Raw genomic sequence first — 69664 nt, forward strand, 5'->3', positions numbered from 1 at the left:
GATCTTTGATAGAGGTTTAAGAGGGATTAACTCGTTGACAACAACTGACAGAGATATCAAGTAATATTATAATCATCGTTGTTTATTAAACAATATCCACATGCTGCTTTCAGAATTTATAGTGGTTATCTGTTTTATATGGCTGCTTTCAGCCATTCTGTTCCCAGCAAATGGTTATCATAGCACACATGCAAACACACATGTATCACACATGGTCAAGGGCATGGAAGTAGCATTAGCTTAAGTTATAAAAGCTGATTATATGTGAAATCCAGGGCAAGGAAGTTTGGTTGTTACATTGTTCTCTTAAAGGCAGATTAAACCAACAGGCTGTGTACACACAAGTGTGAAAACTTTACATGACCTCGAGATGTATTATTACCTGGCTGAGAAGTCCATTTGTATCATAATGCATTGCCCACCACTGTCCTGAACAGATTAGACCTGTGTCCACTATTACTAGGTCCTCTTTCTCAGCCGCAAACAACTCTAGACCCTGCCCTCAATGGATCTTCACAATTTAAACTCTTTAAATACTGTGCCTAAATGAAAACTCACAGTATGTAGGCTTCTGCATTAAACTTCTTAGAATAATGTCTTTGATACTCATTCGTGTCCCACGAATTGATGACTTGATCCTTTTCACTGGTGAGTTGTATTCCGTAGCATGAATATACCGTTTTGTTTATACATTCCACCACCAGCACTGGACTTTGAATTGTCAATTCCCTTTTCCCATTATGTTGGATGTCACTGATGTGAATGACTTTTTAGGTGACAAATTTTGTGCTTACTTTTAAAAGAAACTTTTCATGGTGGCTGTGAGGTTTTAACATGCTGCCAGGCCATATGGGGACTCAAGTTCTTCCACATAATCACCACTTGCTGCTATGTCTCGCCCTCTATTACAACCACTGTTTTGCTACTATGGTTTGAGTGCCTCCCATGTAAGTCAAAGATTAGAATCTTAATCCTAAAAGCTAGATGTCAAGGGTAGCTGGATATAAGGCCTTTAGAAGGTAACTAGCATTATGTAAATGCCAATGTTGGAGCCCCAAAGACGCATTCATGGCTTGAAGAAGAGGCAGAAGAAAGACCAAAGCTTCATCTGTTTATATGGTGACATAGCACAGAGGCCCTCACTGGATGTTGGGTCTTGATACATCATTACTCAACCTCTAAAGCTGTGAGCTAAAATAACCCTGTTATTTACAAAGTATCCAATCTGTGGCACCCAGTTATAGCAACGGCAAGCATACTAAGACAAATATGTAAGGGATAACTTCACAGTGCTCTTTAGGCTGGCAATGTTACATTGGGAAGCATGCATCTTACTGGCGTGTGTATCAAAGGGAACGCCAAGTTCAGCTGCAGGCGTCGCATGGCTGCCTTCTCTCTGCAGGACCCCCCCCCCTCGGTGTTTCTTCTTGTTAGAAGCTTTCAGGACTTGTACCTGCTAGTTCTTGCCTGTTGCCGGAGAGTACCAAACCCACGCCTTTTGTACCTTCTCACAGCTATTGCATCTTTTTATCTTTCTGGTAGCGGGCCTCATTGTTGTTTCTCTGTCAAGTTGTTTGTATTTATCAAAAGAGTCTGTAGCTAGAGCGGAGTGGGTGAGATAGGAACAGGAAATCCCTGCAGGGTAGATGTAACTAAAGTATTATTGCTACATGTAGATAAGTGATCAAAGCCCTCGCACCAGAATGGAAAACTACCCTGTGGCTCCAATGCGATTGGGTGACCTGCGCATTCAGCTTCAGTTTATAATAGCAAATTTCCAGACTTGGCTAAGCTTACTGCCATCTTTAAGAAATGCACCATGTAGAACTAATGGCACTGTGACAAATGGGAAGAGAAAAATACAAAGAGAAAGAAAACAAGTAAAGACAGAACCTCATGGCACATGGAAATGACATAACCAAGCCCTTGAATGTTTAATTTCAGACAGTTCATAGCAAGACACTTCCAGGTTGACTTGATTTGATAGCAGACATTACAGAAATGGCATTGCAGGAAACACAGGGAACTGTAGACAGCCGGAATCAGAATCACTGACTCTTAGTTTTCATAACACCGAGCAGGCAACTCAGCAAATATTTCCTTAACCTGGAGACACTCAGTTGCATGGTACTCACCCCACCTACACCCACCCCATATCCAGAGGCAGTTTGAGTTGTCCCAGCATCTATTGCGTGCAGCTCAGCTGTAGAGCATCCTGCAATGAAGAACGCTTACTTGTCCAGAGACAGTAGCTCTGAGGATGAGAAATGTTGCTCTTTCCTAAGCATGCTGATGGTGTAGTCTAGCTCACGAGGAATGAGTGTGCTCAAGTTACATGGCTGCTGTACACCAATCATCCTCTTCCTGAAAGCAACTACACATGACTCAGAAGACTCTAGGATCTGCTGCATGTGCTTTCTGCATATTACACTGTGTCAGTCTGTGAATCATGAGCAGAATATGTAATTTGACAGTGCACAGAGACATGAATGTCTGCTTATACACAGGTGGTCTTCCTCCTGCCAATCTTGGTTATATCTAAAAGGCTGAATTTATTTTTTAAAAAATTAAAATCCATAGGTAGTGCAAGATGTTTGAGGTAATTATTACAAAATCTTTTCCCATGGGCTTTTTACAAATTTGTTATAGAAACAGCAAAACAAACAGCTTTGGGCTTTGTTTCATGTGTCTAGCAAGGTTTTTGAATCTAAGAACACATAATAATCTGTCTTAGAAAGCAAACTGCAAGAAGGAAGAAAAGACCTTGAACACAAACTTCAAAATCAATCCCTAAAAGATATCTAAGGGATCTCTATTAATTATTCCTGGAAGGATTCCAGTACACCACATCTTATCCCTGAATTCTACCATCATTGTAGGGTTCTCTGAGCCTTTGTCTCTGTAGTGGCCTCATTGGCTAATCAGAGACAATGATCTCTTCTCACTGTGTGAATTAATTCAGGCCATCCGCTTGCATATAGTAATGAATGAACTGAGACTGTTCTGCCATGGAGTTTGACATTTCTAAATCGTTTAATCTCTCCAGTTGGAATTTGTATAAAATGACTAGAATCTACCTCGGCTTTAGACCATTCTTAAGATCCAAGGAAAGGGAACCTACACTAGTCATTCCATAGTGACTTTTCTGGGAGAACATGTGGATGTCAAGAGAAAAACAAAAGCGAAACTAGATACATCAAAGTGGCCTTTCATCCATTTCTGGGAATCGGGTATGCTTTGTTTTGGTAAACATTAAGTAAATGCTACATTCCTTTCAACAAAATAATTATAAAGTTACCCAGAAGGGAAGACAGAAATAGAACAACTCTACCTAAACCAGTGGAAGAATATGAAAGTGGGTTGGGAAGAAGACAAGGAGAATAGGTCTGGTCTCTTCTTGGCTTCCAAGGAGTAGGCAGATAAGAACCATTGTTATCGAACACAAATGTTCCTTTATCTCTGAAATGTGGAACTCTTTAAGGAAATGTTGATGACTGCATCAGCTGGCTTGATTTTTCTCCTATGGCTAACTCTGCTGGGTTGCATTATTGTACCCATCCCTCAGCAGATTAGTGAATATATTCATGTTTCTGGTTAATAAAGCCTTGTCAGACTAATTAAAACATTTTATTTTCAAAAACAGGTTTGAGTTGTAACTTTAGCTCCTGGAGTGATGGAGAAGATGGGGTCTATTCTGATTTCCTTTTCCTCTTTTTTTTTCTTCTTCTTAGATCTACGAGGGGGGGGATATACAAGAGGAAAGGCTACGGCAACCAGGTTCATCCCAGCTTTCTGCACAAAAGTGATAGCTCTGAACTTGCTCTGCCTTGATGGCATCTATGGTGATGGGTGATGGGGGCACCGGTGCTTTCCTTCATGCAGTGTTCTTCAGCTCCCTACAGGATCTCTTCTGCTCCTGTTGCTTGTCACAGCAGGAATGGCTTCTTTAACTACAGCAGTGGGACATTTTCACGGTTACTTGTGTGGGATGGGCATCTTGCTAGGTTAGCAGTCACCTGGACTCACACTTCATTGTCTGACTTCTGTGTCCACTCCCTCAAAGCCCCTGGAAATGCACACACTTTCTCATCTCTTCCCGTGTCCCTGAGAACTGAGATGTTTTTTGTGAGACAGGTTCCTCTCATTCCTTTCCGCTACATACCACACTCCTTCCTTGAATATTAGCATGCTCCCTTAGTTTCCAAGGCTGTGTTGATTCTGGTCTGAGACGCAAGCAAGAGTTCTCTTAGCATCATCTCCAACTGCCCTGTGACTCCTTTCCCTAGAACCCTTGTGCACAAACTAAGGACGTGGGTCATAATTGGGCCATTCTGCAGCGTCCTGCCTACTTCAAATTATTTAATGCCTCTCTCTCTCTCTCTCTCTCTCTCTCTCTCTCTCTGTGTGTGTGTGTGTGTGTGTGTGTGTGTGTGTGTGTGTGTGTGTGTATGTATGTATGTATGTATGTATGTATCTCTCTCTGGAATCCAGAATAGGATTCCTCAAACTTCAGTATGAATGTGCAGCACTTGAGGATCCTGTGAACCCACAGATTCTGACCAGCAAACCGGCCTAAAGGCTGCCAGCTCTGCATCCCCAACATGCTTGCAGGCACCAATGCTGTTGCTGATTCAGGGACTACACTTATAATGATGGGAGAAAGTACGTAGGACTTCCTTAACCACAGCTACGTGATCCCAAGTTATGAATTCCAAAGCATAAATGCAGGGGAATCGTGCTGCTTATTTTCCATTCCAAATCCTCTTTATGATTGGCAATTGGTTAAGTAACACAGAAACATGAGAGTTATATGAAATAACATAGAAACATGAGGAGCCCCCGCCACCCTGGCTGGAGGTGCTTTGAGTAACTGTTTTTGTTGTTCTGTCATGTGGAATCTCCCATTCTTCTATTTTTATATGGTAATGCACGTGCATGCATATGTGCAAATATCAGCTTCTTATACAACTAGAAGAAAAAACAGTTATCCACCTTGCTCGAAAGGGACACGCCAGTTACGAACATACCTGCTTCTGGGAGGAAAGCTTAAATCAACATCGTAAGAAGTTAGCAGCTAGCTGTATTACACACACACACACACACACACACACACACACACACACACACACACACACACACACACACACACACACCTCTAGGATTTCTGTTTGCTAATCCTGGAAGGAGTATGATCAGTCCCCACCCCACCCGACTCCAACCCCTTGCATTTAGGATATAAAAGCCTGCTGCCTCCCATAGTATACCTGACAAATAAAATCTTCCCTGAAGGGTGATTTAACCTAAGGAGAAACAGACTGCTCAAAGTTCTCTGAGGCCTTCGGTCTGCATCCCTGTTGTCTCCTTGCATTGTGCTGTCTGCCGCATTGCTCTGGAGGGATTTTTAGTCCTACAGCCTTCCTAAGGTGAGATGCCCCTCGCTCAAGTCGTTTTGATTTGTTTTGCTTTGTTTCACCCTCTTGCAGACTCCCTCTCCTAGATGGTTAGCCGCCGCTGCTGGGGTTAACTGAGGATGTCTGCTCACAAACTTGAGTCCTTTTCTTTCCTGTTTCTGATTTCAGGTTAGCACTAGGTTCCCTGTACACTCAGCGCCACCTCTGGTAATCAGCTGGAACTGCAAGCCAAGTTCAGAATCCTTAGACCTGGGAGGCTCTAGAGCCGTCTGGGCCACTGCTTTTGTATTTAATGCTTTTATGATCCTGCAAAAGAAGCTTACGCTTGCTGCCTACTACAGGTTATACCCCATACGATCTGAATGATGACTTTGACGCCCCATCTTCCAACAAGTGGGAAATAATAGCTGGCTAATAAGCTTGAGGCTAGCTCTGCCTATAAATTGTACATTTTTGAGACTTTCTTGCCTTTCTTTGTTCTCCTTAAACAAATCCTGCCATGGGGGTGTTTTATGTGTATCTGTTTTTCAGTGCTTAGTAGGCACTCAGAAAAGTAAATAACTTTCTCAAATTTTCTCTTTAATTTTATGTGCCTTAGGTACTATGTTTTATTGCATTTTAATTTGGTCTAACATCTGTTCTGTTCTATTTTCCCTATATTTTTTTCAGAATCCTTTTATCTTCTACCCTTTCAGTGACCAGCATTTGTTTGAATAGACCATGCCTATGTATTTAAAAGGCAGACACTTTACCTTGTTCTACTTAAATGAACTGTATATCAAATTGTGTTTTTAAAATAATACATAATATTTGAGAAAATATTATACTTTTATTATACAAGTGTATTTCTACTAAACCCGGGTATTGTGTGGAATTATTAAAAGTGTTACTTGCTCCTTGGTGGGAGGCAGGTTCTCGCCTGTGATTTTGAAGAGAAGGAACCCATGAAAGCTGTAAAAATTAAAAAGCAAAATATTCATCTCCCATCTCCTTGCCCCATAAAGAAGTTATTGCAGTACACTATCCAAAATGAGAAGCCAGATATCACCCTGAAAAATGAAATAAACATGAGAGCCTGAGAGAATTTTAAAATGTAAAATATCTTAATGGATTTTAAATGACTAGGTAGCATCTGCAGTGTAGTTATGCTTTTTAAATGCCTTAAAACTTCAGTGCCTCACATTATCAGCATGAGAATTAAATGCTTTGGTAGGTTTTTGTTAGCACTGATATGGTCCATTTATGATGGATCTCTCTTCCTTATTGCAATCCAAACTTCTTAGAAAATAGACCACCTTGAGATGGAGAGATGGCTATGTGCTTAGGAGTCCTTGCTGCTCATACAGAGGACCAGAGGTCCATTCCTGGCACCTATGTCAGACAGCTCACAACAGCCTACAACTCCTGCTCCAAGGAATTAAACACTCTCCCTGAGAACTCACAGAAAAGACTAGAGACATATGTATATGCATAAATAAAAAAAATAAAATACTACTCAGGTATTAAAAACAAGGAAATGTCGAAATCTGCAGGCAAATGGATGGAATTAGAAATGATCATCCTCAGTGAGGTAACCCAGACCCAGAAAGACACACATGGTATATAATCACTTATAAGCAGATATTACCCACATAATACAGGATAACCACACTACAATACACAGACCTAAAGAAGCTAAATAACAAGGAGGACGCTAGGGAGAATGTTTAATTCTTACTCAGAAGGGAAGCCAGAGGCAGTTGACGAGAAAGAACAGGACCAGAGCCTACCATAGAAGTCCTCTGACAGATCCCACGCAGAAAGGGATAAAAGCAGATGCTGAGACTCACAGCCAAACTCTGCGGTGGAGAGCAGGGGGTCTTATTGAAGATCAGGGAATAGAAAGACCTGGAGGAGACGGGAGCTCCACAAGGAGACCAATGGAGCCAACAAATCCGACCGGGAGGGAGGGGTGCTGCCGAAACTGATGCACCAACCAAGGACCCTGCATGATGGGGACCTAGACTCCCTGCTCAGATGTAGCAGATAGGCGGCACAGTCTCCTTGTGGGTCTCATAATATGGCGAGTGGGAGCTACTTTTGACATGGACTCTGGTGCCCACTCATTGATCTCTTCCCTTGGCAGGGTAGCCTTGCCAAGCCACAAAGGAAGAGGACTCAGGCAGTCCAGATAAGACTCCATAGGCTGAGGTCAGATGATAGGGGAACAGTGTTCCCTGTTTCTGAGGACTGGGGTAGGGGAATCAGGGAGGGACGGTGGGACTGGGAGGCAATGAGGGAGGGGGCTACAATCAGGATGTAAAGTGAAAAAATTAAAAAATAAGCAATAAGTAGATTAGGGGGAAATCAGGGTAAGGGGCCATCTGAGCATACTGTCCTTCTACCATAGCACATCGGGAACGCTATGAAAGAGTCAGCCTCGCTAACTCCAAGCTCTTCACCGAACAGACAATTTCCGAGCTCCTAGCTGGAGGTGTGACCATCAGGTTTACTACATACCAATTTCGTATGCAAAAGCCAACAGAGCTTTCTAAGAGCAGGAGGGCCAGGTTGGCGTTGATAGTGAGTCGTTGCTACAGAGGGGCCTTACTATGTGGGTGTGCTTTCCGTTCTAAAACGTGGACTCTGTTTGCAGCTCGCCTCTAAGCACAAGTGCCCGTGTAAGAGCTGATCCAGGAAACAGAAATACAGAAATCTTTATAGAACTAAAGGAGAGAAAGGTTTGATTAAAAAGAGCAATTCAAGCAAAGCAATGGTGTAAAACTCGTAGTTGCAACATATTTAAATAAATGACCAATAATTCTCTATACTGAAAAATGTTTATAAAACTAAGAAAGGGCTGGTGGATCTATGAAGGTGACCTACCAAGATTAAATCAATTCTAGTAATAAAGGTTTAACCAAATGAGGGGCTGTAGTAACTGTGTTCCTAACAAAAGGACATGCAGGTAAATATGCATTTCATTGATAATACTGGCACAAACTCTGAAAGCATGTTTGGTCAAATAGTATAAGAAGCAGTTCAGAGAGAAAACAACACGGATCAAGCATTTTAGAAGACAGTTTGAAAGGATATAGTAAAGCTTTATAGCATTTATCTTCTGACCTAGCAACTCTATATTCAAAAACATACCCTCAAACAAATACTGGCAAACACTGCGGGGGAAGAAAGATGTATAAGGTATTTTGTTGTTAAGATGGTTGGAGAAACCTAATGTACCTCAGTAGGCAGCTGTTTATATCACATAATGTAGTCACAATGGATTACTGTGTAACAATAAAAATAAATGAAGACCGTGTTTACATACAATTAGGGTTTACATTCAGGGAAATGTTCTTGTTTATGGTGGAGTGTTTTTTTTTTAACTAATAAAAACAAGAAAATGATATGGTGGATAAAGTATGTCGCAGTTTATTATTTAACAATGTAACTTCAGTGTTGTATATGCTTTATATCAAAAAACCAAGAGCAATAAACATTTTTAAATAGACATAATGATAAATGAGGAATTGGAAACAAGAAAAAGCAGCAGGCCCAGTGTCCCTCAGTAGAAGAGTGGATAAAGAAACTGTGGTACATATACACTATGGAATACTACTCAGCTATTAAAAACAAGGAATTCCCGAAATTTGTGGATAAATGGATTGAGCTAGAAATGATCATAATGAGTGAGTTAACCCAGAAGCAGAAAGACTCAAATGGTATATACTCACTTATATCTGCATACTAGCCCAAGGGGCATGTCCCACGAAAGCCTTCACTTACCAGGAAGCTGGGACAGAGGGGAAGGCATCCTATCGGGACTCTAAATGAGAGACGCACGGGAGAACAGCAAAATAAAAGGATCCAGAGGGTCCTAGAAATCTACAAGTAGAACAATATGATAGGCAGATTTGGGCCCAGGGGTCCCGCTCAAACTAAGGCACCAGCCAAGGACAATACAGGAGGTAAACTTTAAACCCCTTCCCAGATCTAGCCAATGGTCAGAATATTCTCCACAGTTGAGTGGAGAGTGTGATACGACTTTCTCACATACTCTGGTGCCTCACATTTGACCATGTCCCCTGGAGGGGGAGACCTGGTGGCACTCAGAGGAAGGACAGCAAGTAGCCAAGAAGAGACTTGATACCCTATGAGAATATATAGGGGGACGTAATCCCCCTCAGGAACAGTCATAGGGGAGGGGAATAATGGGAAAATGGGGGGGGGGGGAGGAATGGGAGGATACAAGGGATGGGATAAACATTGAGATGTAACAAGAATAAATTAATAAAAAAAATAATAATAATAAAAAAAAAAAAAAAAAAAAAAAAAAAAAAAGCAGCAGGCCCTAGATTGTAAAAACTAAACTTGACTTTGGTTTTTAAATTAGGAAAATGGTTTAAGTAATAAGAAGCAATCTTAATTTTTAAAAAGCCCTAAGAAATGTTTGCTTGGATGCTGATAATTAACACCAAGATCTCATCCATACTAAGCAAATGCTCTCCCATTGAATGAAAGCACAATCCTCCCGAGAAATATTAGGAAAGTGAAGTCTCTGTGTGTTTTGGTGGGGGGGAGCTGTCTATGCAGAGGCAAAGACTGTGCTCGTGACTTGGGAATGCAACAGAGGCTTGAGCTGTTAATAAGGAGACCGGAGACAAATGACACAAAGAACTGGAAGAATAGATTGATCTGTTTTTTGAAAATACATCATTAGCAGGGGGTTTCATGTTATAATTCCAATATTGTTGTGTTTATAGCAGGAAATAACTTTAATAAGTAGCTATGTGATATTTCATCACAACCTGTGCATGTAAAACTCTCGGCGTGGGAGTGAGATGACACAGGCAAAGCACAGGAGCCCAATCAAAACCCCTGCAATGCTCAGTTTGAACTGGAAGTATGATTATGACACATAGCATTTCTTATCTTTTATTTCAATAAATAAAATAACTCTTTGGAGAGATGGATAATTTCATTATATAAATAGGCTGAGTTTGAACCAGCTTGTTTCATAGCAAATATTAAAGAAAGACTCCTAAGCTCTAATTAAAGAATTCAGACAACCTAAAGGGGTGTCCCTGACCCAGAATGGAACACTATGAACATTAGTAAAAAAAAATAATAATAATGAAGAAGCATGAAAGGGCTAGAAAAGCAGCTCAAGAGTCAAGAGCACTTGCTGCTCTTGCAGAGAGCCTAAGTTCAGTTCCCAGCATTCACAGTGGAGCAGCTTGAAACACACTCTCCTGCAGACACACACACACACACACACACACACACACACACACACACACACACACACACGAGAGACAGAGACAGAGACAGAGAAAGAGAGTAGTCACTCACATATGCATAAATAAAAGTAAATCTTTTTGGGGTTTTTTTTTCTGCTTGCTTGCTTGTTTGTTTGTTTTCAAGACAGAGTTTATTTGGGTAGCCCCAGCTATCCTGGAACTCTCTTTGTAGACCAGGCTGGCCTAGAAGTCAAGGATCTGCCTACCTCTGTCCCTTGAATGCTAGTATTAAAGACATGTGCCACTAGGACCAACGAAATAAATTCTTTTCTGTAGAAAAAAAATATACCTAAATGAGTTTGTAATAATTAAAAAAAAAAAAAAAAAAGATGTGGTCAATGATGGCTTAAAGATTGGAAACTAAATAGAAGCTGGTACATAATATCTTCCTGTCCCAGGGTTACTATTGCTGTGATGAAACACCATGACCAAAAGCAACTCAGGGAGGAAAGGGTTTATTTTCCTCACAGCTCTATATAACAGCTCATTATCTAAAGAAGTCAGGACAGGAACTCAAAGAGAGCAGGAACCTAGGTGCAAGAGCTGATTCAGAAGCCATGGAGGAGTGCTGCTTACTGGCTTACTCCCCATGGCCTGCTCAGAATCAGAAGCCCAGAGATGGCACCACCCACAATGGGCTGGGCCCTCCCCCATCAATCACTAATTAAGAAAATGCCCTATAGGCTTGCTTTCAGCCTGTCTTATGATGACACTTTTTTAACTGAGGATCCCTCCTTTCAGATAACTCTACCTGTGTTAAGTTGACAGAAAACTAGCCAGCACAGTAATGTAGACACAAGACAACAAGAAAGGGTGTTTTCTGTTCATCATGGTAGTCTAGCTACTAAGGGAAAAAGGAGGAATAGAAGGAAATTATGACTATGCCGCAATCATCAGGGAATTAATGCATTGAGTGTCAAGAGCTCCATCAATAGAAACAGCCAAGCAGCATGATTCCTAAGAACATGTTAGAACCTCTGGAGCAAGTGTCACAAAAATAAATAAGTAAGCCAAACTTAAGTATGAATAAAGCTATATATACAACTTTCAAGACAGACAAATGAGATGACAGAAGAACATTCTAGAAAAACAAACAGGTGCAATCAGCAAAATCCAGATCATTGGAAATTCCCATCGATAAACAATCTAATTTCTTCCATTAAATAAGTTGCCATGGGGAACATTTTAGAGAGGAGAGATAATCTAATTTCTTCCACAAATAAGTCATCAGGAGGAACACTGGAGGGGGAAAAAAGTACAGAAAAATGGACACACAGACCAGTTGTAATGGCTTTTCCTTCCTTACATTTTCCAGATTCATCACACACACACACACACACACACACACACACACACACACACACGCACACACACACACACTTAATACCAGAAAATAAAAGAAAAACCAAAACCACAACATGGGTGAGACAATTATTATAGTATTAAGGCATTAGTATTAATTATTTTATATAACATTACAAAATTATGATTAAGAAAGCATATCTTAAGAGTTGTTGCATTAGTTAATTTTCTGTTGTTGTGTCAAAACATACCAAGGAGACATATAGAGGGAAGAGTCTATTTGGGCATATGGTCTCAGAAAGATGAGAGTCCATTGTAACAGGGCAGAATAGCAACAAGCAGACATAATGGCCAGAGGAAGAAGGCACGAGATCACATCCTTCATAGCAAGCATGCAGCAGAGAACAAGCTGGGTGTAGGTCTATGTCATGAACTTACAAAGCTGGTCCCTTGTTATGTACTCACTCCACCAAGGCCATGCCTCCTAAACTGCCCAAAATAGTTCCAAGAACCAGAGACCAAGTACAGAAATTCCTAAGCCTATGGGACAGGGGGCTTTGCTATTGAAGCCACTGCATTTTTTTTTTCACAACAAACTGTAGTGAGTAGAATTGTTTTAAAATAATGTAGGGACAATGAGGAAACATGGACCGTGAGCCGACAGTGAGGCACGAGTTTCTACTGTGCCCTTAAATTTGTTTTCTTTCATTTGCAAGTCTTCACTTTAAAAACATTGGAGAAGCATGGCTGGTAACCCTAAAGCATAAGTGAAAGTTGAATGCAAATGTAAGAAAAGGGTTCTCAGTAAAAAGTGTGGTGAGCAGGCACAGCTCAGGAAATAATCTATATTGCCTCTGTGCCGGATTTAGAAGAGCTGGGGGGATGTAAGGGTGGAGTGATGGGCTAAGGGCTGAGAAGATTTTTATTCTACAAAAGAAGCTGCATTTGTTGTGAGGGAAGCAGGGTGTAATTAAGTTTTGAACAGGAGACTAACACCACTGCAATCGAATTTAGAAAGCTCCGATAGGAACTGTAAGGAGAATTGATTGAAATGCGGACAGGCTGCAACGGTGAAGACTGGCGTGGTAAAAGTCAAGGTAGCTTTATAAAACTGAGGAGTTAATGATTGAATAGAACAGACAGCAAATGAGGAGAAATCCATGATGATTTCCATAGCTTTTATTTTGCTACCTGTATGCATGGAGTCATAACTAAATCAAAATAAGGTAGCACTAATTCTTCAGGGTTCGGGGTGTGATAAGGTAATGAGCACTGGTGTATCACAAAATAAGAACTATGAATCACAACCAAGAGCCAGGTCTGAAGGCACGTGACATAAAATCAGCAGTCACATGGTATGGTCAATCATCCAGATGGTTCTGTGCATGCTGGTGTGTGCACTGTGGTCATGATCATGCTGATAAAATTATGCCCTCTAGAGGCTGACTCTATTCAATGGGTAATGAGCCTGCCTAATAAACAGAAACATGTAAAAGGGGGATGCAGTAACCTAGCTACTGCACTCGGGAAGCAGAGATAGGGACTCCTTGCAACAAGCTATAGGGGCAGACTAGCCAAATTGTTGCGTCATAGGTTTAAATGAGAGACTGCCTCAGAGGAAGAGAGAGAGAGACGAAGGAAAACACTTGACATCAAATGTTGGCCTACACATGCATGCCTTCACATGGACAGGTACAGCTTCACACACATGTATGCCCACTTAAATGTGTCAGGCACACATACACATGCAACAAAAAGTATATGCCTTGCAACCATTCACTAAAGACATATAAACACTTCAGTTGTTCCAGACTTTTATAAGTTTGTTTCTAAGTGATAGCCATATGCTGGTATCTGGCATTTTGACATATACATATTTTATCCATTTTCTCAGTTGCTGTCTATTTAAAAAAATTATGGGTTTGTATGTTGTGTATGTGATGGTTTGCATCTATGTGTATGAGTTTGCATAAGTGTGTTTAGACATGTGTATATGGATAGGTGTATACATATATGCACGTGTGTGCATGTGGAGGTCCAAAGTTGATATCATGTATCTTCCTCCATCTCTATCACCTTTATTTATTAGTGCACCACCACCAGCTATACACAGGACTGCTCTAGCTAGCAGCTTAGCTCCAGGATCCCCTGCCACTGCCTGCACATCTAGGATTACAGATGGCTGCCACACCTGTCCGATATGAAAGTATATTCTATGTAATTATGATGCCAGAATTTTAAAGAGATATTGGGCTAGTCAGCTTTTTTTTTTTTCTGTTGCTATAACAACATGCCTAAAGAAATGGATTTAACAAGAAGAAATATTTGTTTGTTCTCACATTTTGTAGGTTTCACTCTGTGGACGTCTGCTATTGATGTGGCCTGTGGGGCCACATCACAGAAAGTGCATGTGGACAAGATCTCTCTATCTCCTGCTATAGGGAAAGCAGAGAGCTCTCTCCAGAAAGGGGCCGAGTCCCACTAGGGATTGTATAAAACACTTCTCCCAGTGGCCTAACTTCCTTCCATTGGGTTCCATGTCCTAAAGGTCCCTCCACCTCCTAATATCACTACAGACTGATCAAAGTCTTGTCTCCTAAGGAATAGACACTTCAGGTCTCAGTTAAAGCAGACACAAGGAGACAGCAAAGTTCCTCAAGACATACTAATGACATAATCACTTTCACCTCCAGTCATTGACTTTCAGGGATTGAGGGGGAAAAAGGGAGAGTTCCAAAGGATACACCTGAAGGCTACATCAGGCAAGCAGTGTTGTTTATGTTAGAACAGGTATGTGTTTGGGGTAGTTTCAGAAGCAACAGAAGTGGATGGATGTGAAAGTCCAACACAACAGCTTGCCCTGGCATTAGTCACCAGGAAAGGTCTCCAAGATTAAAACTCCTATTTGTCTGGCTCCACTAAATATGAAAAGAAAGGAAGCCCAGACTTTACTTTATAGTTAAATCACACTCTGAGATGTCAGACATCACAACCTGAGCCAAGACAAGGTGCCATGGCTTAGGGCTGGCATCATTCGGAGTTCTCAAGTAAGCTCAACCTTTCAAAATCATGTGATGGCCTCTTTAGTACAGATTTTATTTAAGACTTACATGTAAAGTAAATGTAAAACCATTGGTATCTATCATATGAAACTAAGTTTTGTGCACAGAGAGGAAAATGGCACACTCTCTAATTAGATGATAAAAAAAAAAAGATTATTTAAACAGGAGACAAAATGTATGTGCCAAATCTACATCAGGATTTTAGGTGGTTGATATTGTGTAGATCCTGTGCAGGTAACCCTCACCTATCTAACTTGCCCCATATATGCCTCAACACAACACAACCTCTCTCAAATTCATATCTTTTTTTAAAAACTATGTAACTCACTAAGTCCAGTTAATGTTGCTCCTCTATGAATGGGGATGAGTCTGTCCACTGCAACCCAGGAAACCTGCTGACAATGTGGGTAGACATGATCATAAAATTTTCAAAGATGAAGAAACAAATTTGTAAAATAAATACAAACTACAAATAAAAGATAGCTCTCTACAGAATTCATGGCTCTATCCTAATAAGTACCATGTGCTAACCGATCACACCACCAGAGCACCCAATGACTAGATCCCTAAATAGGCTCCTGATTCCAGTTATTTCTCCATTAAGGAAGATGTTTTTTTAGAATGCATCTTCCTATTCCCGGAAGGTCAAATGCTCAGTACACAGAGGTCATGAGTTCAGTCTACACAAAACAACAGCCCAGCATGGGAACTTCTCAAAGCTTTCCCTTTTCTTACAGTTCATCAGTTTGGTGTAGTGGATGTACATATATTTTTATTTTGATCCCAAATGTGGGATGGGGAACAGACTTGTGAGAGAACAGATGATGTTTATCCACTAGAAGACTAATCACCTTGTGCCAGAGGGGTGGGGGTCGGGGGGGTTGGTTTTTGCTTGCTGAAACACATCTTAGTAAAGACTCTGAGAGGAGATATATATATGAGCCCTAAATAGGAAGCAAGGGATTTCTAGGTCTTAGTATTGTTTGGCTGTTCATTGTTCTACTTCCAGACATTCCTTGAGAGACCACTCCAGAGAACTCTTTGGGGCTCTGTGTTGTAGCTGCTATTCCTGGTTCCAGCAACAACTTTGGTTGAACTGCTGGTCTGCTGAAATTCTTCCAGCTACCTAGAGAAATCACTCCCAGAAACTGAATCCAAAAAGGTTTACTTCTCCGGCTCCCATTAGCTTCTTTTCTCTCCTATCTAGGGTCAGTGAATTGGAAGGGAGGTATAAACACTAAAGAACCTCAAATAAAGTCGTTTTGGAAAAAGTAGGAAACCTACAGATGGTGCCCAATGTGCTTTGGGCATAATGGGTAACTTAGCTTCTAACATTGTGGAGGAAGATATAGGTTCTGAAGACAGAGATGCTGTTTTAGAGTATCAGCAATATCGCAGCTGCTGTTGCAAAGTCCTTCCCTGCTTTATACCCAGAGCAAATTCTTTGTTTGCTTTTTCTTTGTCTTTTTACTGTATTACATTTTTTAAGGATTGGAAGAAAGACCAAGAAGATATAAAAACTGGAAGGGTCGGTAAATTCTAGCATTCTAGAAAGGATTGCAGAGTTGCCTGTACAACTAGAGAATTTGCGGGTAGAAGTTGAAGCATTGGGAAAGCAAAAAGTGCTGTTGGTAAAGGGAAAACACCTGGTAACTGAGAGCCACTGTTCCCACAATTGCCTCCCCACACAGCAACATGGCTTGGTGTCCTGAGCACCAGGCTCAGAGAAAAAAAAACCAGGAAACTGGAGAGGCTATAATGATTCTAAAGGAATGGGAAAGCAAACAGACCAAAAGGGCTTTGGAGACAAGAGCTCTGATAGAGGAATTCTCTAGGGCTACACGGACACCATCAATTTTTCCTGGCTTTGTGCAATATGACCTTGCTAATGATGGTGGTGAGGCTTATAATGAGATGGCATGGCATCCAGTAGATATGCTAGATTTAAAACATTTTAAAGAGGTTATTGTATGGTATGGAATGCATTCATTCATCTTTTGCTAAACAAATGTTAAGTAACTGGGCTATGCTGCATAGACTTTTACCCCAAGATTAGAAGGGATTTGTGTCAGCTGTGTCAGAAGCTGCTCAACAATTATAGTGATTTTTGTGATGGAGAAATGAAGCCAGGAGAATAGAGCAACAAAATATAACAAGGGGGATAAGTGTTGCTAAAGATCAATTGCTCAGTGAAGGGCGTTATGCTGACGTAAGAGAACAAACCAGATCTGAAGATGTAGTAATTAAACAATGTCATGTTGCAGCCTTAAGAGTTTGGGTCATGGTTGAGGAGTCTGGAAAAACCACCATTTCATTTACTAAGGTATTTGAAGGCCCTGGAGAAGACTTCCCAGAATTCTTACAGAGATTGTGTTCATCTCTAGATAGAGCCATCCCAGATCCTGAGACCAGACAGGCATTGACGCTGGTTATGGTGTATGAAAATGCAAATACTGAATGTAAGAGAGCAATTAGACCTCTAAAAGCATGAGGAGACCCATTAGATAACTGGGCAAGAGAGACAGTAAACATTAGCTCTCAGGAGCATCAAAACAATATAATAGGACAAGCTGTAGCTAGAGGTCTCAGATATCAAAACACCCAGTGCTTTCATTGTGGTAAATTTGGTCATTTACAAAGAAACTGTAAGGTTGATCGTTCCAGACCTCAAAATAACTGGTACACTCACTTTGGAGTAAATGGTACTCATAGAAGAGTACAAGAGGCTTCTGGAAAAGATTCTGAATTAATTATAAAAAATAGAATAAGAGTGCTTCAAGTGTGAGGAACAGACCTGGCAAAAGTTGTAGTGTCTCTTACTAATGCTGAAATTATGCCATTTGGGGTAATCAATGAATATTGGCAAAGAGCTTGTAGTAACTACTTGGGAGAAATTAATAACAAATACCTGAAAAGTAAATGTGTACAGTTTGTAAAAGAACTAATTGGATCCTTCTTTGTATTGTAAAGAAAATACCAATTCCAGAGGCACCAACCTTCTATACTGATGCAAACAGGATGGAAATGGAAGGTTATAAGCCAGATAAAATAACGAAGCTGATCAAAAGCCCATATACCTCAGTACAAAAATCAGAATTGTATGGAATCCTTATGTCGCTGTTAGATTTTCCTGAATCTCTTAATATAATTACTGACCCTCAATATGCAGAAAGAGTTGCATTGAATATAGAAACTGCTGAATTTACTCCTGATAACTCAGACTTGACTTTGTTATTTATGGAATTGCAACAGGCCATCAGGGGTAGAAACTCTCCCTTGTATATTACTTATATTCAGCTTCATACAGGATTACCAGGTCCATTGGCATAAGGACATGGAGAAATTGACTAATTACTAATAGGAAATGTGTTAGAAGCCTCAAAATTTCATGAAAAGCATCATGTTAACAGTAAATGTTTAAAGAAAAAATTCTCTATGACTTGGCAATAAGGCAAAGACATAGTTAAAATTGTCTTACATGTTCTTTGTATAACCAAATTCCATTGTCTACTGGAAGTAACTCTAGAGGTATCAAAAGGAATGAAGTCTGGTACATGGATGAGTTTCATTTTGCAGAATTTGTGGAACAGAGGGATGTACATCATACCATTGACACATACTCAGGGCTTCAATGGGCATCTGCTTTAAGTTCTGAAAAGGCTGATCGTGTAATTATACACTTATTGGAAATAATAGCAATTATAGGAATACCTACACAAATTAAGACTGACAATGCTTCTGCATATGTATCCAATAAGATGAAGAAATTGTTTGCATATTATAATATAAAGCACATTACTGGTATACCACACAATGCTACAGGACAAACAGGTGTAGAACAAGCTAATCATACCTTAAAAGAGATGTTTATTAAACAAAAGGGAAGTGTAAAGACCCACAAGGACAGATTAAATAATGCTTTGTTGACTTGAAATTTTCTTAATGTTGGTGAAAAAGAAACAACAGCAGCTAAGAGACATTGGGCTATAAAAAAAAACTGAGGAACTGGGACAACCAATATATTATAAGTATCTCTTGACAATGTACTGGAATCCTGCAATAATTCTGAGATGAGGACATGACTATGCTTATGTAGCTACAGGGAATGAAAAAAAATGTGATTACCAACAAAACTTATAAAGATTAGATCTGACCAGGGAAGACCCCCCTACTACCTGAAATATGAATGTGTTTATATAGCAAGGGAATCTCAAAGGCTACCTGGTCGTTATGACATGTCATTCTTACATACAGCATGGATATTACAGATCAAACAGATATATAAAGTTGATGCCTTATACCTGCTCAAAATTGGGCAGATGTTTAATTTTAGATAAGTTGTACACCTGGCATATTCCACATATATGTAGAAATGTACCTGTACTAATACTTTTAAAAGTTGGCTTATTTTCAGAACCAAAAAAAAAAAACAGATTATAATGAAGACAAAACAGGTAGCCCATGTGATTCAACCTCTAAGACTGCCTTAGCTGCTGTTTCTTCAAGAATTTGTTTGTGTGTGAACTTTAAAAGGGCTAGCCCAAAGGATCAATACTAAAACAAACTGAACAGAAACAGATACAGCTAGCTTTTCCAGAGTTTGGCCAATACCTTATTTTTCTAATAATACTCAAAAGACGTTTTTACCACTAGACAGTACAAAGTAATTTTGAGAACATGATGTCCCCATTCCCATTAGGTGCAGTAGGTGTTTTGGGTGGGTTACCAAATGTTTGTTATTGTCTAGGGGGGTTGGTTACTAGTTAGTAAAGGTTACATTTAGGGATTTCTTTCTTTCTCCCTTCTATCCTTCTTTCTCTCTTACCTTTCTGTCCCTACTGTTAGGGGAAAGGAGGAAAAAAGGAATGGTAAAAGGGGAGGATATAGAACTGTAGGATAAAAGGTAGGTTATTGAATCTATTACCTTCAAATATTTTACATTAGTATTATAGATCGATAGAAATTTAAGATTATTTTGTTCAATTATTGCTTTATGTATTATACTTTTGTATATTGATAGATTTTATTCAATGTTTGCCTAATGTATTATACATATGCAATATTTAAAAATGTAGTGTAAAGGTCTAGTCTTATGAGAGCTAACTATTACAAACTGTTCAGGATTGTTGGAGATACAAGTTAGTAGTATAGTTAGTAGTATAATTCTTATTTATTAGACACTGCTTTAGTTAATTACAGAAAAAGCTTATTTCATTTTTTTATATGTTTTCAAGGTTAAGCAGATAGTGCATAGCTAAAAATCAAGCAATGTTTGTCTATTTAGATACACTGAGATAGATAAGTCTATTGAGAGAGAGAGAGAGACAGAGAGAGAGAGAGACACAGAGAGAGAGAGGGAGGGAGGGAGAGAGAGAGAGAGAGAGAGAGAGAGAGAGAGAGAGAGAGAGAGAGAGAGAGAGAAGATAGATTGTCTTCAAACACTGCAGAGATCTACAGAATATGGCATTTAACAATAAAGGGATTTTCTGACAGAAAGGCACACCTGCCTGGCAGCACCTCCAATCTACTTCAATGAAGATGATGGGCATCAAAGAAACAAGTGTGGCAGACTAGCCACTGGACCGAGGAACTGTTCTTATCTCTTCTGCGGATAGCAGACTGACTGTCCAAACTGTAATCAAGCATGACACTGATAAATTGGCTGTCCAGCTTTGCAGAGACTAGGGAGGGCAGTCCTTCAAAATTCCTCCTTCACAGAACAGTCTGTCAGATATTTTGGGCTGGCAAGCTGAAGACTGGATGCCCCAATTATAGAGAAAAATCTGTGACTGTCCAGGCAGTCAACTCTCTCTGTCCTGTCTATACTTTTGGAAATTGTTTCCCTCCACTTCCTTCATATTAGATAATATTTCCTTCTTAAGTATCTGATGGTGTTGAAGACTAGATAGCCATAATATTACAATAAGCAATAGTTTAAAATCTAAAAGCATGTTTAGAGGTTGATAAATCTAAATTATAATAAAGTGATTTAGAAAAACTTTGAATACAATGATAAGACTCAGTAGGATAGAATAGACAGTGGAAAAAATTCTCCAAGATTGTCAAATACAAATGGACTGGTCCTTAAAAATGTAACTTTTACAGGATAACTCTCATAAATATTTTTGTTAAATATTTTTTACATATCCATTTACATTATTACACATACATAACAATAAACTACATATAGTAATAAGAACCATGGAACAATCAGGAATTACATAAATGTTACATTTTCAGTGTTTTTGGCTATTTGTATTTGGCAGCATTGAAGAAAACATCTTTCCTATCTTGGTGAGTCTAAAATTCTGAATGTGAATCAATATCATATCTCATCTTTATCAACTTAAAACATCTATGTAGACCTAAAAACAACTTAAACCATAAACAACTAAGCTTAATTGTAAAACTAAACTATTTGGTCTTCAACTCCATCAGATACTTGAGGAGGAATAAAATTAATTGCCTGGGTATACAAGGGGTACAGGTTAGCAGCTTCCCAAACGACAAGATACAGAGAGTTTGCTACCTGAGCAGTTACCCATAACTCTCTTTAACATTGGAGTACATCTTCAGCCTTCTGGCCCAATATACCTGACAGACACATTTGTGAGGCCAAAACTATTGAAGAAGTGCTTATTGTGTCTTTGCAGAGTTTGGCCATCGGTTCTGCCTGCGTCCAAGCTTGCACTTTTTAGACAGATTTCTGTCTGTGGCAGAAATGAGGACATTTTCCCCAGTGGCTTGTTTGCCACATTTGAATCCATCTCCATAAGGAGGTTCTTTGGTGCTCATCATCTTCTTTGAAGTAGGCTGGCTGTTGCTAGGAGTTAACCTGTCTCATTGTTAATGAATCTTTAAAATAATAAAAACATTTTAACTGCCGTATTCTGTATGTCTCTGAGGTTTTTGAAGACCTTATCTAACTATTTTACCTTATCTTTCTATAGAATCATATTTATCGCTTCCACCTAAGATATATATTCTTGTGATAAAAATAGACTAGCAATTGATATGACGATGATTTGATCAACTGTTAATTAACTTGTATAACTTATTTATCCTAAACTGTCTGCAATAGAACTTTCAAAGTTTTGGAAGTAAATCTTGATTTATAATTGTTCTATGGGTACAATACTACATATTAGAGTAGAAATATATATAATGTGTGTGAAGAATAATCTTAATTTGAATTCTATAACACTGTATCTAAAAATTAAACTTATTTTGCATCTATATACAAAATTCTATACAAGTGAATTAATTCTCTTTCTTTGTGGACTCTTTGTGTGGTTTAAGTATCAAAGTGACAGTGGCCTCATAGAATGGGTTTGGTAGTGTTCATTCTGATTCTATTTTGAAGAATATTTTGAAGAGAGTTGGTATTATCTCTTCTCTGAAAGTCTAGTAGATTCTGCACTGAATCATCTGGTACTTGGCTTGTTGTTTTTGTTGTTGTTGTTGTTGTTGTTGTGAGACTTTTGATGACTGCTTCTGTTTCCTTGGGTATGATAGAACTATTCAATTTGTTTACCTGATCTTGATTCAATATTGGTAGTTGGCAATTATCAAGGAAATTGTCCATTTCATTTAGGTCTTAAAATTTTGTGGCATATAGGCTTTTGAAGTAAGACCTGATGATTCTTTGGATTTTCTTGGTGCCTGTCATTATCTCTCCCTTTCATTTCTGATTTTGTTGATTTGAATACTCTCCCTCTGCCTTTTAGTTACTGTGGCTAAAGGTTTGTCTATCTTGTTGATTTTCTCAAAGAACCAACTCTTGGTTTTGTTGATTCTTTAAATTGTTTTCTTTGTTTCCAATTTATTTATTTCATCTCTGAGTTTGATGATGTCCGTATATCTACTTCTCTTGGGTGTGTCTGCTTCTTCTTGTTCTAGAGCTTTCAGGTGTCCTGTTCAGTTGCTAGTATGGGAGCTCTCCAGTTTCTTATAAAGGCACTAAGTGCTATGAACTTTCCTCTTATCAAAGCTTTCATTGTGTCCCATAAGTCTGGTTATGTTGTGTCTTCAGTTTCATTGAATTCTAGCAAGATTTTAATTTCTCTTTTTATTTTGTCTCTTACCAAGATGTCATTGAGTAGGAAGTTGTTCAGTTTCCATGAGTTTGTAGGCTTTCTGCTGTTTCTTTTGTTGTTGGATTCCAGATTTAATCTGTGGTGGTCTGAGAAGAAACAAGAGATTATTTTAATTTTCTTGTATCTGTTAAGGTTTGCTTTGTGACCAAGTATATGGTCAATTTTGGAGAAGGTTACATGAAGATTGTGTTTTCTTTGTTCCTTCTTATTCCTTCTTTAGATCTTGAATAGTCTTATTCATTTCTTTCTCCTATTTAAATTTTCCTGTAATTCTTTATAGGGTTTATTCAATTCCTTCAGCTGTTTGGATGTATTTTCCTTTATTTCTTTGAGTGATTAATTTTCCTCTTTCAAGGCTTCTATCATTTTCATCACCTCAGATTTAAAATATTCTCTTTGTGTTTCACGGGTGTTCATGTCTCCACAGAGCTTGCTGTGGTAGGATCACTGGTTTCTGGTGTATTATATGGCTCTGAGTCTTGTTGCTAGTCTTATTGCAATGTCCTCTAGGCATCTGGTTGTCTCTGGCGTTAGCAGACCTAGAGGTTCCTCCAATGAAGTCACTGTTTGTGTCCACGTGGGCCAGGCAGGTTGGGAACATGTAAAAAAGAGCTCCAATACTGAGGCTGTTTTCTAGGGCTCCCCAGAGGCCTCCTCACAATGATGGACAGTGAGTGTTAGAGCCTGCACCCAGCTCAGCTCAGCTGGGTTCCCTGTCTGTATCCCAGTTGGGTCAGGCAGGAGAGGAATAGGCTGATAGATTTCCAAACCCAAAGCTGTTCAAGTGCCCTACAGTCCTCTTCGAGATGGCAGGGCTCTGCCTATCTGCTCTGTGCTACAGATGGGCTAGGCCAGTAAGCAGCTGGGGGGCAGTGAGAGATCCAAGCTTGAAGCTGCTCAGGTGTCCCACAGACCTTCTTGAGATGGCAGCAAATGCATGTCTTGGCCCATGCCAAATTGTGCTTTGCCTATCTGCTCTGTATCCCAGGTGGGCCAGATTGGTAAGCAGTTTGGGGGCTGAGAGGAACCAGAGCCCAAAGCTGCTGGGGTGCTCCACAAGCCTTCTTGAGATGACAGGGTTCTGCCTATCTGCTCTGTGTCCTAGTTGGGCTCAGTCAGTAAGCTACTAGCCAGCGGAGAGAGACCAAAGCCCAAAACTACTCATAGAATGGAAGCTAATATAGAGTATGGCCCGTGCAGGTATCTGCTCTGTCTGTCTGTCTGTGACCTATATGTATCAGGCTAATAAGCCTCAGGTGGGTGGAGAGAGATCAGAGCCCGAAGCTGCTCACAGGGTGGCAGCTAATGTGGATTGTGGCCTGCACAGGTCTCTGCTCACCCTGTCTGCTCTGTGTCCTAGATGAGTCAGAGCAGTATGCTTCAGGCAGGCAGGCAAAGATAGGCCCAGGCCCGAAGCTGCTCACAAGATAGTAGCTAATGCAGATTGTGGCCATTGCCTGGATTCAGCTCTGCTTGTATGCTCTGTGTCACAGATGGGTCAGCCTGGTAAGTGGCTGAGGCACTGAGAGACGTCAGAACCCAAAATGGCCTGTGCTGGGATGCTCCACAGGCCATTTTGAGATGGCAGAGTTCTATCTATCTGCTCTGTGATGCCGCTGGCTAGGCTGGTAAGATGATGCAGGTGGGACTAAGAGAGATCAGAGCTCAAAGCTACTTGGGTGCCCTTCAGTCTTTTTCAAGATGGCACTTAATGTGGATTGTGTCTGGTGCCTGGACTCAGCTCTGCCTCTCTGCTCTTTGTCTCAGATCTGGTAAGCAACATATGGGCAATGAGAGCCCAAAGCTGCATGGATGCCTCACAGTCTTTCTCAAGATGATGGTTAATGTGGGTTGTCCTCTGGGATTTTTCTGTGGGTTAGCTGGGTGGCCACTGGTCAGACCCACCTGTGCTCCACACAATGTGGATCCCTCTCAATTGTAAATCAGGAGCACTGGTGTTTCGTAGTTCTCAGTTTGGTCTTTTGGTCACTGTGCAGTCATGGTTGTACTGCTGATCAGAAGCTGTGTGTGATTGGCACCGCCATCTTGGATCTCTCTCATAATATTTTTGTTGTATATAGTTTATTATTTTTTAATAGAAAGGTGGATATGTAATGGATGTAAACATGTTTTTGTTTTGATCCGAAGTGTGGGATGGGGAACAGACTTGTGAGAGAACAGGTAATGTTTATCCACTAGAAGACTAATCACCTCATGCAGGGGCTTGGTTTTTGCCAACTGAAACACATCTTAGTACATACAGAATCTGAGAGGAGATATATATCCAAAACAGGAGGCAGGGGCTTTTTGGGTCTTGGTATTGTTTGGCTATTCATCACTCCACTATGAGATGCTCATACAGAGAACTGCTCCAGAGAATTTTTCAGGGCTCTGGGTTCTGATTGCTGTTCCAGGTTCCAGCAGCAATTTTGGTTGAATTGCTGGTCTGATAAAAATCCTGGCAGCTGTGGCAGGAAATTGCTCCCAGGAACTGATTCCCAAAAGGTCTACTTCTCCTGTTCCCATTAACGTCTTTTCTCTCCTATCTGGGGTGGCTGGGAAGGGAGGTATAAGCATTAAAGAACCTCAAATAAAGTAGGTTTGGAAAAGGTCAGAGCCTTCAGTATGGAGCACCTCCTTCTTGCTCTTTTTGATGGTGTGTTCATTAACAAGCACCTCAACCTTTATTAATCTTTGCTTTATTGTTGAATTTGATATGGTTCTGACACATGGTTCATTTATATGCAAAGTGCATGTTGATGCAGGACACAAACAGTTCTTTAAAAAGCGGGGCGCGGGGGGGGGGGGGGGGGAGCGGGGCAGGATTATCTCTCCATGCCCAGCTACCAACTTTTGTTGCAGTAGGGGTTTGATTTTCGGCAGATGTAGCTTTGTATGATCCAGCAAATTTGTAAACAGCCTTTAATGAATATTGATTTCCTTACCTTTCATGTAGTTACTGAAACTTACAGAAGAAAAGTTTGCTCCTTAGAAAATATTTGTAAGGACAAATTCTCTCTCTCTCTCTCTCTCTCTCTCTCTCTCTCTCTCTCTCTCTCTCTCTCTGTCTCTCTCTCTCGCTCTCTCTCTCTCCTTTCATACAAACAGATGGAAGATGTTTTGCTGTTCTTGTTTTATAACATAAATGTTCATTGAAACCTAAGGAGAACATCAGAATCACTAAGCCAGGAAATTTCAAGAACTTTACAAAACTATTTTCATAACTAAAAAGGATAGGTATTTGCAAGCTTTAACAAAAATCTTAAGCCATTTGGAGTCTCTCCCTTTTACAGAGGGATGTTTGAAATATTTTATATTTTGTTGATTCCAGGAATAGCTCAGAGGAATGTATGGACATTAAAATTATAGTTGACTACTGTCTTATTGATTCAGCCAGAAGACATAATTCACCAAGACTGGCCATCTCACACACCACATGTGACCTTGAAACCAGGATGCTACAGCCATCATTGTAGCTTATCCAGTTATATGTGGTGTGCTACAATAGTGAGAAAATAAGCCTTGATTTCTGTAACCTCGTTCTTTTAACGTATTTATGCATGGATTTTCTATTATCCATTTCAATTTTTCAAAAATATAAATTCTACACACACTAAGTATGTCTTCATGGCTCATTTTCCTCTTGTTTCTGGGCTTAAGCACTCCATGTCAGCTGTGTACCAAGCAGCTGTTGCTAGGATGTATCTGTTACCATAGCAATAGATGAACTCTGCAGATGCATCTACAATTCCTCATCTTGTACATTATTCTTGTATCCCTTGTCCATATTCAAATATGTGTCCAGTTCTTTAACTGTAGAAAATTACTTGTTGCATAATAACTTGCATTTAATATACATGGATCTAGAGTGCTGGTTTCTTTTCCCCCTTTGAACTCTCCATTCTTCCCCCAAGCAGCTTAGATTGCATGAAAATTCTCGAGAAATTAAAAATGACCCAGAAATTAACATTCTGCCAAGTTAGTAAAGACAAAAAAACACTTTCTGCAAATTCACCCCCCTCAAAAAAGTCAACTGATAATGTTTAAAAGAAAAAGAAAACCAAAAAGTGTAAATTGACTACTCTTTATCTTTTCTTGTTTCTCTTTAATGCAGTTAGCTTGTAACCAAAAACACTGAAGAAACAACAGCCACTGTAGTCCACATGAATGTGAGCCAGTCCCTCTGGGCCTAGCCCAGATCCTAAATAGCACTGAGGCTGACCCTCAGGCGTATTGGGTAGGCAGTGCTAGTTACCCTAGATCCTCTGGCTGCATAGGGGACGCAACAGGATTGATGTCACTGCATCTAAAATCATCACTACAGATTTTCTTTTTTAAATTTGTTCAGGAGCTTTGGAAAGGAGCAGGTGGGATAACTTCCCCTCACTAAGTGACACTTCCTGAGGAAACAGATACAGCTGGGCTGTCTGTCACTAGCCACCTTATATTATGATGGAATCTCTGCCAAGTACCAGGATGACAGAACCTGCAGCATCTGCAAGAGAGTAGAAATGGAAGATGGTAGAGACAGAAATCTGCACAGATAGAATTTGGTTGACTCTTGGGAACAGGAGCTACTTCATGGAACACAGAGGTTCTGACACTGACTTCTTCCTACAATTTTACTCTTTCTGGGAATAAACAGTGTCACATGGTGTTTGGTGCTGTGAGTTTGGGACAGATTCCTGTGCTCAAAAAACACTTCTGCTTCTCTGAACACCCATCTGGCCTAGAAACAAAAGAAAGAGACGATGTTCTTAACAATGCTGTGTACATATACAGTCAAATTCCAAGCTAGAAGAAAATAGATTATGATTATTAAATTATACAGTTATATTTATTATGCTTCTAGTATCACTGCTGTATAAAGAGAACAAATATGCCTTTGGGACAGACCCTCATTAATAGGTAATCATGTTGACACCTGTTCTGTGTCTATAGTCAATAATATTGTTGCATTGAAAAGGTAGGTCTTGAAAACTGTTAACATGATAAAACATTTTCATTTATTTTAGAGTTATAACATGATATGTTTATTCTATTTACATAAGCATGCTAGGGAAGAATTGGGAATCTGAAGTAATGTAAGTATTTTTAATGATTTTTTTTTTTTTTTTTTTTTTTTTTTGGTTTTTCGAAACAGGGTTTCTCTGTGTAGCCTTGGCTGTCCTGGACTTGCTTTGTAGACCAGGCTGGCCTCGAACTCACAGCAATCTGCCTGCCTCTGCCTCCTGAGTGCTGGGATTAAAGGTCTGCGCCACCACGCCTGGCTTCTTTAATGAACTTCTTGTTCATCTTTCTTCAGTATTACTTTTATAAAAAGCAGTTAAGCAAAAAAAAAAAAAAAAATCATGACTGTCATAATTTGTAAAGATTATTCAATAATTTCCCCAAATTTTGGTTAGATGCATTATAAATGGCACCTTTTTCTAAATATGGATTTTTTATGTTAAAATTGTTAACGGAAAAGAATTTGATGCTGGCTTCTGTGTTTCCTCATAATAGGAAAGGGTGTGACTGTCTACAAGGATCTGGCTTGGATATAATTAAAGATTCAGCTACGCCATCTCTATTTGTGCTTAGCTCTCATTAAAAGGAAATATCAGAAGATAATTCAGGCATGAGTTCATCATTCAGTCTTTATTTTTGTAGAGGAAGTAGAACAATCTCACTTAAGCTTCCATTTTAATAAATATTACACACAACTTTTGTGTTAATTTCACATTAAATATAGACTGAGAAAACACTTAGAAATTCTGAATTCAAGTTATTTTCTTAAATTAAGCTCACGGAACCAAAGGTTGAGCTTATCACTATGCAGATTCAATGTGAACATCTAAGTGACAGAGGTGAGTCATGACAAGATATCTGCCTTGTCACCATGCCAGTCGTTCAGTGCTGCGTGGATATTAAGTAGCAGTTATTTTATGGGGTATAAATATAAATCCTATGATTTAAGTTTCCACTCATGGCATGATTATAATTAGTACAATACATATATGACTAACTAAACTTACAACACATTTTTATAAAGAAGGTAAATTAAAGGAAGACAGAGTGAGTTCAAGACTAGCCTGGAAGCCTAGTGAGAGTAGCCTCCGCTATGTACCGAGTTTTGGGCCAGCCTTGGCAACTTAGTGAAAGGCTACCTCGGAGTGAGAAATCAAAAATAATTCAGACTTTGTTTCTAAAAGCCAAAAATAAGCCTTTCTTATAAGAAACCACACCCAACAAAATTTTAAGAGCTTTATACAAACAGGTCTGTAAAAGAGAGTTCAGTTAAAGATCATGATTAAACTCACATGGAAGAAAATTTAACACTAGAGTCAGAAGACAAAGTGTCAATAACTTACAAAGGTTTTTCAAAACACGTTAAGTGAATAAAAAGATGGGCATATGATAAGTAAAAAAAAAAAGTAAGTTTTTGGATACAACATTGAATTTATTGATCCCAGGGTAGAGCAGGAAAACTGGGAAGCATGGCAGACACCACCACCACCACCACTGCAGCCACCTCCTTTGTGGGAAGGCTCCAGGGCCAGTGTCGGGTGAGTCATCTCATGCCTGGGGCAGTAGTTACCAATGCACTGAGCCTTTAGCCTTATCACTTATCACTGACCATCTCTCTGAAGAAATCACCTGTTTGCAGAAACTTCTTGAGCTACCAGTCATTTTTCCTTAAGAAAAAATTGCCAAAACTGAGGCCAGAATGCACAACAGAGACTATTTTCGACCATCAAAGTCCACAATGTTTACTACTGAGCCCTTAATGGAAAAGACTTTCTGACTTCCATTCTATGGAGCCTGACATAGTCTAGCAGAAGGCTGGAGTGTGAGGAGGGAGGACGTGGACTACATGAACACTTCAGGGCATCCGCATAACCAGCAGTTAGGTCTTGTGACATAGGCCTATAATGCCGCTTACTCAGGAGGCTAGTTAAGGGAGCTCCAAAGTCAGCCCACCTACGCAGTGAGTTCAAGACTAGCCTGGAAGCCTAGTGAGAGTAGTGTTTCAAAATAAAGAGAGGCATTGGTCATCACTTGGGAGATAGAGGGTCAAGAGTTCAAGGCCAGCATTGGCTATGTACCGAGTTTGGGGCCAGCCTGGAGAACTTAGTGAGAGGCTACCTCAGAATGAGAAATCAAAAGAGGCAGTGGTAGACTACCTGCCTAACATACGTGCTACTCTAGGCTCAATTCCCAGTGCTGGGAGTGTATGTGTGTGATCAGAGCTGTACCTGCTTGTAAAGGGCCAATCCAGCTGTCGGCTAGTTCCCGAAGGGAGCTATAGCGGCACTCAAATTCCTCCTTGTTGCAGTGCTATAAGAGCCAATTTAACTCAAACTGAGTGTGTGCTGCACGCCTTTAATCCCAGCAATTGGGAGGCAGAGGCAGGCAGATCACTGTGAGTTCGAGGCCTACAAAGCGAGTCCAGGACAGCCAAGTCTACACAGAGAGACTTTGTCTTTGAAAACACACACACACACACAGAAAGAGAGAGAGAGAGAGCGAGAGAGAGAGAGAGAGAGAGAGAGAGAGAGAGAGAGAGAGAGAGAGAGAGAGAGAGAGAGGAGAGGAGAGAGGAGAGAGAGAGGAGAGGGAGGGAAGGGAGCGGGGGGAGGGGGGGAGAGAGAGGGAGGGAGGGAGGAGGGAGGAGGGGGGGAGAGGGAGAGAGAGGGAGGGAGGAGAGAGGAGGAGAGAGAGAGGAGAGGAGAGTAGAGAGAAGACCACCCCCCGGAGAGAGGAGAGGAGAGGAGAGAGAGAGATTGCCAACCTACCTCCTCAGTGAGGTACTTATCCAGGATGGTGCTCCACTTGCTGCCCAGGATGTTGTCTAGACTGGTGGCACAGCCTGAGGTCCACTGAGCCTGCAGCACATCAGGCTGGAGCCCATGGTGTTGGGCACTGAGCATGGCTAGGATGTGGCAGCAGGGCAGACGGAAGGCTTGGTTCAGGTGGCAGCTGCAGCTAGCAGGGGCCTGGAGCCACACGTGGTGCGTGTCCTCCAGAATGTGGACATTTGCTTTTTTGGAGCCGGAGCCAATGAGGTGCATGGATTTCTGAACCACTGCAAGCTCCGCTAGGCAGAGTTGGGTGGCTGGCCCCGTGCAGATGCCATTGAGGGAGTGCTGGATCCTGGCTTCTACCAGCTGCTCTGTGATGGGGCTTTCGAGGCTGACATCCGAAGGAGTGTGACTGTCCTGGGGAGTCACAGCCAGGTGGAGTTGCTTTATCTGAAGGGTCCTGCTATATGTATCAGAATACAGATGCCACACCTTGTTTCTCAAATGGGGTGGTGCCAAAGAGCTGGCTGAGCATGTGTGCGCTATGACCTCCAGGCTCGAAGTATCAGCTGTTCTGAGCTCAGCTTCTCCAGTGGTAGGACAGCCAGATGTGGTCGTTGAGCAGCCAGTGTGAGTGGAGCTCAGGCAGCCTGGAGGAAGGGATACAGTTGCTCAGGAGAGCATGTACAGCTTCCTCGGGCTGCCAGCTGTGGCAGAGCACACTGTGCTCTGCAGGGAGGATAGCAGCACACCCTGTAAAGGCTGCTTTAGGGGCAGCTGATAGAATTTGCCCTGGAGGAACTTACAGATGTGAAAGGCTGACAATAAGACCTCAGCAGCAGGGAAGTCCACGGTCAGAGTGGGCAGCAAGATGAAGTGGGGATCCACCAGGATGGTGTCGACTCTCTCCCATTCAGGATTAAACTTTTTGAATACCTGGAACATCTGGACCAGACCTCTGGCATCCTCATTGGTGGGGATAGCGAAGTACACTGCTCAGGCAAGCGGACCCTCAACCTGGACGCGGGGTCCATCTACCAGGAAGATGTATAACCCCTGGCCTCTTGGGTTATAGGTCTGGTGGATAAACAAGACCTCTGGGAGATAAGCAAAGAGGTCTTGCACGAAGCAGTTTTGGTAGTTGAAGGCGTCTAGCTGCGGGGTCTTGCTAATCTGCTGCAGCAGTGTAGGTGGGCTTGAGTCTTCAATAAGAAGTCTGTTCAGCACTGTGAGGGGCGTGGAGGCTCCCGGAAGTGCCCAAGGCCCAAGCTAGGACACTCTCTGCAGGACTGCTGTCAGGGAAGCAGTAAGTTTCTCAAGTGCCACAAAAGCCAATGCCTGAAGGTGGACTGTTGTTTTAGATACTGTCCCACGTGAGCCTGAGCCCAGGTGGGGGACTCGGAAGGCTAGGGTTCGTGTTCAAGCCCAGCAGAGCCAAAGTCCACCTCCCACCGGTAGGAGCCATATGCACTAAGTACTGCGATCCGATTTCATGCCTCCACTGCTGAGACAGCTCACCTGCCGGCCAATGAGGCAGCTGTTTCTCACTTAAAAAATTTAAATATATTAAAAGGTAACAATATTTGTTTGTGATGGTATCATGAGTGGAATTTTTAAGTTTCTTTGATCCATTTTCAAAAATTTCTGAAATAAGTGCATGTAAGATTTTAAAGTCATTTTTGGCCAATAGAGTTGAAAGATTAAGTAAAGGAGATGATTCTGAAATAGTAGAAGCCTAAAGGTAGGTAATTATTAGAAGGTAATTCTATTTAAAAAGAAAGAAAACTATATCACAGTAGGTTTTGTCTGTCTAATCTCTGAACTGGGAGCTCTGAGGGTAACAAATATCTTCTCTTGACGTTAGAAGAGTGTCGAGTGGCAAGTGACCAAAATCATCCTTCTATGTGTGCAGGATCCATGAAACAGTGTCTGAGTGCTGAGGTCACAGGGACATTTGCTTGAGAGTCCCATCAAAACCACAGCACACATTGCATCTTGTTCCACAGGTTGATTGAGCCCTGGTGAACTCAGATGCTACTGTCCAACATCTTCTATATGAACCATGTGTGGGAGTCAGGGTGGGTTGTGTACATGCCCCTGTTTGCAAAGGCATGATAATGCATTCGTGAAGAGAAGTGAACTGCAGGACTGGGCATCCATCTAAGTATCAAAAGTGTATCAAAGTGGTCATCTGTCCTTGAAACTCCATAAAAATTCTTGTTAAAAATCCCATTGTTGATTAAGCCACGTACCTGATCTACTCCGAGGAGACCAGAGACATAAGTGAAGCAATAGATTGCTGGACTTTGAGAACTGTAGGTGAGTGGGGCCCCAAATGCCGCAGACCAAACAGGGGGCCTACCCCCCTGGGTCAAGCAACATCCCGGAGGTGCTAAACACACTCCCCAAACTCTGAAATGGAAGCCACATGCAAACTGCAGCCTGTATATGAAGCACAGACTCGCTGTTTGGGGAGGGGATTTTCCAGAGTCCCCAGCCAGAGGAGTCTCAGTGAAGAGGGTGAATCTGCCCTAGGATTCCTCCTTCCACACCACCCCAAACTGCGGAGGTCACCCGCCTAGGCCGAGTGGAAACACAGGAGGCGGGACCCAACAGAGACAGCTAAAGTGGGACTGCAGCTCGCTGGCCATCTGGGGCCCAACCTAACACCAATCACAGCGGACTGAGCCTGCAAACAGCGGCAGTGAGAAATCAGCTTGGACTGCTTCCACAGACCTGTCGGGAGATGTGGGTCTTGCCTAGAGCGATAGCTGAACTTCTTAGCCTTGCAAGAAGACCGGGTTCTGCGGGCTTCCGCCAGAGCTCTGCAACCCTATTGTTCCTACCCAGCCGCAAGGCACTGGTCCTGCGCTCCCCGCTCCCGGAACGAGAGAGCCCAGCTGGCGATCCTGGCCTGAGCAAGGCAGGCAGGCTCACATTATCGGGAGATGAGACATGGGTGGGTCGTGTTTGCAGTGTCTAATTGCTGACCTAGAGTGTGAGTGGACCATCATAGCCTGGTGGGAAGATCTGGTTCCACTGGCGACCGCCAGAGCTCTGCAACCCTAGTCTTACTAACCGCCCAGACGCAAGGCACTGGCCCTGCGCTCCCTCCTCCCCAAACAAGAGAGCCCAGCTGGGCTGGCCCTGCGCTCCCTGCTCCCCAAATGAGAGAGCCCAGCGTGGGATCCTGGCCCGAGCAAGGCAGACACTCTCACTTTATCAGGAGATGAAAAGAGGGTCTTGCTTGCAGTGTCTAATTGCTGACCAAGAGCGACCTTGGTCCCTCCAGGCATATAGTACTGGGAGAGGTTGGGCACTGCTACAGGGTATAGAGGCAGAGCTAAAAGACAGCTACACCCCCAGAAGATCTGATCTACCTGGGGTCTTGACTACAAAGCCACAGGAAGGACAGGCAGCTGGGATCAACCTACTCAACCAGAACGTTTGTGTGCAGACCTTATTCTAGGTCCCAAGACTGCTGATCTGAATTACAGCAGTAAAGTCCAAACATATCTACTTTGGCTGGCTCAGCCTGGAGCCCACGGTGCAGAGGAAAATCACCAGGAGTGAAACCGGATCACCTACCTGTTCCACAGAAATACTCCCTGATCCCCACAGGCAAGAGCACCTGACCTATAATCAGTCATCAATTATCCACTCTCAACCAGCAAAGGTCACTACAAAATACCTTCCAACATCAGAGCCATCAAAATTACAAGAGGACAGTGAAAGAATGCTATAAAAAACCAAAACAATTTGGCATCTCCAGATCCCAACATTCCCAATGAAAACAACCTAGAGAACCTAACAGCCATGGATAGGAAAGAAAATGACCTCAAGTCTTTAGTAAAGAAGATGATAATGGAAGAGACAAATAAAATCTGTAAACAAATGCAGGAGGAGGCAAACAAGAGGGCTGAAGAGTTAAAAGAGTCATATAAAGAGGCACTTGAAGAATTTCAGAAAAATATAAATAACCAGATGATGGAAATCATTAAAACAGTCCAAGACATGAAGATAAAAATGGAAGCTATGATGCAGGAACACACAGAAGAAAAACATGATCAAGAGGCTTCAAAGAAGAGAGCAAGCATCTCAGAGGTGGCTTTATCTAACAGATTGCAAGGAATGGAAGAACAAATATCGGGACTTGAAGATACAATCGCAGAACTGGAAACAACCATTCAGGGAAATGCTAAATCTGAAAAATTCCTGACACAGACCATACAAGAATTAAAAGACAACATGAAAAGATGAAACTTGAGAATAATTGGGATAGAGGAAAGGGGTGATAGCCGACTCCATAGCCCAGAACATATCTTTAATCAAATAATGGAAGAAAATTTCCCCAATTTGAAGAAGGAGATGCATACTGGCATACAAGAGGCCTACAGAACACCAAATAGAATAGACCTGAAAAGAAAATCTTCCCGCCACATAATAATAACAACACAAAATATACAGAACAAGGAAAAAATATTGAAAGTGGCAAGAGAAAAAGGCCGAGTAACATATGAAGGCAAACCTATCAGAATTACTCCTGACTTGTCAGCAGAGACCATGAAAGCCAGAAGGGCCTGGACAGAGCTGCTGCAAACCCTAAGAGAACACAGATACCAGGCAAGACTACTATATCCAGCAAAATTATCAATAACCATTGATGGAGAAGACAAGATATTCCATGACAATAACAAATTCAAACAGTACCTAGCCACAAATCTGGCTTTACAGAAGTTACTAGAAGGAAAACTCTACCCCAACTGGTTAAACTACAACCATAACTACATAGGAAATAGGTAACTATACCATTGCAAAATCACAACCTCATAAAATCTTGACTGTTACAAATACCAAAAATGAAGGGACTTACCAATCACTGGTCATTAATATCTCTCAACGTCAATGGTCTCAATTCTCCAATAAAAAGACACAGACTAACGGAGTGGATGCATAAATGTGACCCAACATTCTTCTGCATTCAAGAAACACACCTCAACCACAAGGACAGACATTGCCTCAGAGTAAAAGGTTGGGGAAAAATATTCCAAGCAAATGGTCACAAGATACAAGCTGGACTAGCCATTCTAATATCTAATAAAATAGACTTTCAACCAAAATTAATCAAAAGAGATGAGGATGGACACTTCATATTTGTCAAAGGTAACGTCAACCAAGAAGACATCATGATTTTGAACATATATGCTCCAAATACAAGGGCTCTCACATTTGTAAAAGACTTATTAACAAAGCTTGCCCCACTCATCGATACCCACACATTAATAGTGGGAGATTTCAACACCCCACTTTCACTCAAGGATAGGTCTTTGATTCAAAAACTAAGCCGGGAAATAACCTCATAAACCAAAGTCATGAAGCAAATGGATCTAACAGATATCTACAGAACTTTCCACCCAAACGTTAAGGAGTATACCTTTTTCTCAGCACCCCATGGAACATTCTCTAAAATTGATCACATAGTTGATCATGAAGCAAACCTCAACAGATACAAGAAGATTGAAATAATACCTTGTATCTTATCAGATCACCATGGTCTAAGGCTGGACTTCAACAGCAACAGAAATAACAAAAAGCATTCTAACACGTATAAACTAAACAACTTTCTACTTAATGACACATGGGTCATGGAAGAAATAAGGGAAGAAATAAAAGACTTCTTGAAATTCAATGAAAATGATGGAACAACTTACCCAAATTTGTGGGACACATTGAAAGCAGTGCTAAGAGGAAAATTCATAGCATTAAGTGCCTTTAAAAAGAAAATGGAATCATCCCACATAAACAACTTAACAACACATCTGGAAGCTCTAGGAAAAAAAGAAGCAGAAACACCCAAGAGGAGTAGACGCCTAGAAATAATCAAACTCAGGGCTGAAATCAATAAATTAGAAACAAAGAGAACAATCCAATAAATCAACAAAACCAAGAGCTGGTTCTTTGAGAAAATTAACAAGATAGACAAACCATTAGCCAATCTAACTAAAAGAAAGAGAAACACTATCCAAATTAACAAAATCAGAAATGAAAAGGGAGACATAACAAAAGACACCGAAGAAATACAAAGAATCGTAAGAACCTACTTTAAAGGCATTTATGCCACAAAATTCGAAAATTCAAGGGAAATGGACAAATTTCTTGACCAATTCCATTTGCCAAAATTGAACCAAGACCAGATAAACAAATTAAATAACCCTATTTTGCCTATAGAAATAGAAGCAACCATTGATAGTCTCCCAACCAAAAAAAGCCCAGGGCCAGATGGTTTCAGTGCAGAATTCTACCAGTCCTTCAAAGAGGAGATAATACCAATACTATTCAAGCTATTCTGAAAGATAGAAATGGACGGAATATTAGCAAACTCCTTCTATGAGGCCACAGTCACATTGATACCTAAACCTCACAAAGATCCAACAAAAAAAGAGAATTTGAGACCAATTTCTCTTATGAACATTGATGCAAAAACACTCAACAAAATACTCGCAAAGCGAATACAACAGCATATCAAAGACATCATTCACCATGACCAGGTAGGATTCATTCCAGGCATGCAGGGATGGTTTAACATACGGAAATCCATCAATGTAATCCATCATATAAACAAACTGAAAGAGAAAAACCACATGATCATCTCTTTAGATGCAGAAAAAGCATTTGACAAAATCCAACACCCATTTATGTTTAAAGTTCTAGAGAGATCAGGAATACAAGGCACTTATCTAAACATAATAAAGGCTATATACAGCAAACCAACAGCCAACATTAAATTAAATGGAGAGATACTCAAGGAAATCCTTCTAAAATCGGGGACCAGACAAGGCTGCCCTCTGACCCCATATCTCTTCTATATAGTTCTTGAAGTTCTAGCCAGAGCAATAAGACATCAAAAGGAGATCAAGGGGATCCAAATGGGAAAGGAAGAAGTCAAATTATCCCTATTTGCAGATGATATGATAGTGTATATAAGTGACCCCCAAAATTCCACCAGAGAACTCCTACAGCTGATAAACACCTTCAGCAAATTGGCAGGATACAAAATAAACTCAAAAAAGTCAGTAGCTTTCCTGTATACAAATGACAAACAGGCAGAGGAAGAAATTAGGAAAACTACTCCCTTCACGATAGCCACAAACAATATAAAATATCTAGGAGTAACTCTAACCAAGCAAGTGAAAGACTTATTCGAAAAAACTTCAAACCTCTGAAGAAAGAGATTGAAGATGACATCAGAAGATGGAGGGATTTACCTTGTTCATGGATCAGGAGAATCAACATAGTAAAAATGGCCATCTTACCAAAAGCAATTTACAGATTCAACACAATCCCTATCAAAATACCTACAAAATATTTTGAAGATATTGAAAGATCAATTCTCAAATTCATATGGAGAAATAAAAAACCCAGAATAGCAAAAACAATCCTATACAACAAAAGATCCTCCGGAGAAATCTCCATACCTGATCTCAAGCTGTACTACAGAGCAACGGTAATTAAAACAGCATGGTACTGACAAAGCAATAGACTGGTGGATCAATGGAATCAAATTGAAGACCAGAGATGAATCCACACACATTTGCTCACTTGATTTTTGACAAAGAAGCCAAATCTATTCAATGGAAAAATGATAGCATCTTCAACAAATGGTGCTGGTCTAACTGGATGTCTACATGTAGAAAAATGCAATTAGACCCTTATTTGTCGCCATGCACAAAATTCAAGTCCAAGTGGATTAAAGACCTTATCTTAAAACCAGAGACATTAATTCAGATAGAGGAAAAAGTGGGGAAGAGCCTGGGACACATAGGCACAGGAAACAACTTCCTGAACAGTACACCAACAGCCCAGGCCTTAACGTCAACAATTAATAAATGGGACCTCATGAGGCTGAGAAGCTTCTGTAAGGCAGGAGACACTGTCAAGAGAACAAAGCGACAGCCTACAGAATGGAAAAAGATCTTCACCAACCCTTCATCTGACAAAGGTTTAATATCCAAAATATATAAAAAAACTCAAGAAATTAAACACCACAAAACCAAACAACCCAATTGTGAAATGGGGCTTGGAACTTAACAGACAATTCTCAACAGAGGAATATCAAATGGCCGAGAAACACTTAAAGAAATGCTCGTCCTCATTAGTCATCAGAGAAATGCAAATCAAAACGACACTGAGATTCCATCTTACACCCATCAGAATGGCTAAGATCAAAAACTCAAATGATACCACATATTGGCGAGGATGTGGAGAGAGAGGAACACTCCTTCATTGCTGATGGGAATGCAAACTAGTACCACCACTTTGGAAAGCTATCTGGCGCTTTCTCAGAAAAATGGGAATAGGACTTCCTCAAGACCCAGCCATCCCACTCCTTGGAATATACCCAGAAAATGCCCTACCACACAACAGGGACATATGCTCAACCATGTTCATAGCTGCTTTATACATAATAGCCAGAACATGGAAACAGCCTAAATGTCCCTCAGTAGAAGAATGGACTAAGAAACTGTGGTACATATACACTATGGAATACTGCTCAGCTATTAAAAATGAGGAATTCCCAAAATTTGTGGACAAATGGATTGATCTAGAAATTATCATAATGAGTGAGTTTACCCAGAAGCAAAAAGAGACAAATGGTATATACTCACTTATATCAAAACACTAGTCCAAGGGATATGTACCATGAAAATCTTTACTTACCAAAAAAGTGGGTCAGAGGAGAGGACATCCTATTGAGACTTTAGGTGAGAGTAGCATGGAAAAATGGGGAAATAGTAGGACCCACAGGGTCCTGGAAACCTACAAGAAGAACTTTATGACAGGCAGATCTGGATCCTGGGGTCCTCCTCAAACTAAGGCACCAGCCAAGGAGAATATAGGCAGTAAGCTTCGAACCCCTACCAAGACCTAGCCGACGAACAGGATATTCTCCACCGTTGTGTGGAGAGTGAGATCTGACTCTCACACGAACTCTGGTGCCCCTTTTCTGACCACGTCCCCTGAATGGGGAGACCTGGTGGCACTCAGAGGAAGGATAGCAAGTTACAAAGAAGAAACTTGATATTCTAAGAGCATATATAGGGGGAGGAGGTCTCCCTCAATCACAGACATAGGGGAGGGGAGAAGGGGAGAAGTAGGAGGGAGGGAAGAATGGGAGGAAACAGGGGAAGGGCTAACAATTGAGATGTAATATGAATAAATTAATAAAATTAATTTTTAAAAATCCCATTGTTTTGTTTGACAATGATTCTAATCTCCAGTTCAAAGCACACAGTGTTGTTGTTTTGTTTTGTTTGTTTGTTTGTTTTGTTTTGTTTTTCTTCTTCTTTTTCTTAACCTGTGTCTTTTGTTCCTGTGATTTATTTGTTCAGAAATGATTTCCCAATTTTACCTAAGGTAGTCTCTGTGCTTTTTAAAACTCATGTCTTTTTTGTTCACTTCCTTTGTTTTCTAACGAATTAACTAGGCCAAATACTCGGGAAGCACTACACAAATATTTGATGAATGGAGGAGTAACTGAAATCCCCATTTCATATGGCTTTTACCCCAGGCAAAGTGTGTTTGCCTGCTTCAAACTATCTATAGCACTGCTGATACTTGTCACAGGCCACATTGAACACATAACCTGAAAATACTGCAGTGTTCCTCAATCATGTCACCCTCCTATGAGTGAGGAGAGATATAAATGATTGTCTCATTTCTTGAGTTTACTTAGAAATTTTTCACCATATTAGCTCTAAATACACCAAAAAAGCATATAAATGTAATTTAAATTATGAAAATATTTTAATGTAACTAATAAGTTTCTGAATATTTTGCCTCCAAAATCTTATTTCATCTCATTTAACCACCAGAAGTGAGTTGGAAAAAAGAAAAAAAGTATTTATTCAGTAGCAATGTGGTGACAGTATGGATGAGATGGGTTTCAGAATGGGTACCACAATGGGGCTACCTCTTCAAAACCAAGTACATATTATTCCTTGAATCGGGTCTCAATAAACTTTGGGAAATTGATGGAATATCCTGCACCCTATGTGACCAGAGATAAATACATCTATATATCAACAATAGAAACAGCAGAAAGTACACAACCTCATTAAAACAAAACAGCACAGAATGATCGAAAATTGAGACAAGGGAGAAAACAAGAAGGAAAAATTTTAGATCCTAGAAATACCTGAAAATAAAAGCACAACATACAAAAGCCAATAGGACACAATGGAAGTAGTCGTAAGACAAACATTTACAGCAATAAGAGCTTCACCAAGATGCTGGTGAGATCTCATATAGATAGTTTAATAACTCACCTGAATGCCTTGGAAAAATAAGAACAAACAACACCCCCCCCCAGAGGAATAGATAGGAAGAGATAATACAAATCAAGGCAGGGAATAATAAATTTAAATTTTAAATAAACTCAATGTAACAATGAAACAAAGAGTTGGTTCTCTCAGGAGCAATATGACTGACAAACCTTTAGTCAAATTAACCAAAAGCGAAAGAGGACACAAATGAATAAAAATAGAACTTTCTTATACTGGAATAGTTGGCAAAAATTTTACATGATGAGTTAATTTTAGAGAACAACACTGATCTCTACACAGAAAAGCATCAATTTTAGTTCTGATTATGACTTGTAAGTCACTGTGTTAGTGTGACAATCCCGTTGATTGTTCTGACACCAAGTATGTACCAAAACATGAAATGATGCTTTAAAATTCTAACTTTCTGTAAGAAGGTCATAATGTCCAGGACAATGAAGAAGAAAGTGAATTTACAATGCAGTGATGAACATATCCTGGGTTTCCATAGGCATCATTTAAATACAGTTTTCAGACCATAGTTATACATATCACCGAGACAGAGAACCAGAAGTTCGCTAAGGCTGACATGCCTGGAAGCCACACCACACCAATGTTCTTGCGTGAACTCAGTGAATTTGGCCTGGAGAAAAGGACTCAGATGTCATGATTGTCCAGTCTTCCACTATAAAAGAAATAGTCCTGACAAGACTTTCTAGGAAGCATGGTAAAATAGTGAAAGTTACACCAAGATCTTAGGACCCAAGTTACAGAGGAAGTGGAAATGAGGAAAGTGGCAAGTCAAGGAGAGTTTGGTCATGTGAGAAAATATGCTATTCCTCCAATTTGAGTCTCTCATCAAAGGTTCCTTCATCCCCCAGAAAGGGAAGATTTTACTGCAGGAGTAGGTGTCATAGATAAACAACTTAAGTAACGTTAGAGAGACATTCCTTACAAAGTCACAGTCTTTCCCACAGGTCATGGAACATCAGGTGCTCAGGGAGACACTAAGAGGATTCTTTCTTTGCTGTGCCTCTGTCCCTACATTTGAGCTCTCCTAATTTAGTTTGTTTCCCCACTCATAACTAGTACTTAGAAATTCCATAATAGTCCCCAGAGTCTCTCTTTATTCTACAACATGACAGAAAGTGCAAAAGCATCAATGTGAAACCAAGCCAAGCTGCAGGGACAGACAAAAGGATTAGATGGGCCGCATTAAGAATGAAGACCATAAGAATAATAAAGGATGCTAAAGTTAAATTATCCAACAGTGAGGAACGATGAACATATCAACATTACACACTGGAGAGTAAGGACAAATGAAAACTGACCTGATGCACATCAAATAAATGGGGAAAGATGGAAATCTGGGTGGGCAAGAGGGAAGTAAAAACACAGAGGCCAAAGTGCAATTGTTAATAAGCTCTTATCACTAAGCTATTCCTAAGAATAACATCTATTCTGCCTCAGGGTTATCATTCTGGGGAAAATGCACAAGTCCTGGGGTGGGTCATTTGGATCTGAGACTCAGCAATTCCAGTCAACAGGTGGCAAGTAGGACTATGTAATTTCTTTGATATTTGATTCCATCGTATCTGAGATTATCTATTTCTTATCTGCAATTATTTATTTCTTAAATAATTTCAGGTAAACTATTTCTTTTGATGACTTTGAAATAGAGTATTTTGATTCTATTGTATTAAAACTCAAAAGCAACAACAATAACAACAAAACACATCCACAAATTCAAGCTTGCACAAATTATGTCTTTTAAGCACAAGGCCTATGTGGAAACATTTGACTGAAGTAAATCTGCATTTTAACTTTAACTTGTGTCTGATGTTTCTGAAGAAATAGTCCAAACTCCTTGGCTAGCTGGCTGAGCCTCTTGGCTTGGCATGAGGCATGATTCACAATTTCATTGGCTTACAGGAGACTGCTTTCCACTGGTACCTTTGCAAATATCTAAACAATACAGCTTTCATATTAAACCTTAAGAGTTAATTTTATTCTCCACAATGTTCAAGGCACTTCGTTTCACCCTGTTCTATTTTACACACAGTAGTACACTGGGAAGTCCCTTGTCATGTGGTCAATACATCTCAAGTTCTCATTTTTATCATTAACATTTGCTAACAGAGTTTGAACTTTGACTCCACAACCAGAACTGTACTTAGCTTGATGGTGCACTCTGAAAAAGTCACTTCCAATTTTCCTTATATATAGGATTCTCAGCTCTAGTAGAAAGGCAAGCCAGATGAATTTCAGATAAACAAGCTTTCACATCCATGTGCTTCATGCAATATTTGGCATCCTGCATCTTATTAATCAACACTAATTTTGCACCATACGGCTTTATTCAGCATTCTTTTTTAATATCATATTGAGTCAAGACTAACAGATACTCAGATCAACATACTGTTCTTTCCTGTAAGATGAGGGGAAAGAACATAGTAATACCATTTACTTCTTAAATAATTGCAGGTAAACTATTTCTTTGGATGAACTCAGAAGGACCTTTAAATAATTCCCAACCAAAAAATAGAACAGCACAGTGTACGTTGTTGTTCATCCCTACTAAGTAGGCACTCCAATCCATCCATCAGTGGGTATGAAGGAAATAGACGATGATAGATAGATAGATAGATAGATAGATAGATAGATAGATAGATGATACATACTAGATATAGATGGTTAGTAGATAATAGATAGATAATAGATAGATAGATAGATAGATAGATAGATAGATAGATAGATAGATGATACATACTAGATATAGATGGTTAGATAATAGATAGATAATAGATAGATAGATAGATAGATAGATAGATAGATGATACATACTAGATATAGATGGTTAGTAGATAATAGATAGATAATAGATAAATAGATAGATAGATAGATAGATAGATAGATGATACATACTAGATATAGATGGTTAGTAGATAATAGATAGATAATAGATAAATAGATAGATAGATAGATAGATAGATAGATAGATAGATAGATAGATGGTTTATAGGTAAGTAGATAGATGCATAGATACATAGATGGTAAATACACTTTAATAATTTTAGAACATATTTTGATTCACAAAATATACTTGAGAAAGAAAGAATTTCCAGTATATAAAATATTTCCTCAGTCACAGCTTCCACCCATTTGGAAGTAGGTGAACCAACAGCGAATGGAGCCCCTGTGCTCTTGCCTTTGCATCAGCTTTACCTGGGAGACTAGGATTTTCATAAGTGCCTTGTCAAGCTAACTTTCCTACATATACTGAAATCTTTTCCTCCTGCAGAAACTGGTTCATAAATCACTGACATGTCCCTGAAATCTAATTCTCTGTACACGTAATGAAACCTCTGGCATTTCTCAGTATTATTTTTAAAAACACATTATATCTCTAATCATTAAAATTCTCACTATTAAAACATTACTATAATAAAATACTCAAGGAAAAACTTTGCCACTTAAATAAAGTTAGCTGTTCTTTGAAATTCATAACTCTCATGGTTCTGCATGTTAGTTATTTTTATTTCTGTAGATACCATTAGCCCAGTTCAGGAAATATATAGTTACATGTGTGTGTTTCAAATATATGTAAATGTGTCTTTGTTGAAAGAAATCATTATGCACCTCAAGATACATTCAGGCAGATGATTTGTGAGAAAAGCAATTACTAAGTGTCCATCACAATGAAGATCAAGATAAACCTATATTGAAGAACAATTATTTTATAGTGAACTTAATTCTAATAGTGATTGCCTGAGTCTGATAACATATGAAGAAGCATTAAAAATGATCAGTTTTCTTAGTAACTTAAGCATTAGATTAATCCCCTGTATCTCACAAAGAGGCAGATACTGTTCTTATCATTTTAGATACTTTTTTTAATGAAAAAACAAATATCATAAGTACCACCTTGGCTCTTAGTTCTTCCCAGTCTAAGCAAGAGCGAGGAGGAGAAGTTGGCCCTTTCTTCCACGCTTCCATTTAGAGCATGGTCAATGACTATGAATGTCTCTAAAACTTATTTCGTAGAATTTTAATATAATTTAAGCTACCATCTTGTTTTACTGAGTAAACTTAATTTAACAACATAACCTTGAAAGTATAATCCAAAGGGGAACATTTTCATACAGAATGAAATGATGGGCAAGTTATTTAGCACGTGTTTTATCAGGTTTCAAACCAAGCCGATGCTTTTGACTCCTAAGTTTATTGTTTTGTATCATAAAATTTGATTAGAATGTGAGATCTTAGGGCAGTAAGCTGTCTTGAGAGGACACAGTTCATCGACTTAATGAATTTTTACTTTCTTGAGGATAAGGTCTCTGTATTTTAGGTCAGTTTTATGAAGTATTATTAAGTTTTCCATATCATATACATTTCAGAATGAATCTTTTTCTGATTTTGGACTTTATGTTGTAAAGATTCAAGGAGTTTATTTATTTTTGTTATATAACCAAGGTCTAAAACACTATAGAGTCACTGATCACAGCAAGATGTGGTAGAGAACTAATTCTATTTATATTTAATAATAAAATTGTGGAAATAAGTTAAAATTTTAAAAATATGTTTTCAGGTTAACCATCTGATATTACCAAGTTATAATCATTGAATTCCTTTATAATTTGATATAATCTAGACTGCCTTACATGCTGATCTTTATAATTTGATATAATCTAGACTGCCTTACATGCTGATCTTTATTTGAAAAAAAATCATCTCTGTTCATACAAGTATGAGGTATGTTCTCCATCAGAAACAATAACAGGAATTATAGAAATTGAAAAGTTAATATATTTGATAATAACTAGGAAATAATAATATACAAACTATACATTCCTGAAAGATTCATAACTATATTTATGGAAACTGAGTATATAAATGATTTTACAAATAATATATATGATACAATAGTTATCGTTAGTTCACACTGTACTCCATATGATCTTAAATTATTGCATAATTTAAGTCACTATTTCAAGTGATATGTAAAGATGTTTATTTTTGCTTTCATAAAAGCATGATGTAATTTTATCTAATTATGTAGAAATGGCAGTCAGAAGTTAGAAGTAGGTAGTCCTTGCCATATTGCTCATCTACCATTACCAAAAATTAATAAAAGAGAGATAAATTACTTATTTCATGTTGTTGTAAAAATAAATCCAGTACACAGAAAAATGAATAGTGAAATTACAGATAATTTTTAAAATAATGAAATATAAGAAAATATGAAGTTGAAATTAAAACATAAGAAAATCCATCTATGAAAATGAAGATGAGCTCAAAATTTTAAGTGTAAAGCTTCCTTCATGTATCAACCATGATGAAAAGAAAGATATCAAATTACCCAGAACCCTCAATGAACAAGGCTTGTTGTCTGCTCAGGAGGCAAAGGCAGGTGGCTCACTGCAAATTGAGCCCAGCTTGTTTATGGCATACTGAGTTCCAGGCATGCCAGGGCTACATAGTATGACCATATCTCAAAAAAGTTAACAAGTCAAAATGAAACTATTTTCAGTTACCAGTCCTTGCATGTTATACATTGAAGAGTGTGATGGCTGGAAGAAGCCTAGATGTTGTTTCTTGTTTGGATGCCTAGTAGGAACATCAGTGTCCAGGCGAAATTAGGCTCACCCAGTGAGAAGAGCAGCAATCAAGTCCCAAGGCCAATTAGGGGACCGGAATTAGTTACGTAGGGCCCTCATGGAAGAGTTATCTGTGCCACTTTTTCCAAGCACTAAGCAGTGAATACACAGATGACTTCCATGCAGGCAAATAACATCTCCTAGGGACTGAATAGAACAGAGACTCAGGAAGTGACAAAGTGCTAATGCCATCCAAAAAGCAGAAACATTACTCAATATCTGTTGTTCGTTGAGACCTCATACTGGCATTGCTTGTTAGTTGGGCATATCTAAATGCAAAGAGCTAACCTCAGATGAAAATTACAGAAGAACACTCAGTGTCGAAATAATAACTAGGTCACAGGATGGGTTTCATGGCAAAAATGTGAATTCTTCTGGTTTCTGTGCAGCAGAAACCAAGTGGCTTCCAAAGAGAGAAAAATGGGGCTGGCTCTCTATCTTTTACCCAGATTCATTCAACTCTGGAACAAAGTGAAGGCTTTTGACTTCCATCTTTTTTATGTCTGGATCAGCAAATCTCTACATGAGGTACTGCTTAGTAAGAGTGTAAGAAATGCCTGTGGTGACCAAATGTGCATCTAGGTATCTGATGTCCTCATGATAGAAGGTGGGGCCAAAATTGCCCTTTGGCTAAGAATCACTGAGTAAGAATAATAAGGTTGAGAAAGAAAGTATGATCTTAGTGTAGCTTTCAGGAATGGCATGGCACCACCACCACCACCAAAAACAGGTTCTCAGGTGCATCCAATAGGAGAATACAGAGGAGTCAAAAGCCTGGTGGTTTATGGGTATTGATACCACTCCAATAAGAATGAATAATCTAAACAACCATAGTATAAAGGTTGTTTACAACCACAGTTACATACAGGAAATAAAGGTCATAAATTTTGACTATCTAAAATAACATTTGAACAGGTAAAAACTTAGGTAGTGACTGAAATCAAATTAAAGAATATATATGAATTCTCAAATTCCTGAAAGGAAATTGAATTTTGCTTCTTGAAATAGATAAATCAAATATTAACAGTATAAACTATTTGCTAAACAAGTGTAATCTATAAAAGGAACTTTCTCTATTCATACTGTGGAACATTGACAGATGCTGCCTACAGTGGTCCTGCAAACAGATAGAGGAGAGGTGCGCTAAGTATAAAAGTACACTAAAAGGAGCAAAGCTGGACTCTGAGGCTGAAACTCAGAGCCCAGGACGTAGCTCAGTGATAAAGTGAAGGCTCAGCTTATAAAAATCAGTGAGGTAAAAGAAAAAGAAAAAGAAGAAAGGAAGAAGGGAGGTAGGGAGGGAAAATTGCAGTCTTGTGATAGGCAGCGAATCTCAATCCAGAGGGCATCTGCTGAAACTTCAAAATTCTTGTGCCCTGGAATAAAGAACTAAACCAAGAACAGGAGGCCTCAGCCCTACACAATGAAGTATAGGCAACTGAGGGATGCTGGGAGCAGGAGTGATCTTCCCCAGGAAAAAGCAAACTATTTGGTTGTCCAGTGTCAAATGGTTAGCCATGAAAACATACATACCAAGAAGTGTTACATGAGCTCAATATATTTAGGAATGTATGTGCGTGTGTGTGTGTGCGTGTGTGTGTGTATGTGTGCGTGTGTGCGCGCGCGTGTGTGTGTGTGTGTGTGTGTGTGCATGTGTGTGTGTGTGCGTGTGTGTGTGTGCGTGTGTGTGTGTGTGCGTGTGTGTGTGTGTGCATGTGTGTGTGTGTGTGTGTGTGTAGGTAATAACAATTGTGAAGAAAGAGGTCATAGATTTGAAAGAGGGTGAAGTAGCAAATGGGAGAGAGTTTGGAGGGGTAGGAAAGAAAGAAATACTATAGCTAAATTATAATCTCAACAACAAAAAGGGATTTTAAAAATACTCTTTTTTGTTGGTTTTTTTTTTTTTCAGTTTTAAGGCTGTATGGGTCTGAGATAGGTCATCTGCCTGTGTGTTATGGTTGTATCTCTTGGTGCCTTATGGGACTCCTAACAGTGGGAGTGTGGAGTGTCTCTGAGTCTTTTGCCTACACTTTGGACCTTCTCTTACTGTGTTGCCTTGTCCAGCCAAGATATGAGGGTTTGGACCTGTCTTATTGAACTTGTTATGCTGTGTTCAGTTGATACTCCTGAGAGGACTGCTCTCTTCTAAGGGGAAACAGAGGCGGAGTGGATCTGGGGAAAAGAGACATGGAGGGAGGGACTGGGAGGAGAGGAGGGAAGGGACACTGCAGTCAGAATATAATATATGAAAGAAAACTAAATAAATAATATATATACATATATGTATATATATGTATACACACATATATGTGTGTATGTATATACGTGTGTGTGTGTGTGTGTGTGTGTGTGTGTGTGTGTGTGTGTATTTCCCAGATTAGCCTTCAGGCTATCCCCATACAGACATAGGGCCATGGTTTCCAACCTCTTCTCTAAACAATACAAACAGGAGTGAATCTGCCAGTGAGAATTGTTGCCCGTTGTTCAAGTTAATGACTAAGATCAGGAACTTCAGCAAAGCCAGTGCAGCACTAAGGAAAAGTCACTCCTTTGTGGGCTGATGTGCATATCCCAAAAAACATATCACCAATGAGCGTTCCCCATGCAGTATACTTGACTATTTGCTGCCTCTAATTCTATGCTTAGAAATCTCATCTCTACTGGGAAAAAAGAAAACCTGCTAAAATCCTAAAGGGGAGGGCACACATTAGGCTGTGCTACCTCTCACTATGTGAAATTGTGAAAATGATTTTCTCCTAACAACTATGCCCAGAAAATGGAAGTTTTAATGAGGCTGAGAGGATGAAAGCCCCCTTTTAGATAATGGATCCCATACGGAAAGGCTGCGTGGGTCAGAAGATGGTGGGAACACAGCAGGGTGGAGAGAAAGAGAGAGAGAGAGAGAGAGAGAGAGAGAGAGAGAGAGAGAGAGAGGAGACTTAGTTAAGAATGAGGCCTGGAACAGGGCATAAGGACAGACAATGTCAAGCTGAGTCTGTCGAATTAGCCCCAGAACGTGTCCTGGTTCCACTACTGAAATTAAAGCTGAGAACAACAAAGCCATCTGAGGGAAGGAGATTAGGAGAGCATGAGTCATTTCCATTTTTCTTCAGATTTTTGGCAAAGCATTGTTCTCTTATTCTGGCAGAGAATAAAATGGAAGGGCGTCCTTGATAAAAAGGCAGAATGTAGAGAGCATGCCTCCCAAATAAACGAGATTGTGTCAAATGCCGGAGTAAACAAGAAAAAATATTGTTTTAAGTGAATCTGTAGAAGAATGCTTTAAAGTTTGAAGGAGGTTCACTTCTTTTAGGGGCACTAGGAGTTCTAAGTAGTCTAATAATATACGTTAGCCTCTTTTTAAAAAGCAGTTAGCTTATAACTGTTTCCCAAAAACATCTGAAAACAAGATATGTGCGCGTACGCACAGTGCGTGTATGTGTGTGTGTGTGTGTGTGTGTGTGTGTGTGTGTGTGTGTGTGTGTGTGTTTTCTCTCAGGAACTCCCACAAAACATGTTTTGAAAACTAATGGGCTGGGACAATGGGTGAGGAGCATAGACAGACACAGCCACGGCCATCACTTGCTTTATATCTAGCCTTCTTATAAAAGATTTCTGTAAGACAGCAACTGTCACCAGGCTCGGCATAGAGTCCAGAGCCTCAGACATGCCAGGAAGTGCTGTGACACTGAGCTACGGTGAAAGCTTTCACGATTTTTTAATAACGACGAAATGAAATAATGATAATACAACAATAGGAAATAAATCGTTGTAAAAACAGTAACAATTATATAAAACAGATACAGAGGCATATTTTGGGAGATGTAGGAAAAGACTGATTGCTCATGAGAAATAAAAATCAGTGAAAGAAATTATGAGTGTAAGTAAATTATGAAGGGGATTTTGTGGCTCACCATAGGCTTGGCCCTGGTTGCACACCACAGGCTGGTGAGTCTGTTTCACCTACCTGTACCATATCCAGTCCCTATGCCCAACCCAGGACATTGGTGTGCTGAACCAGCCTGATAAATCCTTGGAATGTTGGCTGCCCATGTCATCCCCAATCCTCAGGCCTCACCCCAGTTCCTCAGCTTGTACACAGGCCTGGACAGGTGAGTGCCCATGACCTCAGGCTACCCAGGCTATCCTTGCATTCCCAGGCATAGGTAAGGTAGCACTACACGCACAGCAGCCCAAGGTGACCCAGCTGCTTGTCAATTACCATGTTCCCTTGCTTACCACAAAATCTGAATCACTTCCATTCCTCAAATCCAAAATGAACAGTTGGCATCTGAAGGACTGATGCCCAGTCCTCTGACTTAATATGAACTTAGCCAAGCATGGATGACAATAAATCTTGAGCAAACACTTCCACTCAAGAGAGGACAATGAACATTAGACACAGCCAACCACTGAAGGCCATGTGCAGGGATCTCACTGCAAAAGAATAGGAAAAACCAAGACAGTATGCCCCAGTCCAAATCCACCAGTTGCGTGGAAATGTTGTCCAGTTAGAATTACCTCGATGAACACCAGGACATGGAACTGAAAAAACAAACAAAAAAGAAACCCCATAAATTTCATCAAGAAACTCAAAGAACTGAAGATGACAAGAAGAAACAGCTCAATGAACTCAAAAATGATGAACTTGAGTGATGCCCAAGAAAACCCAAGCATGTGGCTGAATAAAATGATAAAGACAACCAGGGATTTGGAAACTGAATTCAGTAGAGATACTGACAGTAAAGATGACAAGCTGAAATAAAGATGGAGTTGAGAGAGTTAGCGATCTGACTGGAAAACACAAGGAAAAACCCTACAAGTCGAGTAGAACAGGCATAGGAGAAAATATTGGTACCTGAAGACAAAGTAGAGAAAGTAGGCCAAGCAAAGAAGATGATGTTTTAAAATACACAAAAGAGACATGAAAGAACTGTGTAGTGCCACATAAAGGCCAGACTTTCACATTACAGACATAAGGCAAAGAACAGAATTTGGAAATGTTGCCTTGAGGGTCCTGACTAATCTGAACAGTGTCCAGCTCCTGCTCTCCTCAGCCCTGCTTCCTAGTACCCATTCTCCAGTTTTCACCTATGAGCTCATTGGTGTGTAGCTGATGGAGCCACTGCACCACAAGGACAAATTCATTCGCTCTCAGTAAATGATGCCAGTGATTTGGCAAACTGCTTTAAGTTGCATCCTAGGCACGTGACTTGCCCCTTCAAAGCCTTGCTAACACTTTCCATTTCCAATTTCTTTGACTTAGACATGATATTTCAATGTGTACTCATTTGTCACTCTTAATTTGCATTTTTAAAACTTTCAGGTTAAGCATCTTTTAACATCAGATGAACATCTGTGTATCTTCTTTTGTGTTTAAGATAGTTGCCCGTGGTCTTACTGGGTCACTCGTCTACCCTTTGGCTTCCAACAGTTCATAGCTTCCATGCAATCCTCGCTCTACCTCAACCTCTCTTTTGTTTTGTAGTTTTCTGATGAGTTCGTCAAGACATGCTTAAACACTGGAAATTGATGTCCTCTACCTGGATATGCTCAGCCTCAGATTTAGATGTGCTTCCTTTCAGTGTGTTCTTTTTCTTGTCAGAGTGGCCAGTGTCCAACCATCTAGAATGCTAATAGTTTCCATATCAGAAAAAAAAATCAAAATTAGAAAATCACACACATGGGGTATTCTACACATCATAGCTGCTTCAATCATAGTATCTAGAACTAGATAATTTTCATTTTTAACTATGAGAAAGGTGAGGCATGCTACTTCCTAAATGCCCAGCAAACAAAGGAGAAGCCACTATTTGTTGGAACTAGAAATGTCTATTATGCATGGACATTTCCCGTTACTCATATCTTTGGTAGGTCCCTGCATCCCAGTCCACTGTTTGTAGATTATTAAAGTGGCATTAGAGTTCTCGAAGGAAATGGAACCAGTAGGAAGTATGTTCCTATTATAAGGGAAATGTATTGGATTGATTTGCATCCAACAGTAGCCAACTGCACTCCAGCCAGATGGGGGAACTTGTAGCTGTTCATTCCAAGAAGCTGATTGCTTCAGAAGCCTCAATCCAAAACTGAAGGCACAAAAAGTTTCCTGGAAGTCTTTGGTATTGCGTCTGCACTGACAGCCTGAAGAAATTGACGTCTGGTTTCAGGATATACTAGTGGGAGACACAGGCACACTCATACTGAAGGGAAGATTTGGATACTTGCATGCACGTGCACACTACCTTCCTCCCTGTTAAGTGGTTCCGATGACATTCACATCAGGTTTTTCTGGCAGTCACTATCCTGTGTGGAGATCCTCTCATGGATGAGACACACGGGCATGCAGAGGTGTGCTTCCAGGTCTTAGGCTTCCTTTAACCCAGTCGGGTTAAGAGGCAAGACTAACCAGTACAAGTCCACTTTTTGCCAAAATACCCAATCGTGTCTCTCTATGCTGTGTTTCATGTTCAAAGAGGATGGTGAGATCTAATTCTGCTGTATGTAATATAACTCTCCCACATACAGCCAAGAAGCCTTTCTAAGAATAGGTGGGTGCCGTGTTCAGAAAGGAAGGCCTACTGAAACATTTCCTCCGGTACAACCAAGCAGGGTCTCAGAAGTTGTTCTACTGCAGTCTGAGGCTTGGGTGGGGGGGGGGGTGGGTCCCTGACTACATATGGAGCTGTTGTAGAGTCTGATGTTTTTCCCAGTGTTGCATAGCACTATTCCCCAAAGCAAAATGATAGCCATCTCCCTAAGAACAGCTGTGTCTGCTTACAAATGATCATCATAGCTGGGCTTCTTGGCTAATGGTATCCTCTCACAGGATGGATAAGGGTGGGGAGGGTCACTGAATATATGTGCAATTCTTGCGTGTAAAGCTTCAAGTGGCCTTGGAGTCTCAGGGAGAGGCTAGGTTATGTAGCCTGAGAAAGACTAGGGAAAGGATCCATCTACATAATTATCAGTAGGCCACCACTCATGCCGAGGGAAGACTTTTCAAGGTGGCTGCCTTGGGGTCCGACAACCCCTATCAGCAACCACTTCCCAGTGCTTTGTTTGTTAAGCAAACAAACTCATTGGTACCCAGGGTGAATTTTGGTGCAATTGTACCACGGTTTGTTGTTGGGCGTTCTGAGGGAGGAGGAAGCCATCATTGACATGCCCGCCACTGAAGGGATTTCAACAACACCCATGTTTTGTGACCATCTTCTCAAAATCAGATTGTGCGCTTGACGTGGTAGGACCCAGTTCCTGTGCAGGGTGCTTAAACGATGATGTATGGATCTAATATAGCTCCTGATGTGGTTTTCAACAAGACCTAACTCATGTAATTAATTTTCAGAAAAGAAAAGCAACAAAATTACAACTGAAAGCATGCTTGAGAATTCCAATACCTCTTTCTTTTATTGACAAATTAGTGTTGAATTACCTAGGAAGACGGGGATAGAATCTAATACAATCTTGTCAACTCAACAGTTTCTAATTACTTGTAATGGCCTAATCTGCATGAATTACCACAATTAGCATAAATATTATAAGGGGGAGACCTGCTGCAATGAAATAAGCTATCTGATAGATGAGAGAACAGAAATTCATGGATTAGAGGTTGGTTCACTCATCCTGGTGTACTGTACCTAAAAACTTCTGTCAATTAACCCTTAGGTGCCTGGCACATTTGCTCCTTCTAGTATATATAGTCCTCTTGATCCTGATAGATACCAAAACACACAGCTACTAAAGAAGTTATCAAGTGGTTGGCAACTGACCACTTTGTGGCAGGGAGACGATTAGGGCCATGTACTAGCTATCCCACTTGCCACCTGCTACTCTGGCCTATGCAACCTTGTTACGCAATGCATCAGGGATGTTTCCACTAAGGCAGCAACAACTAGTTGCTCAATGATGCTGCACTCAGACTCTTGTTATAAGTGCCAGTCAACTGAACTAAAAGAGACCGTAAGACACTCTGATGTAACACCGGAAGAAACTGAAGCCGACAGCGCCATATGCACAGTGATACAGATTCAGTGGAGGAGCAAGGACTTCAATTTCATGTCATAGATAGTTCCTGTCTCTGCGAAGTTCTATAGTCTTTTTTTTTTTTTTTTTTTTTTTTTTGGTTCTTTCAAGGTGAAAATAAAAGCAAATGACAAAATTGAAGGAATGGAATCATTGCATCAGCACTGGGAATAGGGTGTGGATGATTGTGCAACAGATAGTAAGCACCACTAGAGGTAGGAGCATCAGGAGTTCAAGGCCACTCTCAGCTCCACTGTGAGTTTGAGGTTAGCCTGGGCTTCATGAGACCCCCCCATCTCAAGACAAAACAAATATCTGAATACTTGCATTAAAATAAAATAGTAATGGCCACTTGAAAATCACTCTGACCCTCTTCCTTGACAAAATGAGTAAAGGAGAACTAGCTCTCCTGCAAGCTCAGTGTATTAGAATGTGGTGATGACCGTGTGGCTTCTCTTCCTGTACCTAAAGTATTGTTGGCGTGGTATTAGTAATGCTGGAACTTTGTTAAATACTTTTTTCTTTCAGCATAAAGTAGAATGTCAGTTGCCAGAATTAATCTTTTGTAACGATAAAAAAACAAATGACTTTTGTAGTAGGGAAATCACATCTCTCTTAAATCATGCCATTTGGAATATTATTTTTTTTTTACTATTTATTTATTTATTATGTATACAGCATTCTGCCTGCAGACCACAGGAGACGGTTGTGAGCCACTATGTGGTTGCTGGGAATTGAACTCATGACCCTTGGAAGAGCAGTCAGTGCTCTTAACCTCTGAGCCATCTCTCCAGCCCCCACCATTTGGAATATTATAAGCGAAGCTCATACCCATCATATTATGATCCTACAAGACATGAATAGCACATGTGCTGTACAACACTCTACAAATTAAAGGATATTATTGGTCTGGAACAAGGCCTCTGGCTTCTGCTGCACGATCATTACTGGAGCCTCACTGGGACTCCTCTGGGATATCCTGTTGTTGTCCTGTGTCATGGAGATCCTGACCATTTGTAAGCAAAGATGTGTAGACAAAAAAGGTATAGTGTGGGACACACTGTGACACACGACAGCTTCCATGACAAGACTTTTTTCTCTGTTGGAGAGGAGGTAGCAAAGGTAGAGGGAAGGTATGAAGGGAGAGGGACATGAGAGGGATTGGGGTACATGATGTTAAATTCACAAAGAACCAATACAAAAGCTTTTTAAAAGAATATTATTGGGATGGGGAGATGGGTCAAGGGTCAAAGCACAGCAACCTGTGGTTGTAGCACTCTGAGGGCAGAGGCAGGGGATGTTTTGTGCAAACTGGCTACCAGACAAGCTTTATTGACAAGATATGGGTTTAACTGGGAGACTCTGGCTGAATTTATATGGTGCACAGCAGTGCAAGAAGACAACCAACATCAATAGTAGGCCATTACATGCATGAGCAAACACATGCACCTGCACACACAAACATGCATATTCATATATATACACAGCACATATGCATACATGTTAGGATAAAAAAAGAGCATTGTTGAAAAGTTGCAAATTAGGTAATCACCTTAGCTTTAATAACAGTCTCATATGTGTGTGTACACACATGTGAATGCATGTTTATGTTGTACACATTTGTATGTGTATACATATGTGTATATGTGTGTGTGTCTATGTATAAAGTAAATCTGTCCATACTTTGACACCTAGCTTTTTAGAAATTAGAAAATCTACATGGAAAAAACTAAAAATAGTAAATGAGAAAAACATGGGATTGATCATCAATAAACTCCAGCAGGTAGAAGTATATTACAAGTATCATTATTCCGATTTGGTCCTATATTTTTTAATTCACCTACCTTCATATAATTCAGCTATGCATATCACCAAATTAAACAAAATAATTGTCTAGTACACTTTGCTGTCGTTGGCTGATAATTATTTTATTCTTTGACACTCACTTTTACCTAATCTGAATTCAAGTTGCCAGGCTTGAACACCAAGTGGCAATCAGAGCTATCTCCCCAGCCATGGTACAGAATTTTTGAGCGTACATTTTGATGAATGCTATGCACATGAAAACCATTGCAAGGACCACACAGAACAAAGCACGTGCTATCCCTAGCACACCACAAAGTGGTCTCATGCAGTCTCCCAGACAAGTCTTATCTCTCACCCCATAGCAACCACAGTACAGCAAAATGTGAAATTTTATACTTCACAGTCATAAATGGAACCACGTACAATGTAGCCTCTTGGGGCTGATTTTATCCTTGAACTGTTATGACAATGACATGGCTCCTTCAAGTAGCAGCAGGTCTACTTGATAGTCATGCAGGTCTCCACTGAACAGAGTTACCACCATTTAACTGTGCATTATACTATTGATTGGTTGTTTGAATTTTGATGTTGTCATGAGGAAGCTACAACATACCACACACATGTTGCATATGTGTTTTGTGCATTTGTCTTTAGGTGGATACATGCACTCCTTTCCCTTTACCACATTTGGTATGTTTTACAGCATGTCTCATAAGCAGACATGTATGAGACTATGCACATTTGCATCTGGGTCAGAAGATACGCAAAAAATTTAGTATTATCCAACATTCAAAACCAGTTTCCAAAATATTTGTTCCAATAAATGTTCTTAGGGCTTCATAGAAGTGGCTCTGGTTGCATGAGGCTCTTGTCAAGATTCTATAGTTTGGACATTTTAATCACAACCATCCTCTGAGATGTGTGGAAGAAGCACATTGTGCCTATTTTTATCAATATTTAGGTTCATTTCTCAGCTCTTTATTAGGCAACTGGTCTGCAGAACATAATCTAAGGCACATAGCAACAATTATTACAGTGACCATGCACTGGGCAATTTTCTGTTCCAAAACAAGAAGCCACTGCCCAACAAAAAAATCAACATAGAAATTAACTTTTATTAGCTTTATTTTCCATATCAAATCACCACAGAACAGAATTCTCATATCTTTTTATTTGTTTATTCTTAAGTTTTCATTTTCTCACTGGCAATTTCAGGAACGCGTATAATATGTTTAGATCTGCGTGTCTACGTGCTCCCACACACACACACACACACACACATATGCCTCCTGGACACCTCTCTGTGGGTTCCAAACAACCCCAGACTTTCTCAGGTGCCCAGACAAAGGGACAAAGAGACAAAGGGAATTTTAGTTCTGTGTCTTTACCAGGAGCTGACTTGTCAAGGCCAAAATGGGGCTGGAGCCGGTACCTAAAAGAAGAGTCAATATTGCCGCTTCTGGGGACCTTACTGGTCCCCCTGGGCTGTGGTTATCAATCCTTCAGCAACTGTTTTTGGGGTACCCTGTGTTCTCTCTGTCAATATTGCCTGACTTAGCTCTCTGCTCATCTTCACTAGTTTTCCATCTGCAAATAGCATATACATCGCTGCAGTTTTTAATAAATTTGCTTGGCGTAAGTTATCAGCTTATGCAAACCCTCTTGTTCCCAGGTATTGCTCTGATCTTCTTGCACTTAATTCTCATTCAAAAGGGCAAATAGAAGAGACACCAAAAGTGGCTGAAGAGAAGGAACAGGACAGGAGCCAACTATGGATGTCCTCTGAAAGACTCCACCCAACAGGGGATCAAAGCAGATGCTGAGACTCACAGCCAAACTTTGGGCAGAGCGCAGGGAATCTTATGGAAGAGTTGGGGGATAGAAGAACCCAGAGGGGACAGGCGCTCCATGTGAAGACCAACAGAGCCAACAAATCAGGGCTCGAGAGTGGGGGTGACGTGCAGAAATGGATGCACCAACCACAGACTGTGCATGGAAAGGACCTAGCCCCCTCTCCCACTCAGATGTAGCAGATAGGCAACTCAGTCTCCATGTGGGTCCCCTATTAAGGGGAGCAGGGGCTATCCCTGCCATGGACTCTGTTGCCTGCACTTTCATCACCTGTGCACCTGGCCACAGAGGATGCAGACAGTTCTGATGAGACTTGATAAGCTAGGGTCAGTTGGTAGCAGAGAAAGGTTCTCCCTCTCTGAAGACTAGGGGAGGGGAATGAGGAGTAGAGGGAGGGAGGGTGGGACTGGGAGGAGAGGAGGGAGAGGACTACAATTGGGATGTAAAGTGAATAAATTTTTTAAATTAAATTTTTTTCTCATCTTCTTTATTCCTCACTTCAGTCTTCACACTCAATCAACACTTTACCATTTTTTGATTCCTGCTGAATCTAGACAACCCTCCACCCCCCTCCCAACTTCATTTTATCATCATCATCATCCTCTTTCTCTTCCTCCTCTTTTCCTTTTATAACCCACTGGTCTGTTTAGTGATGGCCATAATGCAATGAGTGCCAGGCACCAGCCACTGGGGCATGGGCCACCTACTTCAGAAAAAAAAATAATAATTCACACTCCTCCAGCAGACATTTCATTGATGAGTCTCAGTCCAGCTTTTTTCTAATTACTTTTCTTGTATTCAGAATCAAATGCTCTTTACTATGTTGTTAATGTGCTAATCGACACTGCCTAGATTTCTGTTTACCTAGAAACTTTGGCACTATCCATATGCTGGCTTCATTTGTGGACATTTTTATCAATTACATTTATTCTTGGACAATTTGATACACGTATAAAATGCATTCTGATTGCCCTCCCATCCTCTTTAATCTGCCTCCTACCCTCTCACTCCTCTTTCTCCTTTCAACTCCCTTTCCTCCACTTGTGCCTTTTGTACCTGGGTTTTTTTGTTTTGTTTTGTTTTTGTTTTTGTTTTTGTTCTTGCTCTTGTTTTCTGTGACCCAACAAATTGAATTAGAGCCATCTGGGTGCCTACAGGTTCAAAATTATCCCATGGATCCTACTGGGCTCACAGGTAGGCACACCACTGATTGTAATGACTTCCCTTCTCACAGACTTACTAACATTTTATAGAAGATATCTTGGGATAATCAACATCAAAATTAGGTTTCCTGCACATAAAATAAAACCTTGAGAGTGTCTGCTTCTTCTAGAGCTGGTCAGAAAGTATGGATTATCTCTCATACAAATAATTTTCTCTTTCTCTCTCTAGGCTGATGATCTCAGCAAGAAGGATCTCATTTTCAGCCATACCTGCTTCAGCAGCAATTGTTTTCCTTGGGCCTTCGTACTGGTCCAGACAGTCATAACTACATCTAAGATCTGAACCTGGCAGGCTGTGACCATTGGATGATGGCATGATGGCACCTCCATTTCCTCATCTGAAAATGGAGACAATAAAATAAAAGAATACCTCTGGATTTTGTTGTGAACGATAAAAGAGTTGAGCTATGTGAGGCCCTTAGCACACTGCCCAATGTAGACGAAACAGCACTTACTGCTATTATCCACTATCTTCTGGTGGCAATTTCAACAATTTACATTCTTTCAGAAAATGTATTTCATCAAATTAAATTGCACAATATGAGCAGAGTTGTCTCATTTGCATTTTTAAATTCCCTTCATGTCTTTGTTGTTTCCCATTAACATGTTTTATGTTTTATTTAGTGGCATTCTGCTTCCTTTTCTTTAACAGTTAAATTTTTTATGATCTATTTTCACCCCCCAAAGAATTCACATGAGATTTATTTGTTATTTTTAATAATTTTTATTTCCTAATTTATTATTGTCTCCTTGATTTTTACTTATTTCCTTTTGCTTTATTTGGATTTTCTATGACTTTTCTAAAAACTTGTGTTGGGCATTTATTTTACTGTTTGTTTTTTTAATCATTTATCACGGATTTCATTTTCACTAAATGATTATTTTAAAAAGTTTTTTAATATCTTGGTTTTCTTGCCACATAGTTTCCATATTTTCTTGTAGATATGGTTTGATTCTTTTCCTTATGAGTTCATTAACCCATTTCCATTTTATCAATTGGTTACTTTTCTGTTATTTCTGTACCATCCACTCTAGTTACTTTAATCTCATTACTTTTTTGGGGTGCTGTATGAGCAGCTTTACTCATTAATTTTCATTTTGGATGTAGGCGTTTACACATAGACATACAAATAATACCACATTTTATATGTAGGATATAATTTATTCATTGTATAATCAATGGCACAACTGATATTTTGGTTTTCATACTTTTTCTTAGTTTGTTTCTCTATTAATCATGTGTTGGGGAACATATTTCCCAGGAAATGTTACTTATTACTTCATTTGCCAGTTTTTAAAACATAGGTTTCAGCCACAGAGAAAGTGAAAACAATACACGTTCAGTATTCTCCACTACTCTCCTCTTCTCTGTTTCACATTTTTCTGTCTTTTGACATCTATCACCATTATCTCATTTGTTTTGTCTCTGTCCCACTGTTAAGTAAATCCATGTCTCACTATAACCCTTCACTCGGGTCTTTTTATTTCTCTTAAGTTGTTTTTGTTGTTGTTGTTGTTGTTAAATCTTGTCTTTAAGGAAATTCAGCAGAACCACAATACTTCCTATCTGTCTAGATTCTTGTTTCCCCACTGTCTTTTTGTCTGGATTGCACATGGCCGGATGTATTAATACATTCATGCTGTTTGAGGTGGTCTTGTAACACCATCCGACTCCTTAATGACCACTCCTGTCTTAGGCTTTTCGTTTCTTGTTTGTTGGTCACTTGATGATGTGCACAGAAGCCAGGGTCTTGTGAGTGCCAGGCAAGCACTTCCTCCCTGGACTACCTCCCAGGCCTTACAGATGCTCTTCCTGCATCCTCTTTTCAGCCTACAAAAGCCTCATGTTGCAGATGGCCTTCTTCTCTCTTCGTTTTTGTTTGATTTGTCGGTTGGTTAGTTGACTGCTTGTATGATGCTAATTTAAAACATAGGAAAGCAGCTTGCCATGGAATCTTGCTCACAGAGGTCCATATTTTCCATCTGTTGAATTTCCATGAGAATACACCTCTCGATTAAAGGTAGCTTCTTTGAAGAAGTTTGTATGGTTTTGTCTGTATTTTCCTTCTTTTCTATCTGTCTTTCTGCCTTTTCCTCCTTCCTCTTCTAAGTGCGCTTGTCACTACAGAGTACAGGGAACACAGTACAGGCTGGCTCATGTGTAACTGTAGAGCACTGGCCAGAACTTTCTATGCCAGCTTTGGGGGTTTTTCCCCTAATTTTCCAGCTTCTGTGGGGCCTCATATTGTTTTTGTGTATTTTCATGGTCATTTTGTGTGCTCTTATAGTATTTTTTGTATGTGTGACTTATAGATAAAGCATGGAATATTCAATGGCTTTAGTATGATAAATATTCTAAAAGAGGAGGATGCTAGTTGGTGAGATAATTTATGAGTAGCACTTTCCTTCTGTCACTTCTCTAAATGCCAGAGTTCACCCTACATACATGGCCATGTGTGGAAAGCAGTACAGGGGGCCACAGGCAGTGGAGCCCCAGTCAGAGTGGCCATCTGTGCCTCATGCTTCTGCCTACTCTTTCCTTCAATCCTTTCTACTCCCCCCTAAACAGAAGAAATGAATAGCAAGTGGTCAGAATGGGCCTTGCATTAAAGGTTACATGCCCAGAGCAGCCTTCGCTCTAGACATCAGAGGGCATTTTCATGTCCATACTTATTTATTATTTCACATATTTTAAGCTAAAATTAATTACATCAGTTTCCTCCTTTGCCTTTCCTATCACCAGTCCCTCACAAATCTCCTCATTCTAATTTATCCCGTACTCCCTCATTCTCAAATTGAAAGCCTCTCTTCCCTCCAATTATGGGTACATGTACATGGGGTGGGGTGGAGAGATGAGTGTATACAAATATGTAAATGCAACATGCTAGTCTGGTTTTGTTGTCTGTGAGTATATGGCCGTAGGGCTGAGCATTTTGGAATGGACAGCCATCGGGGATCTATCCCTGGGAGAAGCTACCTCTCCCTCTCTCAGGAGTCATCAGTCCCCCATAGTTCCATGTCAAGGGGAGGTGACCCCATGAGATATTTCCCCTTTTACATTATCACACCGTTGACATTGCCGTTGTTCAAGTCTTGCTTATGCAGAACCCAACAAGAGGCTTTCACAGCCAAGTTCTTGCTATTCCAGCTCTCACAAACTCTCCAGCCTCTCTTCCTTGGTGTCCCCTGAACTGCAGAAGTTGTGGAAAACCTGGGTCCACCTACAGGGAGGGTGGAATTGTATCTGTCTCTGTGCCCTAACTCAGATACTGCACTGTGATTCTGTGAGATGTAAAAATATTGAAGGTGGAAAGCACAAGAGAAAACTTTGAATGAGGTAACTTTTTATCACCACCCCTGTGGCAACAGAATCGACTATGAAAAAGAATATTTAGCTTTTTTGCTGGCCTCAAATCATCTTGCCATTTGAACTGGGAAAAAATTATATAGGTCTTGTCATGTTATGTTAAATATAATGTATTACATTTATATAAATATATCATCGTATTTATATTATATAATAATCTACTGAAATTACAGTTTAAATCTGTTTATTCTTCTGTGTTCCTACCTTGTACCTCTCATGCCTACCACCTTTCCCCAATGTCAATTTTAGGTTACACTGCAGAAAAAAACAAAAGTCAAAATAAAGACAAATGTATAAAAATACAAATACTTATAAAGAAATGTAACATATTTACATAAACACATTCAAAGCCCCGTTTATTATCATATTGAATGGAAAATTCTTTTTCTTAATCAAATGTCTGTTCTACATGGATTGAATTTATCAGCATTTAACTCCCTTAAAGCCTTTTAAAACCTTTGTCATATGTTGCAAATAATGTTTATTCTTTTGTAACTACTGTGACACATGCTATGTCTTTGATTATATGTCTTCTCTCACTCCACTGTAGTGTATGTTCATGCTTCCTTTGTCTGCTTTATTATAGGCCATGGGGAGGAAGAGGAGGATAGAGAAAGCATGAGCAGGACTTAGACTGGATTAGATTGCATTTCCCCATCTGTAGTTTTCATGTTTATCCCCATCATCGTTTATTTCAAGTTTAATCACATCAATCACTTTTACTGACTCATTTCACTTACACCCATCTTTCCTAACCCCTTCTTACATTCACACGCAATCCTTGATGTGTGCAATACGCCTGCAAACCATGCCCCTCCTCCTTCATTTGATGTTGCTTATGTTGCTTTAAGGTTTTCTTGGGGCGTTCCGAACCCTTGTCATTGGGTATGCCTTATAAATATCTTCCTCTATTTTGCTTTCTTGCTTTTTCTGGTAGCGTTTTTCACAGCGAAGAGTTCTGAAGTTAGAGAGTTCTATTGAGTTCTTTGAAGTGTTACTATCACTTGATAACTTCTTTCTTTAATTCCTTTTCTAAAGTCACAGAGATGAAGCTTATATCTGTGTCTAATTGTTTTCATTTTATATTTAAAGCTTTAAGTTCCCCAAATGTAATTTATGGATATAACCTATAATTGAAATCCAAAAATCAATATTTGTCATTGCCAACCATTTCTCACAGCATTTCCATTAAGATTTTCCTCCTCTACAATCTATCTCTCATATCTGCCCTGTTTTGTCTGCCTAAATTTCCCTTCACTTGGGTCTTTTTTATCCTATTATTGTGAATAGTTTGCATAACATTGCAATTCAAAATTTCCTGAAGAATTTCTTAAAGTCAGCCTGTACAGTTGTCTAACTCAAATGGTCACCGTGGGAGAAAAAAATCAACTAGATTCAATTTTCTAAATGGTTTTAGGCTTTTTAAGCATTCCATTTCTTTTTAAAATTAAATATGAAATTTATAGTTCATCTAAATGTCTTATTTTGACTAATTTGCACTAAAGACCCAGAGCAGGTATATTCCTGGGCATCTGAGGCCAAAATAGACTACAGCAATCTATCATTCCAAACTATCAGGTCTCATGTCCACACATAGAGATGCATAAAGACATATATCTTTTACCAAATGTGTCTTTGATATTTGAATTTATTTAAGAATGCAAATTTTAAAAATGACTTTCTGGTTTCAATAGATAGACTAGAAAGAAATCAAACAATGTAAGGATAGATATGGAGGGATAGCCATTCACTAAACATAGACTTGGTTAGAGTTCTATTGCTATGATGAAATGAGTGACCAAAACCAATTTAGTAAGGAGAAGGTTTATTTCCATTTACAGCTTAAAGTCCACAATGAAGGAAAGTCAGAGAAGGAGCTCCAGGCAGGAACCTGAAGGCAGGATCTTATGTAGAGGCATGGAGGAATGATGTTTACTGACTTGCTTCTCATGACTTACTCACCCTGCTTCCTTATACATTCCAGGATCACCTGACAAGGGATGGCACCACCCACAGTGGGCAGTGCCTTCTACATCAACCATTTATCAAGATAATAACCAACAGAATTGCCTACAGGCCAGTACCATGAAGCAACTTTCTCGGTTGAGATATCAGATACATTTAGGTTTGTGTCAATTTGACAAAACCAAACAGCGCAGATTACCTACTTAAAAACAATCAATTTTCAAGTTTTTGTGTCTGAATTTTCTATATTTAACTTATATTTTTTAAACATTTTCTCTATTTGAGCTTCAAGTGTCTGCTCATATTCATAGCACCATTTTTACTGCATTCCATGATACCCTACTAACAACTTGTATAGTCTTCAGAACTATTTTTGTGTATGGTGTGTGTATAATGTTTGCATACCTACATATGGGAATATGTATGGTTGCGTGAGTGTGAAGAGGCCAGTGGAGGACACTAGGTATCCTGTTCCACCATCCCCACATCATTCCCTTAACACAGCTTCTCTCACTGAACCTGGAGCTAAGCTGGCAACCAACAAGCTCCATAAATCTCCTACCATCTCTGCCCCAACCTGACAGTGCTGGGATCACAGGCGCATGGAGTCATCTTTGGCTTTTTCATGTGGGTACTAGGGACTTGAACTCAGCTCAGACTTGTGCAGCAATCACTTGTACGTGCTGAGATGTCTCCCCAGCTCATTGCTCATTTCTTTAACAATGGAGGAGGGAGAAAGTTTCATTGATGGCACAGTTACACAAAAAGAAGAAGAAACTCCACAGTGTTCTTATGATCAGGGTGGGTTCTATAAAGACGATGCAACATGGTTTTCAATAAACTAGGAAAAAAGGAGGTGTTTCTTTTTTAATCTTAAAGAAGTGGCAATGTGTGAGAGAAATGGGTAGTGTCAACCTGACGTAATTGTTGCATAGAATAGCCATGGATCAAACTATCCTGGGCTGCCCTGTTCATTTGTACAATTTTTGTGAGTGTGTGCTTAAATTACACCATTTAATAAAATAAACTCTCTGTGCTTGTTTTGTGTTGTTGTTGTTGCTGCTGCTTTCATTGTTGTTGAATAAAGCTGTCTGGTTTCTTCTTCCTTAACTCTTCCGTAATATCATGGCTGCATACAATATACAAGGGTCAGCTTTCCAGTCAGTGGTCAGGATTTTCTGCCAACCAACTTGGACGAAATCTATATTTGTTATTTGGTCTTTTCCCTTTTTGAATTATTCACAGATTTGTTACCTGGTTCTGTAAATCAAATCCCTCACCATGAGGTAGTGATTCTCTCTGCATTTTTATTAAAGACTTTGAGATTGCTTCTGCTCTTTGACTTGTTGTCAGGCTCATGGTGATGTAGTCCCGAGGTTTATCTGCTGGTGTTCACTGGAGAAACTGTGCTTTCTCGGCTCAGAAGAGTCTTTCAGGTTTGATATTTATATTTCCTTAAAGGCCAGGTTGTTTCTCACAGAACTCTTAATATGCTTACAAAATCAATTCTGTTATACCAATCTCTGTTTGCACTGTCAATCATCTCCACAGACGTTGCATCCTCTTCCGTGATGTGCACCATCATTCCTCCATTCTCTCAGCCTTGCTGAAGTGCCCATAGCAGCGCCAAGACGTGAGCATGCTTTGTACTGATGCAGCCTTCACATCCTCTTTAAACTGTCGGCTCTACCCCTCCAATACAGACGAGAAGTCAGTCTACCTCACCTGCTTCTTCCCTCCTGTATGCTCAAAGATGGCGGGACACTATACCCCCAACCTAGGAGAGCCATCCTCCCCCGTATTCCAGAATTTCAAGCAAACAAGCTGAAAGTCCACGCAGGCTACTCTGACAAAACCCCAATACCAAGCTCTTGTGAGTCCAAGACTACTGCATTTTGGTTTACTCTTTTTGAGCACTTAGTCATTACATATAAAGGAAAGTGGAATACCTGGAGAGCAGACCTACCCAAATATCTAAGAATACCATTGTTTTCTAGAAACAAGTTACTTGCCATTGTATTTTTATTTACTTTATTTTCTTCTAAAATATTTACAATGAACCTAAGGGTTAGAACTGTTGGTACTGACTCTTTCCCCTCAAATTTCACTTCTCCAAGGTCCCCAGTTTAAGCTCACCACAATTGCCAAAACTACAATTTAAAAACTGTGACCCTTATGGCTGTCTTTAAAGAAAGTTGTTTCAGTTGGTTATTCACTGTTAGACCTTTATTTCCCATTGCAGACAGAATGAAATTAAAAACAGGTCCCCAAGTCCTCCAAATAAAGTACATAAATGTGAGAGAGGAAAAACCATGCTTCTCATATAAATAGCATTGCCATGATTTATTTTCACAGTTACTTATCTGGACAGCTTTCTTTCCATTCCCATTTGACCTTGAAATACCTAGAATTTCTGTCTCCAAATAGTGAAAGATTCCTGTTAATTTTATATAATACCTGAACCCCTCATAACTGTCTATTTAGCATCAGTGGACTTGACAGAAATACTCCAAATTATATTAGTAATATATATACGCATGCTAGGAAGAAAGTAAAATTACTCCAAGATGCTTAAAATATGAGTTCATGGCATGAGCTCCCACTCATAGGTAACAGAATGAAAAGCAGGGATCGTTCCTATTGTTAATTATGCTGTGATTATAATTATACCCTCCTAAATCTATATTGCCAGCCCTAATTACATATCTTTTATATTATAATTAAAGCTTCTCCGTGGTCATCATCCTTAAAAGCCATTGGGGTTTTGTGAGCAATACATAGAACACATTGTCTTAGCTATCCTAGCAGTATAGCTCATGCTCAGTTATGCCTGGCCATGGCAATTGATTAAGTCCCTTGCTTTGATCTGAATTTAAATTTTAGCCTGTGAGTACTCGCCAGCCCCAAAGATTCAATACTTGGATGAGGTGGTGTCTCTAGAGACAAAGATCTGGAAAATTCTGGTGTTATCTCTGCTCCTTCTGAAGCTGCTTCTCACTCCACATGGTGAACTATCTGCTCCCTAGAGGAGCTAAGTAAGCCAAACAGTGCGCTCAAATTGCCTGTCCATTATCACTCTGGGATGCTTCTGTTGCTTATTCCATTAGACAATTCGGTGACTCAAAGCCAGATGTTTTTATCCACAAGAGAAACATCTTACATTTGGTCTAAAATTACAAATATGTGGGAGAGCAGAAAACGACATTCTGAAACCGGCCAAACAGTTTAACATCAGAACACTTACTGCATTTCTGAGCCACCATCAAAAATGTACCTCTTATAAATTCGTTCTCCATATCAGTGTGTTTCAGGATACATCAGAAGTTGTTCTGACTAATAACACTATCTTGATATAGCTGTGGTTTTATCTGAGACTCTTAAAATGTAACTTTTCTGTTCACAGTAGAGAGGATACATGGCAGGTGTCTCTATTTACCCAGGGTCTTATCGCTGGCCATTGCTACATATATCCTGTATATGAAAGAGCCCTATTTGTTTTTGTAAGCAGACAATAAACAGTCTGGTTCTTGAGCTCCCACTAGTCTTTTTAACTCACCACTCAAATACCTGAATGCCTATCTACTGAAATGCAGTGGTCATCTACAAAGGCTCACAGGCCAAATAGATAAAGAAGTTAAAAGACAGATAGAGGGTGTCTCAGTTACTGTTCCATTACTGTGGCATAAGAGCATGAGCAAAGTAGCACACAGAAGAAGCATTCCGTGTGGGCTTGCTCACAGTTGCAGTGGGTTAGTCCATTACCGTCATGCCAGAGAGCGTGGTGGCAAGCAGGCAGGTAGGGTGCTAGAGCAGTAACTAAGAGGCAAATCCTTACGCTTAGGCAGGAGGCAGTGAGAGATCAGGCCTTGCCCTTCTGTGGGCTTTTGAAACTTCAAAGACCACCCCTAGTGACACGCCTCTCCCAATCAGGCTATGCCTCTCAATCCTTCCAAAATAGTTCCACAAACTGAGAACTAAAGTCCAAATATATGAGTCTCTGAGAGCCATTCTCATTCAAACCACCATGGATGGATGGATAAATAGATGACAGAAAGACAGACAGACAGATGGATAGACTGACTTACTGTTTGAATCTGAAATGACCCCCCGCCCAGGAGACTCATGTTTTCATAACTTTGTCTCAGTTTGTTATACTAGTATATATAAAAAACTTTGGAGCCTTTAAGATGTGGGTTTGGGGCTGGAGAGATGGCTCAGCTGTTAAAGGCTAGGCTCACAACCAAAAATGTAAGATGTGGGTTTGGCTGACATAATGGGGGGGAACTATAAAATTATAATTCTCCCTAATTCCAGCCTGTGTGTCAGCTTCCTGGATCCTCTGCCACAAGCTTAGTTAGCAGAGAGGATATCAAGACAGTTTTCATTTGGTTGTACAATGGTTATTGCTGGATGAGAACTGGGAGAGAAAAAAGGAACAGAATGGTTTGAAAAAAAAGGTGCTGTTTCAAAGAGTTAAGGTGAAAATATGACTGTTTATATCCAGTTGCTGGCAAAATTGT

At 40.0% G+C, this 69664-nt stretch overlaps 1 pseudogene; it reads right to left on the reverse strand.

The window, feature by feature from the left end:
* Positions 1–30376: 30376 nt before the first annotated feature.
* On the reverse strand, positions 30377–60128 carry LOC127205168 (zinc finger SWIM domain-containing protein 1-like; annotated as a pseudogene).
* Positions 60129–69664: the final 9536 nt, after the last annotated feature.

This window comes from Acomys russatus, chromosome 21 (assembly GCF_903995435.1).
Source record: "Acomys russatus chromosome 21, mAcoRus1.1, whole genome shotgun sequence".
NCBI classification, from domain to species: domain Eukaryota; kingdom Metazoa; phylum Chordata; class Mammalia; order Rodentia; family Muridae; genus Acomys; species Acomys russatus.